Below are 69,900 nucleotides of genomic sequence, written 5' to 3' on the forward strand. Positions count from 1 at the left end.
AACAGAGGCGTATATCTGGTCTTGTTCCTGATGTTCAACACCTGCAGACCAGAAGGTAAGTAATTAACGTATGTACTATAAGTAAGAAAACAAAAACATTAAACATAAACGCATAGACAGAATAAATATCTCACCGTATACAACGTACTTCCTGATTACAAAATATCATTTTGGGTTTTCGGTCTACAGTCTTGGGGATGCTATAGTATAGAAGCATTTCATGGCACAGAGGCATATGTTTTTTCCTTGAATTTACCAGTGGTCGGTTTTAAAAACTTAACTAAACCGAAAAATGCATTAATGCGAAAACGTGAACCATGAGATCATTGTATTTCATTTTAATGTTAGCTGTGTCTTGGTTTACATTGTGATAATATTTTCAATTGGTCAATATATACATGACTTTATGTTTTCACAGTACGATATAACACAGCAGCTCGTGTATATCGTGGACAACCAAATTTTGAGAGGTTCAGCATCTAATCAAATCAGCGATTGAACCTCTTAAAGTTGTTTATTCTGTTGATATGGAATGTAATATGGCTGTATTTATCACGGGGATTTTAAAAATGTTTCCTTTACGAGCATATCAAGTCATCATTTATAGACAAGTGTCGAGTGATTTATTTCCATGCGTTCTCCAGAAAGCGTACACGTCAAGAAGTTTTTACATGTTGTTTAGTCGTTTGGATACTTGTATATTTGTTCAAGCTAAATGATACATTCTGTGAGCATTTGTGCACGGCATTCATTTTTCTGTAGTGCAAGTATTTTAAATCTTATTGAATTAGTAGGATTAACAATTGTTCTTCTGGTGTCATAATGATTATCTAGACTACACCAGGCATATATTTGTTATGTGACAAATTAAAGAAGACATACATTCAGGATATGCACCACGATAAACCATGCGTTTTCACATGCTATTAATTGACATCTGTTCATTTAAGCACATATACGGTTTTAACTGTTGTGTTCTAAGTCTGATAAAATCGCTCCTTAAATTGCAGAATCAGTTTACCATTGTCATGATGAATTACAAGCCCTACTTGATCACCTATATTTATTGTGTTGAATTACAGGTAATATAGCTGCTTTAAAGTCTGCCCAGCAAAGCAGCAACCAACATACGGGAAAATGGCTAGCAAGAGCGGCAGTGGATACTTGCACAAATACAGAAATATACTCTGATTGTTGTACACACACGTCTGTAGCTGGGAATCCTAAGACCGTTTGGTGGCGTGTAGATCTAGGACAGATGAGCACCATTGACACAATACAAATAATTTATAGAGGTAAGTTTACGTAACATTAAATATAATATTGATAAAATGTGACATCAACGATGTTCGGAAAAGGGTTGGGATGGAATGGGTCCCTGATCAGATAGGTATTTATCTATGTTCTGATTTGGAAATAGAAATGCATCACATAATAAGGACATCACGATGTCATTGCTTCAACAAACCAATCGACAAAATTTGTTATTAAAAAATCGCATTAGGAATTTCAAGATATAAGACTCTTTAAAAATTGTCTCTGTACCAAACTGCAAAGCAAAATAAAAAAAAATGTTTTTTTTTCTTTCTGAAAGGTGCGGAATGCTCTGCCAAATTGACAGCTTTTCCATTTCTCACGTGAATGAGCCAATTGTTTGAGTTGTCAATGAGGAAATTCGCTGTAATTACTTAAAATACTTTGACCTCCATTCAGGCTTGGTATTATGTTAAGTTTTTTAACAATGTACATAGTCTGCAAAAATACATTCTTTCGAATTGTTACTTTTTCCTGTCTGCTGTTCAGAATGAATATTTTTGCACACGTTATCAGCTTGACTTTTTGGATTAAAAACTATAGTTATGTTGTTATGACAAATTATAAAACCCCTACCGATGAAACTAGAATGTAAGAAGTACAGTATCACTGTTAAATTTTTAATATCAATACACCTGATTATTGAAATATGCTACAAATATTTCATTTATACTTTCTATGTAAAGGATTATCAAGACAACAAAGAAAGTAATGTCTTGCCAACAGACTTAATCTAAAATGAAATTCGATATAACGGAGGCAAATACGAATACATGAGAGGCTAACACGGAGACCCTCGCAAAAATACAAAGAGAATACGTTCAGATGTTCGGTGATGGTAAGCTACTTCTGTCTCGCCGTCGACATCTAACATGTATATCTTGGACAATTCGAGTCAGTTAATAGAACTCTGTAATCAACAACGAAAACTCACGAGACATACAAACGAGAATCAAAAACTCCAATTTAATACAAAAAATAGAATATTGTTCAATGGTATCAATATGCCGACCAATAAACTCAATCATCAACATACTTCTCCAAAAACATCTAAGAGAACATTTAAATTTGATGCTGTCACACTATACACCACCATGGTCCATTCTAAAGTAAAACAATTCCTTCGTTCTCTTGTTATGAGGGCTTTCTTTTCCAAAAAAGGGCGAGGGGCGGTATACGTGTATCGCTGTAGGCTATATTTAAATGTATTTCATGAATAATACCCCAAAATAAAATAAAAATAATAAAAAAAAACAACAACAACAGAAATGATCGAGTTTCCGGGTTAAACAATCGTCGGGAAGTTTAGAGGTGTTATCTTTAAACAGAGTATTACCATACCTATGTTGAGGAGTAACTGTGACTCTCTGTTGCCTGACTTGCTTTGGTTTTCATATGAGGCTAAATTTATCGAAAGGCTAATTAAAACAGGCAAAATAAGGTATTGCAAGGTCTTTAGGATTTACGTTCAGACATATTGATGAGGTCTTGTCTTTAAATAACAAGATATTTATTAACCACTTCGATCTGGTATACTCAACACAATTGAAGATGAAGAACCGATAGGCTTTCTTACATTAACCGCTTATCGAGTATCCTGTAAGATAATAGTAATGATTTCAATTTTGCCATTGTGATTTCTCTATATCTAGATAGCAAGATTCATATATCCCCAACCTATGGGATGTACATGGTAGTTTACTCGATACTCAAAGCTCTTTTCTCAGTTTCACGGTGTTTGTGCAGAACGATAAATGACAAACTTATAATAAAGGTTTTTAAAAGATGCAGGTTGATGGAAAATAGGGAAAGTCTTACGGTCACCATTGATCTCTTTTCGATACCAAGCTGGACATGTTTGACAGTCGCTAGCTTTCCAGTTGGTTCTGTTGTTGAACGTTTAGTTCCCATTTGAGTGCTTGATACGAGAGGAGTCATCGATTAAGCAGAAGACGCTTACTCTTTCTGAACACATGATATCATTCTCCACGTGCTTTTTTCAGGAGTCTCTCTAAATCTTCTATGAATTAACATTATGCCCTAGTTTTATTGAATTTGATTTTGGATTAGAATTATGTTCATATGTTTATATTTTCTTGTTTACCAGTACCCGACCTTCTTAAGATCAATGAATCGAAGAAAGGAATTTTCTTTCTGTCCCCTCTTCAATTGTAAAATTTATGGTGTATTAACCTGGTTTTGGTGAGATGTAAGGTTGTTCTCCTTTTCTTTCCTGACTACATCCAAAGTAGGCTCGCTGTTGTTTCCTTGTTTTGTCTTGTTGAAATCGCTCATGTATGATCTTTATCGTCTTATGAACCGGCGTGATTGTTAAAAGGACTATAATTTCACAGGAATTCTTTCTAGTGATGTCAGTCAAATCTGAAAACAAGTAATTTGAATTTTTTCTATTTTCCACAAGTGGCCCAGTGATGACTGCCACTCGTTACGGTGCCCATTCGTAGGAGTGGCTAGTCTGGCTTATGGGAGGGGAGGGATGTTTTGTCTTTTGGTGTACAAGTTGCCTGTTTATGTTGTTCATAGCCGAGGGTATATTGATCGATTGCCACTTATGTTTTGGTGTGAATCTTCATTCGGTATATCGATATTTCTTTTTGTCAATGACCAGACCATTAATGTCATTGGTTGTTGTTGGCAGTTTTAACACTATCAACTGTTTTTACAAGCTGAATAATATGATAAGACCTCATTTTAACACGCAATTAGGCTCAGAACGGATAAAACATCTCACGTCTCCCACACTGAATGCTGTAAGAGTAATCTTGTGACGAAAATACGTTATGGTAGTTCTATATTTGACGTTACACTTTTTGACGAAATTCCGAACATTTCAGTCATTCAAATTCTTGTTTTTTCGAAAGGTCACAAATATTTTTCAATTGCAGAACATGGAAAGACTGTTTAACATGCCATTGCAGACAGTTTAAAAAACACTTGATCTGACCGCACCATGATAACATTGTAGCTAAAAGTCAAAAATAATTTTCTGATGGAGATGAGATATGCTTGGAGGTCGAATTTTTGGAGATTTTAATTAAATGTTAAATATTAGATAATGTCTATGAGTTGCAGAAGGTACGCTCGTTTTCATGTGACAGTTCTACTACAGTTATTTGCGAAATATTATTTTAAAGTTGTTAGCTAAACGTACGGCTTTCGTCGAATCGCATCTCATGTCACTAGATAAAAATCACACAATAAACTTCAATTCACTTAAATTCCAAGAAATCCTTAAATAATATAATATGATTGAAAATTGATCTCGAGTTTACTTCCCTGCCTTATTGCCTTTAAATATTATATTTACTGTACAGCATGATATTATAGCAGGTCGTTTTGAAGATACATTGGAAAACTGGAAAACTGGAAAATTGTAAAGCAGGAAAACATTTTTAAAATACGCGGGGGTGGGTGTTGCGGAGTGGGTTGATGTAGAAAAGCCTATCCGTGCCCTTATCTCAAACCTGTTCATGTTGGAGTCGGCATCAAAGAAAATAATACTGATGTTTGTGATGATACTGCTGTCAACTAAAGATTTCAGTATTTTCTTCCGAGAAATCAACCTGCGGCAAAAACATAATAACGCAGTTGTATAGACTGAATAATTACTATTTTACTTTTGACATATTTTCAGCTGAATTTGGGGAAAGATTAGGAGGTTACCACCTTTATATATCTAATAACACGGATTCCCCAACAAACGGTGTCCGCTGTTATGAGGATACGAGTACTACTGAAGCAACGGTACAACTGAATATAATACATCAGTGCCCGTATGTTGGCCGGTATGTTACTGTATACAACTACAGAAACGATCCACCACGACACACCTGGTATGCTTCTCCAGCTGTGCTGGAGTTATGTGAGGTTATAGTTCTTGGTAAGTACATCTGTTAATCCTTCGAAATTATCTTTATTTTTAGTAAAGATTATTAAAATAATACAAAAAAATCTACATTAGATATACTGAAGAAAATTCATTATATACAAATGCCATGCCAGGACGTTTTCCTTTGTCCTATGAGAACTAAAATTAAATAGCATTTTATAATGCATTTTCTAGCAAAAAAATTTCTGTTTTGTCATTACCACTATTTCGTTTTCTCTCTCGCTGTCTGTCTTTGTTTATATGTGTCTTTTTGTGCAGCTTCTGAGTGCTTGAAAGCAGGAAAGAAAGAAAGCAATAGAGAAAAAAAGATAGCAGGGAAACAATAATGTTTACTAATCTTTTCTAGGCATATGGTGTAAAAATATGTTTGAAAATCAAACCTGTATTCGAAGCGTTTTATTATGTTCACCCTTAGGATGTGCAGCAGGCCATTACGGTGATGGCAACTGTGAAAAGGATTGCCCAGAAACTTGTTACGGAGGCAACTGTAACCCGAAATCTGGCTCCTGCTTTTGTAAGTTTATAAAATAACATACCAGTACAGTAATGAATTCTCAAAGATATGCTGATCTCATTTTGCGATTCCTTCTGAAAGTTCTATAGGTCATTCTGTTACAGACAGTTTTTATGAATCACATACTGCTGATAAATGTGCGAATGCGGATGACTTATATGATTGATGTATCCGACTGAATGTCGTAAGAGGAAACGAATTATGAGGCCCCCTGCACAATCAAGGGGTTTCATCTTTATTTTTCTTTTACAAAACATTGAAACCAGAATTGATCTGTTGCCCCAATAGCAGCACGTTCGATCCTTTCTTTCTTTGATTCTTAGTATTATATACTATCTAGACAATGAGATTTTGTCTCTGTTTTATGTTCTCTGTATTTGTTAAATTTTGGTAATAGTTTGTATTTTATAAAGGGGGCCGAAGTGGCGAGTGTTTAAGGCGTCTGACCGTCTTTATTATTATCCCCTCTGGGTTGCAGATTCCACTTAAACCTGACACGTCCTACACCGGGCGGTTCTTACTGTTAATACATGCAGGGCGTAATGAAAAAATAATCCAAACTTAATAAAGGGTGTGTACTGCCTCAAAAAATGACAATTAATTGATCCGTGTTGTCGTTATTACTTCATCGATAATATATATCTTTTACATTTAAGACTGTTTCCCGAAAAAGTATGGCAGTGCTTGTGACATGGATTGCTCTACGAACTGTAAAGACAGCCTCTGTAATAAAGACTCTGGACATTGTTTAGGTATGTGAAATAAGTAACTATCGGATTAGCGTGTATTATTTTATACACAGACCGAATATTGGTATGTACTGTACAGCTGATATAACACAACCAGTAGAAATTAAGTTTGAAGTTTCGATGGTCACATTGTCATCACCAATGGGCGATGAAAAGCGTCCATGCCTGGTGCGGTGTATGAAATAGTAGTGAATAGATCGACGTTCCTAATGTTATATAAGCTTAACTAGTGTGACAAAATGGTAAAAGGATTATAGATACACGTACACAAGATGTAATGTAGTTGTAGCAAAGTAATGTGTGCTTTGTTTAACATAGCTGATTCCGAACCATCTCGTACTCTACATACGCCATTTCTGGTACGCTTTAGAAAGGTAGTTTGACCGATCAAGGTGACAGTGCTGTTATCGATACATCACGCTCAAAACCTCTTATGGTTGTATTATTTATTATATTGACATTATCAACCCAGAGTTATGTATAAGACTGGTCATATGATATCTGTGTATTTTATCAAAGCATGTGATTTAACAAAGAATTAATGAATTGTAACATGCAATAAGTTTTTCCTAATGATAAATTATTACATAGTTCAAGGATTTATCATTATAGTTGAAGTTTTAACTGTCTTTTTGTCAACAATCGATTTGAAGAAGTATAATGTCAACAATTTCAATAATGTTATATGAATTTGTTGATCCCAGGGCACCTTTACAAATGTTGTACAGGAACACATGGCAAATGAAAACCAAGATGACAACCTGACATTTACCCAGAGTGAAATTCTTTTTATGTTTCTGTCTCTTTGTGATTGTCTAACTGTTGACGAATAAAAATGAGTGATTACAATAGAAATTGTGAACATCTAATTATTTTTTGGTCAGATAGATTATAATGCATTTGAAAACTGACATGACTTTTAAACGATTCGTGATATTTTGTTTGATAGTGACTAATTCGAGATTTTAGATAACAAATGCTGTAGGTGTTCTCTGCAGTGCAATATATATATACTATTCCACTCCTGTAAATTATTATTACCAGGTACTTTTGTGACAAACTTCTGTCTGAAATTTCGTTTTGAAGATAATCTAAGTATCGCATTATGTTTAGAAAAAGTGCCAACTGAATTCCCATAAAAGGTCATTATATATTGCAGTTGTTATTATGTATGTTTATATGAAAACAGGCGGCCATGAAAATTGGTATGATTTCTCGTTATTGATAAAGAAACAGTAATGCATAATTGTTTTACTCTTTTACCGTGAAATGTAGGACTTTATCAGTTTATGAAAGACGTATATCGTCACTGCAGTAATATATAACTTTAACAGTAGAGATATAACTTAAACAGTTTTGACCAGTCAGAGTCATTGAATTACGCAGACTTTCCTATTTGAACACACTGGCTTCTTTTATGTTTGGATCGGCCTTAGATATGTGGTTCATTCAACATTCGCTTCATTTGCATCCAAACATGAAAGTCGGTGATTTCTTAATGAAGTGACTTGAGAACACCGCTTTCGTTGGTCAAAAGTACGAAAATTTTATCATCAATAAAAAGTAATATCATCACTGGAAATGTAATATTATCACTAATATTGACATAATAAATATTATGTTATCTTTGCGGTGATGATATAATCTTTTCCCAAATTGATAAATTTCAATATTTCACTGGCCAAAATAAAACGAAAAGGAACTTTTTATGCTTCTCCGTTTAATATCATATATATTCAAAAAGTATAATAGTGTTGTAAGCTTTATTCATCACTATTATGACTTCCTTTAATTTTCTTCAGCACGATAGTATCAAAATTAAATGTTGTAAAAGACCTTCCGTCTCTATTTGCTTAATATTCATTAATAAACAGAACGTTAAGTTAATCACAAAATACTCGTCAAAGCATTAATATATAACAAAACATGTAACATGCATTTTACATTTAAACGATCAAGATTTTAGTGACATATGATTATTTTTATTGTATAAAACAATTTTTGTATTTTTGTTTACATAGACATGAACAGAACACAATATCACCAGGCGAAGTATCACTTCACTGCATGGTGTTATTCCGTCTGGATTAGCATACTTAGTTTTTAGACCTTCAACATAATTTTGGTTCCAACTACGAGAGCAGCTACTTTGATATCAATCATACAATGTTAATTCTCATTTAAGAACAAACAGAAAAAAATCTGAAACTAGCAATTGTGTGTTAATTCCCATTACTTTGGATATAACAAAATCTTATTAATCATTTCTGAAAAAGAAAGATTTATTTTCACAGCAACTACGAAATAATAGTGTTTCTATTGACATGATTCATATGAATAAATCAATTATTGCTGTAATAAATTAGATATAGAATATGAAAGATGTTTCCATGCTATCAGAATGTATTCCTGGAAAATATGGCGATACATGTGATCAAGACTGTTCTGCGGACTGTAATAATAGCATGTGCATGAAGTCCAACGGATACTGTATTGGTGAGTAATGTATTAGGAGATATAATTTTGACATTGAAATCGACTTACACAGATGTTCGTTTGGTGATTCATGACTAAAAGTAAATTATCAAAAAGAAGTTGCCACAGTTTATTAAAATGATAGCATTTGACCGCAATGCATAGAGTCATTAGTCATGTGGTTATCAACATCCGGATTAGAGAAATGTAGATGGTCATACTGATTAATTGGGGAATTGGGAAAGTCTCTATTTACACGGGAAATCGTACTGTTGTTTACAGATTGCAATAACAGGAGGTATGGCGATATATGTGACCAAGACTGTTTTGTAAACTGTAAGGACAGGTGGTGTGCCAAGGACACTGGGTACTGTACTGGTGAGTGTATTTTCCATATCATATTGTAAAGTTGTGCCGTTATATTACAAAATGTACATGTTTCTTCTGTCCCCAGTCCGTCACTTTAATATCGCAAAATTTTCAAATTGTTTTTTTTCTGTTGTATGCAACGTACTGTTGTTTAAAGATTGCATTAACGGGAAGTACGGCGATACATGTGACCAAAACTGTTCTGTAAACTGTAAGGACAGATTGTGTGCCAAGGACACTGGGTACTGTACTGGTGAGTGTCTTTTCCATATCATATTGTAAAGTTGTGCCGTTATATTACAAAATGTACATGTTTCTTCTGTCCCCAGTCCGTCACTTTAATATCGCAAAATTTTCAATTTTTTTTTCTGTTGTATGCAACGTACTGTTGTTTACAGATTGCATTAACGGGAAGTACGGCGATACATGTGACCAAGACTGTTCTGTAAACTGTAAGGACAGATTGTGTGCCAAGGACACTGGGTACTGTACTGGTGAGTGTCTTTTCCATATCATATTGTAAAGTTGTGCCGTTATATTACAAAATGTACATGTTTCTTCTGTCCCCAGTCCGTCACTTTAATATCGCAAAATTTTCAATTTTTTTTTTCTGTTGTATGCAACGTACTGTTGTTTACAGATTGCATTAACGGGAAGTACGGCGATACATGTGACCAAGACTGTTCTGTAAACTGTAAGGACAGATTGTGTGCCAAGGACACTGGGTACTGTACTGGTGAGTGTCTTTTCCATATCATATTGTAAAGTTGTGCCGTTATATTACAAAATGTACATGCTTATTCTGTCCCCTGTCCGTCACTTTAATATCGCAAGATTTTCAAATTGGTTTCTCTTCTGTTGTTTGCTACGTACTGTTGTTTACAGATTGCATTAACGGGAAGAACGGCGATACATGTCCTGAGGACTGTTCTGTAAACTGTAAGGACATGTTGTGTGCCAAGGACACTGGGTTCTGTACAAGTTTATTTACGTTTAGTACAGCCTCGTTCATTTTTACCGTATAATATATTGCTACAACATTTTCAACTTAAGAAAATGATGAACCTGTAAATATTTATATCTTCAGGTCGTTACTTTTCACAATTGACAGGTTCTTATCTAGCATTTGCTTAATCACTTATTCTCCACAATGTAAGGAAGTCATCCTAACGGAATTGCTTCATATTAAACACTCTATATTTTGTAATAGTTACATCGATTTTGCGTTCAGATTAAGACCTGTGTAATGTTTCCAAAGTTTTAATAGAAGTTACTTAACGTGGACAACAATGTATAAAGAAACACAACAAGCGAACACAAATGATAATGAATAGCACGTTTTATATCCTTAGAATGTGTCCCTAAAAAGTATGGCGATACAAGCGATTAATTTGTCAGCTTTTCGTTAATAATTTGGCTCTGGTTTAGAAACATGTAGTTACACTTGGTGTAGGATATTTAAGGTTACACAGATTACAACATATTCTTTCTGCTGGTGAATTTTACATTTGTCCCCCTGCGTTCACTACTTAAAAACCCATCTAGCGAAAAACAATGATAAGTACACATTTGTCACTGAGACTTACTCACGGTTATATCAAGTCAATAAAATGAAATGAAATTTATTCTCCATTCATTTCCTTAGAATGTGTCCCTGATTCGTATGGTAATACGTTAATCCGTTAATTGTAAGGACAACAACAAATCACAATTAATTTGACCTGAATGAAACAAAAATGACTTCCTCACAATCTAGGGTCCCTCCAACCCCCTCCACTGTTAATACTATTCTCCCATTCATGTCCAAACTTGTGCATGCAACCGTTTAGTAAAATTAGGAGTGACTGTGAGATGGATACACATGATTTTGACGAATTCTGCATTAACAATCGCCGTATAATCGATTTCTATCTTACATGGTTTTCTTTACTATATGTAACATTAAGGAAAGCAATGATATTGGCAATGTGAGATGCAGTAGATTTATCTTATATAATTGTGGACTCATTCTATATTCTTAGAATGCGTTCCTGGAAAATACGGCAATGGATGTGAACACAACTGCTCCGTAAACTGTAACGATATATTGTGCGAAAAAGAAACCGCATACTGCATTGGTAAGTGATTCCATTTTTTTTTTTCTTCTTTTTTAAAATTTGATTCTGAAATGTATTTTTACAATATTTCAGTCTTAATTGAGATAATCATGTAAACTTACCGAAAATCTTTTGTTAATAACAGATAGAGTAGATAAGTGTTTTGTCATTTCGGTCCTGTTCTATACTCGCAGATTGTATTCCTGGACGGTATGGCAGTATGTGTAATCAGAAATGTTCTGACAACTGTAAAGATAGGTTCTGTGACAAGGTCACTGGAAATTGTACAGGTAAGTGATAATATAATTGAATTGTCACGCTTTATTTCAATCGGCGCATCACCTAAACAAAAACGCAAATATTTATCAGAGCAACACAACTAATGCCTGTTTCTCTGTAAAACAACTACAAGTTTGCTACGAAAGACTATAATTGTAACTTCAAAGGCAACTGGAAATTAAAATGCAAATTCATACACAATGGGATCCTTCAAAATGTTCTTTGTGTTCACTCACAACACAGGGATTTAATTCCAAGCCATAGTTATATGAAAATGCTTTATATTCAATGTGTTCTATTTTCATATTCTATAAACTTTCAGTATCTTTAGAGAAGTGAAAATAGCAGTTAAATGTCTAAAATCGTGAAAAACAATATGATATATCTAGAATTTGACATTTTTATTTGAATGGGAGGGAAGCAAATTCGAACCTGTATGTTTATGACATGAAAATTACGTTTGAATAGTGCAGTAAACGTTATTTTATTAATTCTTTTGTGACGTCAAAATGCTCCGACGGGTTAGTGACGTCATTTTATTGTCATTATATGATATAATGATATATCATATTACAAGATTTTACAAGTGAAATTAGTATTATATGCGTATATACAATGCATTGCATATGTGATCAGTAAAATGTATTGTACGAGATACCTTTAATACGAATTCTATCCAAAGGCATACATTACACCAATTATCAGATGAGAGTTGTTTTTAAGAATGATAGGCAAGTTCACTTCTTGAAAGATTGAAAGATTCCTTGTACATTGTTGGAATGGAGATATGCTTATTTCAAAGTTTCCTTTTGAACTGAATCTTGACCATTTGACTGTCACATTGCCACTTATGACACAATTATGACCTTGATTATCTAAGGAATGGCTTGTTTTACAGAATGTACCAATGGAAAACACGGGGATGCGTGTGACATTGACTGCCCGAAGAATTGTAAAGACAATGTTTGTATCCGCAAGACGGGACATTGTTATGGCAAGTTGATATTGCTTCTTTGTTTTGTACTTGACCTTACGACACAGGGTTACCAATTGAGAACGACAAACGTATATTCATGATATTCTTTTCAAATGTCATACAATTCACTTGAATACGTATAAATTGTTTGCTTATATTTACACCACGAATAGGTTGCTAACATACGTCTGCATACTATATTGTCGAAGACAAGGACAGGTTTATGAAGTGTCTGAGGTGTTGGTGGATACTATCTTTATTGAATCCAATATCAATATTACCTAGGGATCTGTATCACACTGGATAACGTGCTATCTTTTAACTTAAAACGGCTGGAATTTGATTCTTTGATAGGGGATGGAAAACGTTTGCTATTTTGTTTGTAATTCTCTGCCATAGCTACAGTCAAAAAGGGACCGCTTCCATTGATGATGTGGTCACTGATGGGCACTTTTTAGTGCCATCACACTGTAACATCATAGCCTGGGCGCGGTGGCATAACACTTTCTCGTTCATATTATACTGATTAACAAATCTTTTTACATCCCATCAGTGACAATCGGATAACAGAAAATATCATTTAGTTTCTTTGGTATGTCTTTGGAAAAGAAGCGACTTACTTTTTTCCCACTTGAATGAACATTAAGCTCAAAGGCAAGAAGTGAGGAAACATCAAGCACCAAAAAAGAATACATAAAAGACAATGTTCGCGACCACGAACCATGTTAGAAATAAACGGCCATACCTATTTTGCCTTAAAAATATTTTTGAATTTAGATTATGTTAAAGTGTTTCTAGATGATGCCATGTCATTCTCTTTCGAATTGCTGGCCTGCTTTGATAAAACAAGATTGATCTTATCAAAGCATGTAACAGAAACTTAATTCTGTTCTTCAAAAGAGTTTACAAAAGATCAGCAAATTTTAAATATACAAAAGACCCACTTTTTGTTTGAATAAGGAATAAGACACATATTAACTTGACGCCATCAAAATGCTACGCTACAAAAAATGGAATACTTCTTAAATATTTGACTCAGGAATTCGATTTTGCAATATGAGTGAATATTAACAATCTTCAACGAGAGACAAGGTTTCTATGGATCATTATGGTATCTTTGGTACTCCTGTGTCTTCCCTGTTTCTTATCACCTCTTTTTAAAATTTCAAAAGTGAATTTTAAAAAAAAATCCTTCGAGATGATGCTATGATTTTCAAAATTCGAAGATTTTTTTTAAAGTCTTGCAATTCACAATATTACACATAAACATAAATAATGACACTAGCGACGGCTGATAAAAAATAAAACTGTTGATACATTTGTTCTAAAATTAGAATTCCTTTTCACTTGTAGATTGCATTATCGGAAAGTATGATGCGACATGTGCCTTAACGTGCCCCGTGACTTGTAAAAATTTCGTTTGTGATCAACAAACTGGACAATGTTTAGGTAAAGTAGCGAGACGTGTTTTATGCATATATTTGTAAGTCTTAGAAGATAAACAAAAAGAAGAAATTGATGGCAAATTCTTCAAGGATAAGATTATGAAGCGATTTAGTCATGGTATTTTTTGTGCAGAATGTTATGCGGGAAAGTATGGATTTGTGTGTGGTGCAGATTGTCTGGACACTTGCACTGACAGTACGTGTAACAAAGACGACGGTCATTGTAACAGCACTGGTAAGTATATACTTTTCGAAATATTCGAGATAATTTCCTTAACATCAGCATTTCATTTTCAAGCATGAATTGTAAGAGAGCAAGACTAATTGGAGCATGTTATAGGAAATAAATGTCTACTTCCTGAACAGAGAGGGGAAGATCAGTACTGATTTAATAGCAAACAGACTCTTTTGTTATATTTCAGCCGATCATAAGCTAATCATAATAGCTGTTCAAGCCGTCATTATTGGTTTACTGATTGCTGCGTTCATCACAACGGTAATATGTCTACTTCGGTGAGTAACATTAGTAAAGTGTGCTGTCATCCACAAAACTTCCAACATGAAAATTACAGTCGTTTATCAAAGTTATACAATTCTTGCTAAAAATTGTTAACAAACGACAGAAGAACAGTACTGTTGATTTGTCAAATTATTGTTTTTCGGTCTATATAATCACATTGACCATCATAGATTTGTTCTGAGAACGTTCTGTTAAGTAATGTCAGTTTCGGGTAATGCGCTACTTTTATTTAATGCTTAAATGTTTAAAAACAAACATGTTGTTATTCTGAGCAAAAGTCACATTTGCATATAGCAGGTGGAATAACTCTTTATAAAACCATGTGAATGTAAATTGATTTTAAACTATTCCGTACACTAGCTAAAGTGTCCATCATTAATAGATACTTAACGTTACGGAAATTAAAATTCGATACGAATTTGCCTTCAAGACAGAAAAAAAAACGGTTATAATCTATAGAGGATATTTAGGAATACGGCAAAGAAAGAGACATGGTAGGATTAAGCTTTCTGAAATGTCATTGCAACATTTCCGGGCAGGGAAAGTCATTTTGTTTAATAAGAAAATATGTCTTTGTCATGTTTTGTGTATACTTTTGCATTCTTAAAGCTTGAAACGCAATATATCATAACAATAACAAATAGAGAAAAACCCGATATCGTGATTCACCTCCGATGTTGCTTCCTCTGATTGACAGTTATCAACTTTCTATCTTTACAGAATAATCCAAAATAGAAAAAAGTCATCAGATAACGACAAAGGTAATGAGTAAAGACAAAAGTACTATTTCGATTTTTCGATATATAGACAGACATATTTGTAATATAAGGCATTTATTATTTGCTGTCACCTTCAAAAATATCTTTTTAATAACATTTTCTACGTCATTTGTTTAACTATATAAAAATCCTACTCTCGTCAATTTCGTTTTATTACCTTACAGAACCATCCGTTCCGGATCCAAATTATACGTCTCTTTCGAATGAACAGGAAGGAGCGCCACACGTCTATGAAATGATCGTCAAATAATCGGGCTGTCACATTCCCACAATTGACCGTCATATCAGATTTATGCTGCACGACTCATATCTGTTAAACAATGTTGTTACCGAAGGGATGTTATAGTACAAACTTCACAACATAATGCTTTGTATGAGTTGTCGGTATAGAAGTTCACATAAATATTTAACCGTAAATATATGGTTTGATAACACATATATAGCAATTATTTACTTGACAGTTTTTGATCTGAGTAACATTTTAAAAACATTTTTTATCTTTTGTAAAGAGATTAACACATTTGCTTAATATTCCATTCAGTATGTTTGAGATTGCTGTATAAAATATCTTGTAGGTTGTACTCGGAAGGACTATTTCAATCTATATTTTCCTATTTATCATATATTCACCGAAAATAGGTATAATCTGCCAACACCTTAGTGCCCTTAAATCATTTTGGAATTTTGAGTCGTACCATCGTATTTCTAATGTAATCTATACCTTGATAAAACACAGAATACATAGTGTTATGTATAGATGGTGTGTATTAATCCAAATTCAGATGTGCCGTGTTTACATGCATTGTATCTTATTGGTTGTTTACATAAAAAAACTCCTTATAATTATTTGTCACAATATGTGTAGATCGTGCTAGGCAGATTTTTCTAGAAAGCTCGGTTACTAGAATGACCTGCGTGTTTCCCGAAGTTTCTAAATCTAGAAGTTCGGTTATTAAAATTACCTGGGTGTTTCCGGAAGTTTCTAGAGACACATGTTAACAAGCTAGGTACCTGCTAGTCTAGAATCATCTAGAAAAGAACTTTAGAAACCTTTAATGTATATAGATATGATGGAACTGACCCTGATGAGCCTTTTTGAAGTTTTAACGCCTTGAGTGAGCTTATTTTGAGACTTCAGTCTCTGAAGTGTGGACTTCTATAGTGATTTAGTGATAGTGCCTTGTGGACTTGCACTTATATATACCCAGCGTGGGAATAAATCTTGGATTATTCTGCGGTTACCCGGTTTTCTGGACAATCTATTGTGGATTCATCTGGATTTGGAGGATTTCCACTGAGAGATAAGTTCTGACTTTTGATTAAGTAGTAGCTGGCTCTGTACACCATCGCAATATTTTGAATTGTACTGTATAGAATTTATTTGTTGTTATTAAATTGTCTGAATTTTAATCTAGCTGTTGGGTTTTATTTGTTGTACGTTAATTCCGTAACGTAACAATAGCCATTCATTTAAGGTTTGCCTAGTTTTTGTGTCAAATTTGTTTTGAGAATATTTTAGATTTTAATTAGTATTATAAAGCGGTGACCTAACAAGATATGCAGGCATTGCGATAAAATATGTCTGCGTGATTTGTCGCTTCTGTATAGTGGTTAATGTAAAGCCAGTATTACTGATATGAATTTATCAATGCGCTAATTTACAAAAACGTGAAGCGAATTATTTTGAGGTATTAAATTAGTTGTGTTTTCAATTTTGCAATTTTCAATATGTATATTGAAGAATCAGGATAAAAAATGTTGAAATAATTTGATGATTTAACATTCTGGCATCAGCTGACAGTTGATTGTAAATGACTACTTCAATTGTAACATCTTTTTGTCTACTCTTTATTAATACCGAACAGGATTAGAAGTTCATCAAAATAAAGCATAAAAACATCTTTCATACCTCCAAATCCCATCTCGGTCATGACATTATAATTCTTAAGAAAAACTCGGAAAATTCATCATTAATCACTTTATCTATCCCTCTCCCTTCAAAGATCATCCCAGATAATTGATTGTTATACAATATTCAATTTTGTCAGTTAACATTATATTGAATATCAACTGTGAAGAAAAATCATCGAATGGTTTCGAACGGAAATATTACATTATCGGAAACAATAACAGATGTTACTTCAAAAGGAGTCATGGTACATGTACCAAGGTTGTGTATTCATATCAATCAGAACATAGGTTTGTACTTGATAAAGGAAGGCTATCTTTGATTTGAAAGAAGACAGTGCGATACATAGTTGAAGTCGCTTGCCGAGTAATTCCTGTAGTTACAGTCGGTCGGTCTTTTTTCCTTTTGAATGCTAAAATGAAACAAAAAGAACGAAGTGAAGGTTGTGTGAAAATACACACAAACAGACACATACATAACGTACACTACACATGTAATGGACAAACAGGGTACATAAAGAAGTTAAAAGCACAGGGAAATACAATACAGTGGAGAAAAGTTCCACAACTGATAAAGCCACTCTTACCACCTACTGAGGCAGCACAATGATATAACATACGCTAATCACGGTTACGGCAAGCTGACATATCAGTCCGCCATATTAATTTTTATTTAGTCCTTATTACTAACTTATTGGATATTCAACATGAAGCAGAGAAGAATAATAATATGACTGTTACAAGAGCTGTGTTTACCAGGGATGTGTTTCTGATCCTAATCATCTTCCTCCAAACCAGCAGATCTGAAAGTAGGTGATTTAAAGTTTTTTGACAGACTGACTATAGCAATTTGACTGATTAAGTTTTAAGGTTTAATAGTTTAGCTAGATTACTACTGTATGGGTAATACCCTTGTTTGCCTTGATATTTGGGGGTACTGTGTAGAATTGAACATAACGTATTATATTGTAGAAAATCGAAAGTACAATCACCATATGATAAGTTTATTGTATGTCATTTTGACATTTGATGACTACAGAGAATAATGTTCTATTAAATTCAAACGATACGATTATAACACTGTCTTTATCGTACAGTTTCTTCAGAAACTTTCCTTGCCACTGTAGATATATCCATTTAGGTATAATATTTAACATTGATTTATCTAGTAAATCATGCCATCCTCTCCATCCATTGAAGAGTACATACATTTTTCTCCATTGTAGTAATAGCAAATATGAGTTTTCAAAACATCAAAAGCAAACATACATCTTATGAAGTATATTTTAATAAACATATTGCTTAAATAGCATATAAATAGTGTTCTGGCCAAATAATAAGAAGGTATTCTCCTGTAACCACTGTTTCAGTTCTCTAAGAACTGTATTTACCTGTGTGTAGTCGTAAACATAATACAAAAAGTTTCTTGTTCCTCTCTACAAAAAGTACATATGAGCCCAACACTTTAAACTCGCCAAAGAACAAAATTGTAGGCAATACATGATGCACCAGCGTATACTCTAACCATAGTATCTTTGTGTCTTTAGCTACCTTAATATTATATATATTCACTTTTCTCCACCATTTATCATCTTTCTCAAGATAAAGATCCCTCTTCCACTTTGAAACATTACTTTTAATCAATGATGATCCAATTGACTGTACAAGTCCATATCTTACAACCGTTTTAATAAATTTAAGGTACATGAGTAAATCCTCCGATAACTGGACTCCTCTTAAAATAGAAAGATCCTTGTTAATCGTCTTTTCAGAACTTTATATATAGTAAATGATATATAATATATAGTAAACGAAGAAAATCCAGATATTGTTGTAAAAATATTATTTGCCATCAGCATAAAAAATCGTACATTATATGCACTTTGCTCATAGCATTCTTTGTAAAATAATTACCGTTTTTTAATTGTAAAACTTGAGTTCTACCACTATGGTCCTGACAACACATACCTATATTTAGTTGGAGCAAATACTTTTACTTCATACAACATCCAAAAACACCTCCTTCCTTGATCTATTCCCAATAAATCTAGAATTTGCCTATAAAACGCATCACCGAAAATATAAATTTGTAAGCCTTCCTCAAAGATTGTTTTGGATACAACTAGTAAAATATGAACCCGACAGGAAAATGTGTTATTGACTATTATACTTATCCAGCTTATCTTGAGGTAATTTTATTGGAATGATTCCAAGTGTATAATATTTAACCCATTCTTCTTTGCCTTGGATTTTATTTGCTTTTTTGCTTTCGGTAGTGCCACGCCAAACGTTTGAGAAAATAATTGTGTTCAGTTTAACTAGATGTTTATTTGTAGGATGATTCAATCATATGTTAGTTAAGCATACAAAAACCATTTGTAGGTCGCATTAAAGAGAGAAATTGATCTCCAATTCTTCAAAAGGTCTCTTGGCTTATTGTATTTTGTAATCATTGTGATGTTACATTGTTTTTGTGTAATTGACAAAAAATTGCACCGTAGAAACATTTAACAGAACAAAATGCTCAAAATCCATTAAAGCCTGGGCTTTTTTCTTGTTATTTTGACATTTTAAAACTGAACGTCTTTCAGTGTGATTTTACATTCAAATTCCTTCTTTTTAGCTTAGATCATTTCAACAAACATCAACTGAAGAACTCAACAACTTAACAACAATTCATTTATTGTCGTATTTTCCGAACAATTATGGTCTTTAGATTATCAAAATAACTACAGCAATACAGTTCATTCGATCATTCTCTCTGGCACTTTTCCTTGTAATTAGGTCACATACTTCAATTCAGTTTAAACTATATTCCATGGACCTTTACTAAGATATTTTGGTCTCATTTCTAATCACACATCTATCACCGCAAGAGACCCTTGAATCTTAGTCTTTATAATTTTGACTCTTTGTCTCATGATGTATCCGATCCTTGCTTGTTAAGCATTTTTGTTTAAGTCTCGTATATCAGTCACGATCGTAATCCGGTCACCTCTCGGAAGGTGCATAACATCCATAGTATCGAATGTCACATTTATCGACGTTGGATGATAATTTGTAGTGTTTAAATTAGTGTTTCTCTGAGAGTGACGATGGATATTATAGATAATCATAAACGACTGTACGAAAATAATGACGCACAGCGTTCATGTTTTCCTTATGTGACTTCTATTCCGTATATGAGGACGTTGTTTTATCCAAGTCGAAACTCTGACAACTCACTTCTTTTCTCTAGATCCTTTCTTTCAGATTATCTATATATTTTACTTGTTCAATTCAATCATGTCGCCGTCAACTTTTTCAAGCTCAGCTTTAAATCTTTCCGTGAATGAAACCACAGGCTGTTTGAAATAATGTTGTACATTTTATGAAAGATTTAATTTCATAATTGTTTACTTCTGTCGATATACAAATGGCAGGACAGATTACATCAATGCTATAACGATGCCAGTAAGTACTTACGTGATATTACCAATATCTACAATACATATAATATCAACATCTTTATTTTTTGATGACAATAAATACGATGCATAAGGACATTGTTCATCAAAATAAAAGAAAAATATTGTTTCGATTTATCCAAATACGATAATCAATATGAAGAAACTATAATGATCCAACCTCCTTTTCTAGTATTTATATCCTATTTCAATTAAGCTTTCATATGAAAATATTTAAGTAATAAATGAACTGAACGAATTAGTTTGCATATCAGTTATTTTGTCATGCATGTGCTATATGAAAGTAAATAAAGTCTAACAAAGCTTATAATTAATTTCTGAAATGCGTTTCTAAACTAAAACATATACATCTATCAATTTTGTAATCTAGTTAAGGATATTGTTTGACAAATCACTAAGCATTGGAGCGTGAGTGATGTGACAGCTTATTCGCGCCATTTTCAGTCATTCAAAGTTGAGTGAGCTAAATAAAAATAAAGGGACAAACAGAAATGTATTTTGCAAATCAGTGGACGGAGAGGCTCCGAGACCACACGTGACAGAAGTAGTCATTGGTGATAGTGAGTGTGTGAAGAGCAGCTTGATAGTTATTCCTAGCTGTTCCAGATACGACAGATAATGTCTTGCTGATGTTTCCTGGATCACCATCTAATTCATGATTCAGCGGATCATATACATAATTTTCGTTATCAAAGCCAAAGACATTACCGAGATTGAAATACTTCCTGTTATCGCAAGTCGGATAAACAAACTGATAAGCAGACGCTGATTTAATCTGGTGGTCTGATATTGCTTTTTAGACCGAAGTTCAAAATGTGTGAAAATGTGGAATAATAAATATATTTTCCTGTCAATTTCATTATTATTTCATCTTTTTTTTTAATTGATGTGTACGTTGAAAGGTATTAAAATATTTAATGTCGTTGAAGTCTGTTCTAGTTTACTTGATTGAATGACAGCCACTCATCAGGTGGTCTGTTGCCATTGACTCCTACAGTCATTGCCAAGTGGGCGAGGTCAGATTTTATTTTTCATCGAGAAATGACAAGAAATATTGACAAGTCATAAAGCAGCAATCAAGAAAAACAAATTCATTTATCTAGTTCAATACACTGACTTCAAGTGAAGGCTCAATTTCTCGGTAATTAAAATGAATTCCTTATTACATTGTAGACACCTCAGGTGAGATTTATCAGCAAAAGTGACACTTTTAAACAATAATGTCATAAGAAAACTAAAGACCTTCGCTTCGCATAAGAAGGATTTTTTGTGTCTTTTCTTTTTTATTCGTTTAAGCATAAGTCTTTATATGTTAAATACTCTATATCATATATTTGTTTCCTTTACGTTTTTGAGATGGGTAGACACAGAGCGGTGTGTGTGTTCTGCTGTATCAATAGTGCTAGAGACAGTATAGAGATTGATGACAAAGTGGATGGATTTCAGATTTCTCGTCATCTTCTCGCGAAACGTCCGGAATTCATTATGTAGTTCGTAAATACAGGACAAACATGCATATGATTTTTTTCCTGAAATATATCTATCTCTAAATTCTTTTTATATTGGATGTTTATGATGACATTCATATTTATCATTAACTAGAATTCGAGTTTATACAAGAAAAACTGAAGACTAGCAGGCGTTTACTAATCCGGCATCGAATCATGATCAGGATAAAAAAAATGTTTCTCTTTGACCGTTGCTTTTAATTAAGACAATTCTTCATTCATGTACCTGTTACTTTTTTATTGGAACTTGATTTCAGTTATGGCTAATAGTAATGCTATTTTGTACAAATTCACATGAAGGTATATTTTGTTGCCTTTGTTTAAGCTAATGACCAGTGCCAGTAATGCTAAAGTATCTTTAGAAACTATATGAGCAACATAGTGATAAACTGAAACATCAAAGCTTCAGTAGCAGTTATCTATAAGACGAATATCATAATTAGACATTTCCTTGACATGTCAGAGGTTTTTTTGGACACCACAGACATGTGCATGAAATGACACTGCAGGAACTTATCAGATTTTGAAAAGGCAAAACAGCATTATGAATGTGACAAAGTCAAATCAAAGCCGTTGCAGACTGATTTGAATTACTTCACAAAAGCATAATCTGTGTTCTGGCAGCGTTCGACTATAATCAATACCCTCATGTATCAACTGAGGTCAGATTGGACGTATCCCATAAAACATACCACATACACTCCCATACAGATTGAACACACAATTACGGAATTTATCATTCTTAAATAAGTACATATACTCATAAGTTAGGTGTCATTCCAAACAAATTTCCATAATGTAAATGTAAACAAATCTATTGTTGGTATCAATACACAAGTTCCAAAAAAAATTTACATGTACTAAAAATATTGTGAGGATAATTCCTTTTAAGCAATTACAATACAAACTTTCATAACACATTTGCATGTAGGCAAAAGTATTGTATCAATTTTGTAAAAATCACCAAACAAACTTTACTGAAAGTGAAGAGAGCTGCATTCATCATGCCCGGAACTGTAGGCTCTTTCATTCTTGAAAATTTTAATTCAGAGATCGTACAAAGGCACATAAGTGAATAACACCTTTAAATACAACAAAGAATAAGATACAGTATAACAAAGCTGAATCATACAGCTGTTTCGTTCTCCTAGGACTCGTCGGTGATACTAAGGACATAAATTCTTGGAAGCGATTGAGAAAAATCAAAAGTGAATGAAACGAAAAAGTCAAAACCTAGACGGGAAGTTGGACCATAATATTGTAGCTTTGAACAAATAAACAAAGAAGCAAAGCATGCACATTATAAAAAAAAAAACATTCAATATAAAGAACTATCTTTTCTATTGAAAATAATGATATAACATTTTACTTGAATTTTTCTGTCTGAACATTTCGTTATCCAATAGACATATCATGTAGCGGCTACAAGTAACATTTCAGGCCATTATGCAATATTAGCAATATTTAAAACGTTTATTTTTTTCTTACCATCACGGTCTTACATTTCATGAAACAAAAGCATTACAATTTCGTTCTAATGTATAAACGTCATCCGGGTGTACACTGTTTGCACCAATGTTTAAGAATCCCCTTATTTAATCCTTACACTCGGTGGATACTTACGATATTTTCTTCATTGCTGGTTATGCATTAAAGACTTTGAAGCTGATTCATGATTATTTCGTAATTCAAAATTGTTGATGTTTGTATATGTGTATATGTGTTTGTTAATACCCGTGCACTCTTTGTAACACAAACAGACTGTTTAAAGGTTAACAAAGGTATTACCGTGTTAATGACCCTCGTACTACGGGAGTGATTGTACCTTGTGTTACCGTGTTAATGTCCCTCATACTACGGGGGTTAATGTTCCTCGTTGTACCGTGTTAATGACCCTCGTACTACGGGAGTGGATGCTTCTCATGTTACCGTGTTAATGTCAATCATACTAGGGGGTTAATGTTTCTCATGTTACCGTGTTAATGTCCCTCATACTAGGGGGTTAATGTTCCTCGTGTTACCGTGTTAATGACCCTCGTACTACGGGAGTTAATGTTTCTCGTGTTACCGTGTTAATGACCCTCGTACTACGGGAGTTAATGTTTCTCGTGTTACCGTGTTAATGACCCTCGTACTTCGAAAGTGAGTGTTTCTCATGTTGCCGTGATAATGTCCCTCATACTAGGGGGTTAATGTTCCTCGTGTTACCGTGATAACAACCCTCGTACTACGGGTGTGATTGTATCTCGGTTTACCGTGTTTATGTCCCTCGTACTACGGGGGTGATTGTATCACGTGTTACCGTGTTAATGTCCCTCGTACTACGGGGGTGATTGTACCTCGGTTTACCGTGTTTGTACCTCGTGTTACCGTGTTAATGTCCCTCGTAGTAGGGGGTGATTGTACCTCGTGTTATGGTGTTAATGTCCCTCTTACTACGGGAGGATTGGGTGGGGGTGGCGGTTTATTGTTTCTCGTACTACCGTTTGAATGTGTCTTTCAATATCGTGTTTATCATTAAAATTGACGAATTGACCTAAGCGAATATTAAGGGAGCTGATTAGTACTACATACAAAGTTATAATGATCTCATTATTACGACTTTTGTTATTTGGCTATTACGACCTATGTTATCTCGTTGTTATGAGGGCATCAAGAAAATACCAACGTGTTAACATAATCAGAATCTAAACTCAATTAACATAAACTAGGGCAAACTATGAATAATAGAAGTATTTACATGGAAAATCCTGAAAAAGTACAAGGAAAATAAGACTGTTTCATCGACGCACCCGCCCTCTGAGTCTTGATAAATCCATGTAAGTAATGCCGAGTTAAGTTTAGTGATCTCGTTAATACGACTAAATTGATCTCGTTATTACGATAACGCCTCAACTTATTGATAGTGTTCAAAGACTACACTTCCTTTTCATGTCTTGTTTGGAAAGGAACATGATGTATTTACTATCAGAGCTGGATGTGGTTTTATTTGAACAAATAAGACTGTGTGATTTAAAAAACCCAAATGTTTACATTTTTACTTTCATCATTTCTATGTAAGTCTTATATTTTCCACGGATTAAATTTATGAAATTAAAAAAAAAAAAGAAAAAATGGTCCATAAAAATAATGTAGTCATAAATTATACTGTAACATAGCATACAACGACGTAAACTGATGTGTGTATATGTATGATACCCGTGCACAGTTTGTAACGCACACCGACTGTTTAAAGGTGAACACGGGTATTTATAGGTATTATAGCCATTTAGTGAATCTCAGTCTACCAGAACAGGTCATGTACCAGACTTTAAACACACTTCACATATATATATATATAATAATCCACGACACTGTGCATTCTACTTCCTTGTTGCTGAACATTCGCCATTAGGCACAGAAATGGCGACAAGAGAAGTAATAAACAGAGGCGTATATCTGGTCTTGTTCCTGATGTTCAACACCTGCAGACCAGAAGGTAAGTAATTAACGTATGTACTATAAGTAAGAAAACAAAAACATTAAACATAAACGCATAGACAGAATAAATATCTCACCGTATACAACGTACTTCCTGATTACAAAATATCATTTTGGGTTTTCGGTCTACAGTCTTGGGGATGCTATAGTATAGAAGCATTTCATGGCACAGAGGCATTTGTTTTTTCCTTTAATTTACCAGTGGTCGGTTTTAAAAACTTAACTAAACCAAAAAATGCATTAATGCGAAAACGTGAACCATGAGATCATTGTATTTCATTTTAATGTTAGCTGTGTCTTGGTTTACATTGTGATAATATTTTCAACTGGTCAATATATACATGACTTTATGTTTTCACAGTACGATATAACACAGCAGCTCGTGTATATCGTGGACAACCAAATTTTGAGAGGTTCAGCATCTAATCAAATCAGCGATTGAACCTCTTAAAAATGTTTATTCTGTTGATATGGAATGTAATATGGCTGTATTTATCACGGGGATTTTAAAAATGTTTCCTTTACGAGCATATCAAGTCATCATTTATAGACAAGCGTCGAGTGATTTATTTCCATGCGTTCTCCAGAAAGCGTACACGTCAAGAAGTTTTTACATGTTGTTTAGTCGTTTGGATACTTGTATATTTGTTCAAGCTAAATGATACATTCTGTGAGCATTTGTGCACGGCATTCATTTTTCTGTAGTGCAAGTATTTTAAATCTTACTGAATTAGTAGGATTAACAATTGTTCTTCTGGTGTCATAATGATTATCTAGACTACACCAGGCATATATTTGTTATGTGACAAATTAAAGAAGACATACATTCAGGATATGCACCACGATAAACCATGCGTTTTCACATGCTATTAATTGACATCTGTTCATTTAAGCACATATACGGTTTTAACTGTTGTGTTCTAAGTCTGATAAAATCGCTCCTTAAATTGCAGTATCAGTTTACCATTGTCATGATGAATTACAAGCCCTACTTGATCACCTATATTTATTGTGTTGAATTACAGGTAATATAGCTGCTTTAAAGTCTGCCCAGCAAAGCAGCAACCTACATACGGGAAAATGGCTAGCAGAAGCGGCAGTGGATACTTGCACAAATACATATATAGCCTCTGGTTGTTGTACACACACGTCTGTAACTGGAAATCCTAAGAACGCTTGGTGGCGTGTAGATCTAGGACAGATGAGCACCATTGACACAATACAAATAATTTATAGAGGTAAGTTTACGTAACATTAAATATAATATTGATAAAATGTGACATCAACGATGTTCGGAAAAGGGTTGGGATGGAATGGGTCCCTGATCAGATAGGTATTTATCTATGTTCTGATTTGGAAATAGAAATGCATCACATAATAAGGACATCACGATGTCATTGCTTCAACAAACCAATCGACAAAATTTGCTATTAAAAACTCGCATTCGGAATTTCGAGATATAAGACTCTTTAAAAATTGTCTCTGTACCAAACTGCAAAGCAAAAATAAAAAAAAAAATGGTTTATTTTCTTTCTGAAAGGTGAGGAATGCTCTCCACATTGACAGCTATTCCATTTCTCAGGTGAATGAGCCAATTGATTGAGTTGTCGATGAGGAAATTCGCTGTAATTACTTTAAATACTTTGACCTCCATTTAGGCTTGGGATTATGTTAAGTTTTTTTTTAACAATGTACATCTACATGTGGTCTGCTGTTCAGAATGAATATTTTTGCACACGTTATCAGCTTGACATTTTGGATTAAAAACTATAGTTATTTTGTTATGACAAACCCCTACCGATGAAACTAGAATGTAAGAAATACAGTATCACTGTTAAATTTTTAATATCAATACACCTGATTATTGAAATATGCTACAAATATTTCATTTATACTTTCTATGTAAAGGATTATCAAGACAACAAAGAAAATAATGTCTTGCCAACAGACTTAATCTAAAATGAAATTCGATATAACGGAGGCAAATACGAATACAAGAGAGGCTAACACGGAGACCGTCGCAAAAATACAAAGAGAATACGTTCAGATGTTCCGTGATGGTAAGCTACTTCTGCTTCGCCGTCGACATCTAACATGTATATCTTGGACAATTCGAGTCAGTTAATAGCACTCTGTAATCAACAACGAGACATACAAACGAGAATCAAAAACTCCAATGTAATACAAAAAATAGAATATTGTTCAATGGTATCAATATGCCGACCAATAAACTCAATCATCAACATACTTCTCCAAAAACATCTAAGAGAACATTTAAATTTGAGGCTGTCACACTGTACACTACCATGGTCCATTCTAAAGTAAAACAATTCCTTCGTTCTCTTGTTATGAGGGCTTTCTTTTCCAAAAAAGGGCGAGGGGCGGTATACGTGTATCGCTGTAGGCTATATTTAAATGTATTTCATGAACAATACCCCAAAATAAAATAATAATGATAATAATAATAAAAAAACAACAACAACAGAAATGATCGAGTTTCCGGGTTAAACAATCGTCGTGAAGTTTAGAGTGATGATCTTTAAACAGAGTTTTACTATACCTATGTCGAGTAAATGTGACTCTCTGTTGCCTGACTTGCTCTGGTTTTCATATGAGGCTAAATTTATCGAAAGACTAATTAAAACAGGAAACATGAATTAGGGTTTTAGTCACAGATATATTGATGACGTCTTGTCTGTAAATAACAAGATATTTATTAACCATTTCTATCTGGTATACCCAACATAATTGAAGATGATGAATTGACAGCCTCTCTTACATTAGCAGCTTATCTATTGTGACTTCTCCATATCTAGACAGCAAGATTCCTATATCCCCAACCTATGGGTGTACATGGTAGTTTACTTGATACTCAAAGGTCTGATCTCAGTTTCACGGTGCTTGTGCAGAACGATTAATGACACACTTATAACATAGGTTTTCAAAAGATGCAGGTTGATGGAAATCAGTCTTACGGTCACCATTGATCTCTTTGCGATACCAAGCTGGACGTATTTGACAGTCGCTAGCTTTCCAGTTAGTTCTGTTGCTTTACGCTTAGTTCTCATTTGAGTGCTTGATACGAGAGGAGTCATCGATGAAGCAGAAGACGCTTACTCTTTCTGACCACATAGTATCATTCTCCACGTGCTTTTTCAGGAGACTCTCTAAATCTTCCATGAATCAACAGTTTGCACTAGTTTTATTGAATTTGATTTTGGATTAGAATTATGTTAACATGTTTATATTTTCTTGTTTACCAGTACCCGACCTTCTTAAGATCTATGTATCGACGAAAGGAATTTTCTTTCTCTCTCCTGTTCAGTTGTAAAGTTTATGGTGTTTTAACCTGGTTTTAGTGAGATGTAAGATTGTTCTCCTTGTCTTTCCTGACTGCATCCAAAGTAGGCTCACTGTTTTTTCCTTGTTTTATCTTGTTGAAATCGCTCATGTATGATCTTTATTGTCTTATGAACCGGTGTGATTGTTAAAAGGGCTATAATTTCACATGAATTGTAGTAATCTTTCTAGTGATGTCAGTCAAATCTGAAAGCAAGTAATTTGAATTCTTCACACACAATATTCTATTTTTCGACAAGTTGCCCAGTGATGACTGCCACTCGTTACGGTGCCCATTTGTAGGAGTGGATAGTGTGGCTTATGGGAAGGGAGGGATGTTTTCTGTCTTTTGGTGTACAAGTTGCCTGTTTATGTTGTTCATAGCTGAGGGTATATTGATCGATTGCCACTTACGTTTTGGCGTGAATCTTCATTCGGTATATCGGTATATGTTTTTGTCATTGAGAATAGTGGTTGCCTTTTTCATCGGCAAACTTGTCCATAATTGTTGCTCTGCTCTTTTCTGCTGGTTTAAATCATTATGGATGATTCTTTCTATTAAACATTCTTTGGACCTTTCCTTCCGTCCCTTATGATGAATGCCTTTATATTTAGTTATATATGTCAACTTAAAGCTACTTATATTTAAAAGGCATTTTAGTGAGGTGCCAGCACTCGGTCGATTTCCTTTCTTTTTGTGCTAGTTTTCTGCATTTCTCGCATTCAGCACGCATTGTAAAAAGGATTAGAATGCTCTTTAGGTTTAATTACTTTATATTCGTCCAGAATGTTCTCAATGTTGTTATGTTTGTCCCCAGACCATTAATGTCATTGGTTGTTGTTGGCAGTTTTAACACTATCAACTGTTTTTACAAGCTGAATAATCTGATTAGACCTCATTTTAACACGCAATTAGGTTCAGAACGGATAAAACATCTCACTTCTCCCAGACCGAGTGCTGTATCAGAGTAATGAGGTGACGAAAATACGTTATGGCAATTCCGAACACTGGACAGTTAAGATTCAGTCAAATTCTTGATTTTTCGAAAGGTGACAAATATTTTTCAATTGCAGAACATGGAAAGGCTGTTTAACATGCCATTGCAGACAGTTTAAAAAACACTTGATCTGACCGCACCAAGATAACATTGTAACTAAAAGTCAAAAATCATTTTCTAATGGAGATGAGATATGCTTGGAGGTCGAATTTTTGGAGATTGTAATTAAATGTTAAGTATTAAATAATGTCTATGAGTTGCAGAAGGTACTCTCGTTTTCATGTGACAGTTCAACTACAGTTATTTGCGAAATATTATTGGCTTAAGTTCCTAGCCTAATTTTAAAGTTGTTAGCTAAACGTATGGCTTCCGTCGAATCGCATCTCATGTCAGTAGATAAAAATCACATAATAAACTTCAATTCAATTAAATTCCAAGAAATCCTTAACTAATATGATATGATTGAAAATTGATCTCGAGTTGACTTCCCTGCCTTATTGCCTTTAAATATTTTATTTACTGTACAGCATGATATTATAGAAGCTCGTTATGAAGATACATTGGAAAACTGGAAAACTGGAAAATTGTACAGCAGGACAACATTTCTAAGATACGCGGGGATAGGGGTTGCGGGGTGGGTTGATGTAGAAAAGCCTATCCGTGCCTTTATTTCAAACCTGTTCATGATGGAGTCGGCATCAAAGAAAATACTACTGTTGTTAGTGATTTTTTTTAATGCAGTATTCTTGGCTTGGTGTCAACGAAAGATTTCAGTATTTTCTTCCGAGAAAACAACCTGCGGCAAAAACATAATAACGCAATTGTATAGACTGAATAATGACTATTTTACATTTGACATATTTTCAGCTAAATTTGAGAAAAGATTAGGAGGTTACCAGCTTTATATATCTAATAACACGGATTACCGAACAAACGGTGTCCTTTGTTATGAGGATACGAGTACTACTGAAGTAACGGTACAACTGAATATAATACATCAGTGCCCGTATGTAGGCCGGTATGTTACTGTCTACAACTACAGAAACGATCCACCACGACACACCTGGTATGCTTCTCCAGCTGTGCTGGAGTTATGTGAGGTTATAGTTCTTGGTAAGTACATCTGTTAATCCTTCGAAATTATCTTTAGTTTTAGTAAAGATTATTTAAATAATACAAAAAATCTACATTAGATGTACTAAAGAAAATTCATTATATACAAATGCCATGCAAGGACGTTATCCTTTGTCCTGTGAAAATTAAAATTAAATAGCGTTTTATAATGCATTTTCTGGCAAGAAAATTTCTCTTTTGTTATTACAACTATTTCGTTTTCTTCCTCACTGTCTGTCTTTGTTTATATGTGTCTTTTTGTGCATTTCTCTCTGTTCTCTGTGTAGCGTGTTTTGTGTGTATGTTTATCAGTCCACCTTTGTCTTGCAAATTGCCTATTTCTCTCGATTCGTCTTTCTCTGACTCTGTCGATCTGTGTTTTTCTTTAGGTGTCTCTATAGCTAAAAGTCTGTTTCTACCTTTCTGTATGTATCTTACCTCTCTTCCTTATCTGTTTCTTTTACTCCCATATATGTCCCTTGGACATTAATTTCGTGCTGTTTACTTGTACTTAACCAAAGTCACACTCTAGATGTGCCCTTCGAGGTTGGAGGTAGTCAACACAAGTCCATATTATTGTCTGACTCTCTACCATTCTATTGCGTGACTTTTTAAAAATTATTTTTGCCAGGCTTTTTTGCTGTTAACACCAATTACTTCTTCATCATTTTACACTCTTGTATGATGTGAGATATTAATAGATTCCAAAGCATCAAAGAATCTTAGCTTCTGAGTGCTTGAAAGCAGGAAAGAAAGAAAGCAATAGAGAAAGAAAGATAGCAGGGAAACAATAATATTTACTAATCTTTTCTAGGCATATGGTGTAAAAATATGTTTGAAAATCAAACCTGTATTCGAAACGTTTTATTATGTTCACCCTTAGGATGTGCAGCAGGCCATTACGGTGATGGCAACTGTGTAAAGGATTGCCCAGAAACTTGTTACGGAGGCAACTGTAACCCGAAATCTGGCTCCTGCTTTTGTAAGTTTATAAAATAACATACCAGTACAGTAATGAATTCTCAAAGATATGCTGATCTCATTTTGCGATTCCTTCTGAAAGTTCTATAGGTCATTCTGCTACAGACAGTTTATATGTATCACATACTGCTGATAAATGTGCGAATGCGGATGACTTATATGATTGATGTATCCGACTGAGTGTCTTAAGAGGAAACGAATTATGAGGCCTCCTGCACAAACCATGGTCTTTTTTATTTTCTTTTACAGGACATTGAAACCAGAATTGATTTGCTGCCCCAATAACAGCTCATTTGATCCTTTCTTTCTTTGTATTATATACTACCTGACGATGTAATTTTGTCTCTGTTTCATGTTCTCTGTATTTGATAAAATTTGATAATAGTTTGAATCTTTATAAAGGGGGCCGAAGTGGCGGGTGGTTAAGGCGTCTAATTCTAAGTCATTCTAATTAATGGAGGATTTGGGGCAGTCTCCATTTATCCGAGAAATCTTATTGTTTCTATCGGGTTTTTGACGTAATTTATGAATATAGATTTCATGATTAGAAACACAATGACTTACGAACAATGAAATAAAAAAAATAAAAACCCAAAATCCTAAGGTAATTGGAGATCATTTCTATGTCTCAGATTGTGTTTCTGGAAAATATGGCGATATATGTGATCAAGACTGTTCTGCGGACTGTAAGGATAGCTTGTGTGAGAAGGCCAACGGAAATTGTTATGGTGAGTGGATACATGTTGATTATATTAGAAAACATCATTCGGATAAAAGCCTTAAACATCACTACAATGAAGATATAAGACATGGTATATCATCTAAACACTAGCGACGATACCGTTTCCATTGATAATGAAACTGTTTGCATTTGGTTCAATAGGATGACGTCTTCGTATTCACAACATGAAAACACGCACTTTTCTTGTTAGCATGAAAATATGGCAAGTGATAAATTACTGTAGTTTTCATGACATATCTAATGTTTGACTCTAGTCTGAATTTCCCTCCGATTATAATTTCACTACGTGTTCTTACAGCTTCGGTAGATTATGCCCGCAAATTATATCACATATCTAGAATTGTTATGTGTACTTTCCACTGCTCAGTTTCCAGAATACGTTTCTATCTCATTTATATTGTATACATTATCATGCCTTCTTAGGTTTTTAAATCAATGAAACGTTGAACCATTTTCTAGGAAGAAATATTAAATGTGCATTCTGTTATTGTTTTTATGATATTTGCGACGACCATGCGAGGAAAAATAACGACGATTTAAAGGGAACCACTGTTATCTCTCCTACATCACTCCCAAACACCTACAATATCAATTCAAAATGAATAAGAAAGTTATCCTTTAGCAGCAAAAACGAAATAAATATGTTCCTATTGACATAAATCATGTGAAGAAACCAAATGTTGCTGTAACTAATTAGATATAGAAATATGAAAGATGTTTCCATGTTATCAGAATGTATTCCTGGAAAGTATGGCGATACATGTGATCAAGACTGTTCTGCGGACTGTAATAATAGCTTGTGCATGAAGTCCAACGGATACTGTATTGGTGAGTAATGTATTATGTGGTCTAATTTTGGCATTGAAATCGACTTACCCAGATGTTCGTTTGGTCATTTATTACTGAAAATGAATTATCAAAAAGAAGTTGCAATAGTTCAATAAAATGATATTGTTAGACCGCAATGCTTAGATTCCCTTTAGTTACGTGGTTATCAACTTCCAGATTCGAGAAATGTAGATGGTCATTCTAAGCAATGGAGGATTTGGGGCAGTCTCCATTTATCCGAGAAATCTTATTGTTTCTATCGGGTTTTTGACGTGATTTATGAATATAGATTTCATGATTAGAAACACAATGACTTTCGTATAATGAAATGAAAATAATAAAAACCCAAAATCCTAAGGTAATTGGAGATCATTTCTATTTCTCAGTTTGTGTTTCTGGAAAATATGGCGATATATGTGATCAAGACTGTTCTGCGGACTGTAAGGATAGCTTGTGTGAGAAGGCCAACGGAAATTGTTATGGTGAGTGGATAAATGTTGATTATATTAGAAAACATCATTCGGATAAAAGCCTTAAACATCACTACAATGAAGATATAAGACATGTTTTTCATCTAAACACTAGCGACGATGCCGTTTTCATTGATAATGAAACTGTTTGCATTTGGTTCAATAGGATGACGTCTTCGTATTCACAACATGAAAACACGCACTTTTCTTGTTAGCATGAAAATATGGCAAGTGATAAATTACTGTAGTTTTCATGACATATCTAATGTTTGACTCTAGTCTGAATTTCCCTCCGATTATAATTTCACTACGTGTTCTTACAGCTTCGGTAGATTATGCCCGCAAATTATATCACATATCTAGAATTGTTATGTGTACTTTCCACTGCTCAGTTTCCAGAATACGTTTCTATCTCATTTATATTGTATACATTATCATGCCTTATTAGGTTTTTAACTCAATGAAACGTTGAACCATTTTCTAGGAAGAAATATTAAATGTGCATTCTGTTATTGTTTTTATGATATTTGCGACGACCATGCGAGGAAAAATAACGACGATTTAAAGGGAACCACTGTTATCTCTCCTACATCACTCCCAAACACCTACAATATCAATTCAAAATGAATAAGAAAGTTATCCTTTAGCAGCAAAAACGAAATAAATATGTTCCTATTGACATAAATCATGTGAAGAAACCAAATGTTGCTGTAACTAATTAGATATAGAAATATGAAAGATGTTTCCATGTTATCAGAATGTATTCCTGGAAAGTATGGCGATACATGTGATCAAGACTGTTCTGCGGACTGTAATAATAGCTTGTGCATGAAGTCCAACGGATACTGTATTGGTGAGTAATGTATTATGTGGTCTAATTTTGGCATTGAAATCGACTTACCCAGATGTTCGTTTGGTCATTTATTACTGAAAATGAATTATCAAAAAGAAGTTGCAATAGTTCAATAAAATGATATTGTTAGACCGCAATGCTTAGATTCCCTTTAGTCACGTGGTTATCAACTTCCGGATTCGAGAAATGTAGATGGTCATTCTAATTAATGGAGGATTTGGGGCAGTCTCCATTTATCCGAGAAATCTTATTGTTTCTATCGGGTTTTTGACGTGATTTATGAATATAGATTTCATGATTAGAAACACAATGACTTACGTATAATGAAATAAAAATAATAAAAACCCAAAATCCTAAGGTAATTGGAGATCATTTCTATTTCTCAGTTTGTGTTTCTGGAAAATATGGCGATATATGTGATCAAGACTGTTCTGCGGACTGTCAGGATAGCTTGTGTGAGAAGGCCAACGGAAATTGTTATGGTGAGTGGATACATGTTGATTATATTAGAAAACATCATTCGGATAAAAGCCTTAAACATCACTACAATGAAGATATAAGACATGTTTTATCATCTAAACACTAGCGACGATACCGTTTCCATTGATAATGAAACTGTTTGCATTTGGTTCAATAGGATGACGTCTTCGTATTCACAACATGAAAACACGCACTTTTCTTGTTAGCATGAAAATATGGCAAGTGATAAATTACTGTAGTTTTCATGACATATCTAATGTTTGACTCTAGTCTGAATTTCCCTCCGATTATAATTTCACTACGTGTTCTTACAGCTTCGGTAGATTATGCCCGCAAATTATATCACATATCTAGAATTGTTATGTGTACTTTCCACTGCTCAGTTTCCAGAATACGTTTCTATCTCATTTATATTGTATACATTATCATGCCTTATTAGGTTTTTAAATCAATGAAACGTTGAACCATTTTCTAGGAAGAAATATTAAATGTGCATTCTGTTATTGTTTTTATGATATTTGCGACGACCATGCGAGGAAAAATAACGACGATTTAAAGGGAACCACTGTTATCTCTCCTACATCACTCCCAAACACCTACAATATCAATTCAAAATGAATAAGAAAGTTATCCTTTAGCAGCAAAAACGAAATAATAATGTTCCTATTGACATAAATCATGTGAAGAAACCAAATGTTGCTGTAACTAATTAGATATAGAAATATGAAAGATGTTTCCATGTTATCAGAATGTATTCCTGGAAAGTATGGCGATACATGTGATCAAGACTGTTCTGCGGACTGTAATAATAGCTTGTGCATGAAGTCCAACGGATACTGTATTGGTGAGTAATGTATTATGTGGTCTAATTTTGACATTGAAATCGACTTACACAGATGTTCGTTTGGTGATTAATGACTTAAAATGAATTATCAAAAAGAAGTTGCAATATCAATGAAATGATATCGTTAGACCGCAATGTTTAGATTCCCTTTAGTCACGTGGTTATTAACTTCCGGATTCGAGAAATGTAGATGGTCATTCTTATTAATGGTGGATTTGGCGAAGTCTCCATTTATCTGGGAAATCTGATTGTTTCTATCGGGTTTTTGACGTGGTTTATGAATATAACTCATGATCAGAAACACAATGTAATTGCCATACGTATAATGAAATAAAAATAATACAAAGAAACCCAAATTCTTTAGGTGATTGGAGATAATTTTTATGTCTCAGGTTGTGTTCCTGGAAAGTATGGCGATACATGTGATCAAGACTGTTCAGCAAACTGTAAGAATAGTTTTTGTGAGAAGGCCAACGGAACTTGTTTAGGTGAGTGAATGAATTTTGCTTATATTAGACAATATCATTAGGACAAAAGCCTACAACGTCACTGAGGATATAAGACATAGTATATCATATAAACTCTAGCAATGATAATGTTTCCGGTGATAATGAAACTGTTTGCATTTAATTAAAAAGAATGATATTTTGTGTTCACAGCATCAAAATACGTCGTTTTCTTGTAGGTTGAAAAATATGGCTAGTGTAAAATAAATAGTTTTCATGACATATATAATATGTACACAGCATGTGTTTTAAAATGGATATCTTAATACAATTTGTTGGCAATTCCCAAGAGAACAGTGCAAATAGATAGGATTTTGTGTAAAATGGCTGATACAAAGTGTCACAGTCTTGTTGTCAGACGTGACATTTTAGTTATCTAACGGCATTTGTATTTTTTTCATTTTTGATGGTATATTATGTTTCGGTGACCAATTGCATCCATAAATGATTTCATATACGTCATATGGCCACGTGATTCAATCGGAGAAATCGGCTGCCTTGTAATGTATAGAGGTTCGTAATTGCTGCCTGGACGTTATAACACTAGGGGAAATTTTGTGAAAAATCATAAAATGAAAAGTGAAAACGGAATCATCTAATGGGAATATAAATAAGGAAAAATGCAATTTTGAAATTTAAATGTGTATATGTTTCCCTTGAGTTTAAAGCGACAATTTCATTTGTTTGGATAGCTTGATACTGTATTTGTTGAAGCATGAAGTAAATTTAATGAATAAGAAAAAGTAAAGAGCTATTATTAAAAAATAATCCATTGTTATTCTTCCTCTACTTAAATTATATCGTAAAACTACATTCATGGGTGCATGTCCAAGAATGTGAATAGCATATGTGAAAACATATATTGAGAAAAACAATCCCCCCAAAAGAACACAATTGACATTTTATCATGACAGCATGAAAATCAAGGTTGACAGGTAAATTGAAGTCGCCTTGATATCTAAACTTTTTCCTCGGAATGATTTACGGGAAGTCAAATAAATCATTTTTGTGTCTTTATCTTTATTTATATCAGATGTAAGACAGAAGCGTTATTGTTTATCAAACTGTTAAAGCAGATTTCTTTATAACTTGTTATGGAACCACTGTTAATAGGTTAATGAAATTATTTCAATAACAGGATGCGTTGATGGACTTTATGGGACAAACTGTTCAATGCCCTGCAACAGCAATTGTTCCGAGTGTTATCAACAAAACGGTGAATGTACAAGTAAGTACTGCCAGTAAACCTTCTATGAAATGCAATTGAGTATTTGATTAACTTTGCATAAAGTTTAGTATTGGTTAGAGTTATTGATCTGCTTTCTATATTCTAGCAATATACACCTTTTCTTGTTTCGTTTCTCAAAAGAATGCAAGCCGGGTCTCTACGGAATGAGTTGCAACACGTCGTGTGGCCACTGTAGTAGTTGTAAAAAGACACTGGTCTGTGTGTGGATGAATGTGATCCTGGATACCAAGGACCTTACTGTGAAACAAGTAATTTTCGTACTTTTCGTACATGGTAGAAATGAAGAAGTTTGATCTGTATAATACACAGTTTTAATATTTAACTACGATTGCTTATCTAAGAATTTTTTTACTTTGAATATGTAAATTGAAATATATATCTTTTCCTACAATGAAATCAACATGGACAGCTTTCTACAAATTTGTATTTTAAGCAATATATTATTAATATTCCGGGTGTAAATTTTCTCCTCCGGGATAGCGACACCATGCACCCAGTGGGTCAAGAATTTCATGAAAGAACTAAGCAACTGACAAACAACATACAAATTCGCGACACAAGGTTTCAATAAATACAGTACCATGAAGAATATGAGAAAGTTTTACGGTCGTCATAATGATCGCATTTAGATATATTCCACCTCTTGGTACTATATGGAGCTTTACGTGCTGATGCTCGTTAGTATGCCTAGTGGTTCATTGTTCTGTAACTTGTTCTCATTCGAAAACGTAACAGTATTTGCTTGCATTCACCAAGACTTACATAATGCGGCAGAGGTCGCTTACTTTTTTTTTAACCCTTGTCTTATTTTTCTCGTACTTTTCTCCGTGTAGATCTTTCCTTTATCATATTTTGCCTTTATTCCATCAAATTTGAGTTTGATTTAAGATTAAGCTGAGATGTCGGTACCTTCCTGGTTGTTGTTGTTTAAAACTGCGTTCTTTGACATCATGACCAAATATTTAATATAAGTTGCCAGCAATATTTAGTCGTGATATCTACGTGCCAATTTTGCTTTATAAAATAGAAAGGTGGCAGTTCATTTTCTCGGAATATATGCTTTTTCTGTCTGCTGCTTTGGCTGATAAAGTCTTAACAATCATCTACATGTTTCAACATATACTGATAATAAATCTTAATTCCGTGCATAGGAAAACAAATATCACAAAACGAACATTCAAAACATTGAAGTATTTTGAAGCAATAAAATGATTCGTTGAGTTTAGTGTTGTCGTGTCGGTATATCTTCCATCATGCTAATCAGATAGAGAGAAAATATGCCAAGAAGTTATATATGTACCATTGATGCTTTTCCCTTTTCGCCAGGACAAGATCAGAGGTCAGATACTCCTGGAGCGGTAGACACAGGGTCAATAGTCGGAGCTTTAGTAGGCGTGGTTGTCGTCCTTGTCATCGCCGCGGTCATAGTTGTCATCATCAGGAGGTAATTCCACCGTGGTTATTCAACAAAAACATAATTATATGTTAAACGACCTCACTAAATCAAATGAAAGTCTTATTATTTTCTCTACTTTGAATTTCCAAGTGCAATTGTTAAAACAAGCAAAGATATCATCGAACTGTGCTCTTTTTTTACTTCCAAATTAATTTGTATCTTGTTCACGACTTATCTGAATTTGCAAACAAAAGAGATATATATTTTTCAGATAAAGAATCGTATTAGAAAATGCAGTTTAGTATTAACCTCATGAAACATGTCAAAAATGGAGATAAAAATATTCATTGTGTAATTCATTGTATTCATTTTAATACTTTCAAGCGTTTAACAAAATGTGAAGACAATCACTCTTTTTCGACTATTCCATCATTGTCGGTTTTTTCTATGAAACTGGTAAATTCAAGATATTTCTGATCTTGATATGATTCATGTTTTACAATTACTCACCTTCTATATATAGACGGCGACTGAGTGCCAGTAAACAAGACTCCTTCGATGATATAGGTCATCACAAAGACTACGATGGGAATGTGTACGACCAACCATTAGAGCGAGTAGACTCGCATGCTGACAGTGGTATCGCTGAAAGAAACGTCTATAGCAATGCTTTAGGTGATATGTTTTTCCCTTGGCAGAGTACTTTAAACTTATTTGTATAATGTATTTCAGCAGGTTACCCGCTGGGTATTGAAATAATCAATCATAGTCACGATTTACTAACTTTCAAAATGTTATCATTTATTGATTTACATGTATAGCATATGATGAACATTTTTTAGTTTCACCTAGGACAGCAAAATGGAGACAATTTCCTTTCTGCTAAATAGCAAAATCTTACTTGCCATATTTCCAAGCTATAAGATTTTGTCTGTATTTTGAGTAACGGTATCACACTCTATACATTAAGTTGAAACTATTGATAAATAATAAACTATTGTTTGCTCTGAATAAAACACAATGAACCCTCGCATACACACATATACATACCTTGTATGTTGAACCTAAATGCAGTGCCTGACGAAAAACCAGACGAACTACCAAACGACTCCGCCAACGTATACGTCAATGCTGAAAATGTGTCTAGGAAATCAGACATTGGAGATAACGTCTACTACAATTCCGGTCCTGTTGGATTTCCTGTTTCTGACCTCAAGTCTTTAGTAATTGCTAAGATGAAAAACAAGTCAAAAGCCTTCGAGATTGAATACAAGGTATGCTCTTTATTAAAAGTATTTATGTCTGATCACATTTATATGTAATCAATTGTCTATTTTTTATCACCATTACATAATTTATAATGCACCAAATAATTAAAGTACGTTTTACTTTTTTATTTATGTTCATGCTATTTTCTTTTCTAACTAACTTTAACTTAGGGAATATAAAATAAAGAACACGACACCTCGATCCAACTTTCCACCAAGCTGTATGATAAGCGTCATGAGTTCAATTCCTACAATGAATTGTCCATTTCGGGATAGCAACAGCTCTACGTTTTCAACTTACGGTGTCGTAATTTATTCGATATTGAATCCCCTGTTCCCAATATCACAATTTTCTTGGAAGGTGTTGGTGACTGATAAAATCGTAATTTTTTTTATGATTTCATTGATTGAGATTTTGAATTGTTGGGAAAATGACGACACTTACTTGGTTTGGATGTCGTCAGTGACGCGAAAACACCTTATTTGTCTTTTGATGATATTTTGCACTAGTTTCATCGAATCTGAATTAAGATTCTGTTTGCATGTCGTTTCTATTTTTATATATCAATTCACTATCCATATATGATATATATATCATGTTCATTGTAGTCTATACCATATGGAGCTTTACATGAGCATAAAATTGGAATGCTTCAACAAAACAAAGCCAAAAATCGATTTAAGACCACGTTTCCCTGTGAGTATCTCATGTTTGTTATCCAAAAGACAAAGAAAAGAAAGTGCACGAGTATATACTTGGATCTTAGATTAGTAGAACGATATGAATTATTGCTTTCAAATAAATATGAAAAATATCTAAGTTTTGTATTGTACATATTCATTCCTTCTAGTCATCTAGATAAATCTAACTAATATAATGATATTCATTTTATTCTTCTTCAACAGATGACCATTCTCGTGTAATCCTTGGCACAGTTGGGAACGACCCGCACTCAGACTATATCAATGCCAATTATATTGATGTAAGTATAATTTGTTTTCAAAGTCATCTAGACATTGATAATGGAAACAAAATCATTTTTCGGGTTTTCGCTTGTTTATGATCTCGAATATACAGTTGGTCATTAGGGACCACTCTTATCTAAAATTAGGGCCTAGGTTTGTTTTCAAGGAACATTTTCAATGACAACTTTACAGGATATATAGGATTTTTTTCAAATTATCAACGAAACTATACACAATCGACAGGAATAGACATTTATGGAACCGTAAGTCCTGTATCAACACACGTGTTTAAAAAGGCATTACCAAAATCTAGAAAAAATATTGACTTTAACTGTTTCATATTAGCAGAAAAGTCATCAAATTACCAAAAGTTAATTGATCAGAAAGATTGACTCATCAACTTTTTATGTGAATAGAATGCCAACATCAGGTAAAAACACCTCACTTCTATTACAAGCTATACACAAGTTGTGTCGTCTCTTACTATTGAGTGAGTGGATACTATTAACATTAGCAACATTTTACGCCATAAATTCGTTCAAGCTATCTTTCTTACACACTTTCAATTCAGAAATACACCTTTAATTTCGTAGTTATTCTAAAGCCATTGTATCATTACATTTCAACTGCAACTGATTAAGTTGATATAAGAACCACTTTCCGTCAGCTTATTTTTATTCTACATCTACTTATAACTAGTGCCCTATCAGACACACCGCACTTGACGACTTAGACTTATACAAAATGTTAAGCTACGAGAGTTTTAGAAGGGTTAAAGCATCTTGAAACCCCGTCCATTAATTGAAATATGAATTGCAACATGCTTACGGATTCCGTCGAAAACTATGCCAGGAAATGGATAAACCTTCAGAGCTGGTTAATCCATTCGGTCCCATATAGTTAAATTATTATTAAAATTAAAAAAAAAAAAAAAAAAAAAAAAAACCAACAACATATGCCAGTGTTTCTCGATCCTGATGCTAAATCCACCCTTCAAGATACATACAGCCATGCATCAACATGATATAACATAATGGCCTACCCAACATTAAAACATGCAACTTCTTGTCCGTATGTCTTACGGTCTTGAACCTGTCCATACGCTTGCCATTTTCAACATATGTCAATCTACGATGTGCCAGTTTTCAATACAGTACGATCACAGGTATGATTTACCAATAACAGTTATTTGCTGGAATTTAAATCCAGGTTATCGTTAGGTTTATCATGCGGCATCCAGTACAAAAGGTACTCAAGGTGTTCAACAAGACCTACTTCTGCAAAGATAAATAAGTTTTTATCAAAATTTTCATATTAGACTTGGTGGTTCCAAACGTATGGAGAAGTGTATATTTGAATTTGTCCGCAGCAATAATTCGTTGTCACCTATGCATGAAATTGTGTATTAGAATTTAAAATATTTTATGTTACAGAGCGCCACAAAAACTGCAGAATATGTCGCTACACAAGGTAGGAAAGTTGCAAAACGCCTTTTCACACTAATTATCTTATCAACACTTTCAACTCTGCTGCCTTTATATAAATTTGAAGAAAAACTTAGAAAAAAGGAAAGATTTTGTTTGGCTTTACTTTAATGTGACCCCAAAACTTTAGCACGTCAACGGTTCCATATCAATGCCACCAATGGCTTGACCGTGATGACACCGCTATTAGTGGCTGTCAACATTCAACCTGTAAGTCACATGTCTAGTTTTTGCTGTACTTTGATATGTCAAAAATACAGAATAATTATAAAATACAAGGCGAAAATATTATTTATCCTAACTGAACTATTCAAATGTTTACATATTCAATTCAATAATAATTATATTGAACAGGTCCAAGGCCTGGAACTGTTAACGACTTTTGGCGTATGATCTGGCAACTTAGGACTGGCAAAATTGCCATGTTGACCAATCTGGTAGAAGGAGCAAAGGTAAAACATTTCGTTTAAAATAACAAAATATACTACGGTACTGTTGAACTTCAAAGCAACATTTTAAAAGCATACAGAAACATAAGAATGAAATAAGTGAAAATTTGAGTAGCTTCGAATGTGTAATTCTGAAGAAATATAAAAACAATGTTATGTCAAACCTCCAATAAACATTACTGCAAAATTGTTTTCAAACAATGATGTTTTTTTCAATGGCTATCATGGTTTTTTTTTTTTTTTGTGTTTTATCGAAATTTCAGCCTAAATGTGATAAATACTGGCCAGATGAGGGAGAACCAATGTCAACTACACATTTCAACATCATCCTGGATAGGGAACGATCTTATGCCTTTTATGTCATCCGGGATCTTACAGTAACTGAAAAGAAGGTGTAGTGATTATGCTGTTTTAACTTAACTGACTATTCGACCGTATCCTTCTGCTTTGTTTATTTTTATCAGCGGGTGCTCGGGTAGTGTGGTAATAATGCATGTGCTTTTCACCTGTCCGGCCATATATTTTCTTTCGAGTAGTTCGATTTTCTATTACAGCTAGACCTTTGTTGCGCTTCCACTTGAACCAACGAGAGTAATGAATAAAAAAATAACATCATATATTATTTTAGGATTAGAAACTTTGTCATGTCGGTGTTATAAAAATTAAATAATTTATAACTTGATTGCCCTTATATAGGTATATACGGTGGTGATATTAAACACGAAATAAATATTCTTTGATGAAATCAATACCTTTGTCGTTTAGTATTATTTTATAATGAACTTCTACTTATCTAATCAGACGAAGACCGTACGACAAGTACATCAATTCCATTACACCACGTGGCCCGACCATGGGACACCGGACCCTAATGAACTTGTTGTATTCCATCGTCGCGTGAAGAATTATCAGAATGCCTTAACAGGAAAGATGGTGGTTCATTGCAGGTATATATACTCATTTTGATAAAGACCATGACCTTGTGAATAATTGTCAAATCATTTGGTATTGTGCTTTTGTTTATAATCGCCATCAATTTCTCTTTCTCCCTTGCCTTTATGTGGGCTTTCGATCATGTGTCCATATTAAGCAGCAATCGTTTATGTATTTATCTGTTTTTCTCTACCAACGCTTTTTTAGTTACAATTATAATTTCTTATTGTAAGTTGTGTATCTCATCCCTGTGTCGAGAATTAATTGTATGGGCTTCTATGTCTCTCATTGTTCATCGTCACTGTAGTTCTTTTTCCCGTTTCATGGTTCATAGATCTGTTTTGTTGCCGTTCTAATATAAATCAGTTTATCAAATAACTCATTAACCGTGGATCTGCTTATGCTTAGTGCTGGTATAGGCAGAACAGGAACATTCCTTGCTCTCGATGCTCTTCTGGATTACGGGAAAGAGTTCGGACGAGTCGACGTCATGCATTACATAAAAACGATGCGAAAAGACAGGGTCAACATGGTCCAAACAGCCGTAAGTGTTTTTATACTGACATTATCGATAGTGATGGTTATACGGTTTGTTAGCCTTTCTTTAATCACTTTCATCAGATTATGTATGCTGACAAATTGACATGTAAAATGGTATGATAAAAAGTAAAACATGTTGTTGGATTGAATAAATATCAATGTATATATAGTTCATTGTGAAAAAAAAATCCCCAACGACTTGTAATGCAGTGAGTATTATCACTAACACAAACTTCACAATAGTACATTTTTCATAATGTACCTGTAATATTATGGCCATGTTATATATAGGAGCAGTACATAGCTATACATCAACTCCTTCTTGAAGCCTTCGACATGCCGGACACACTTATTTCTAGAATGGTGTACAACACGAAACTGAACGCTCTCGCCAATGGCGGCCCAACCAACCAAACAAAGCTCAGAAGGGAGTATGAGGTGATGTATGATAAAAAGATTACATAGAGATGACAATGAAGACACTTACTATTTCAGAACACCTTGTCTTATTCTCCTTGCACTTCAAGAGTCTCATTGTAATTTTTTGTTCCTAGTTTGTCCTAGTTTTTGTTCTTTCAATTCGGATTATGAATATGTTCACATGTTGATATTTTTGTTGGTGTTTTTCACATGAATTCAATTGTTGAATTAGTTGACGCAAACAATGAAGCCAAAATACAGCGAAGATGACTGTAAAGCTGCCTTACTACCAATGAACAAGACGAAGAATAAGAGTTCATCTGTACTTGCAGGTTCGTTACTACATGTAACATACATTAATAGCACCGACATTTTATATATCCTTTCAGGTATGTAACATATATAATTACCACGAACACCAACATATATGTATATCGTAGAAGGAACAAATTCGTATAGCCGTTCAATGACACCAAGTCTTCTTTAATTGTTAGCCAAAAAGCAGAGTAAAACAGACATAGACCGTACAGAGATTTATGTAATATAGAAAAACTATTATTCAAGAACGTTTAACAATTTCAAGCTAAAAAGAAGCTTCCCGCTGAAGGAGTTTCCAAGTTTTTATTTTTTTTTTATCTTTTTTTTTTTTGTCAGACCGAGTAGATTAATCAGATTTGCACATCAGATATAAACAATTGTGATGATGTGTTTGCTTTCCTGAAACCCAAGTAAAGTTATACCAACATATGGATACATTTGTAAAAAATACAAAAATTATTTTAGTTTAAGACTTTTATCGTTAACGTTTTACCGTTATCAATTTGAAACAGAAGCTATATTGAAAGAGGATGTATCATATAGCACTTTACTTATGACTCGTGCTGCCTATTTCTGGCTTCTGTACAATTTATTCACGAGATTTGCGTGATGATCAGACTAAGAAGTACAGTTCAGATGGTTTGTAAAACAAAATTGTGTCCTGTTTAGAAAGTATACGTTTTCATAAACTTATCCATTGTTAAACCAAGTTTAAACATTTTTAACATTTATTTCCATTATAAGCAACTGTTCTTATTCATTTATCTAGTGGATAGGTTCCGTGTCTACCTACGAACATATGCAAATGGTAGGACAGATTACATCAATGCCATAACGGTGCCTGTAAGTACTTTAAATGTTTATGATTTGCACTGATACATGCACGTTTTGGTATGTTAAGTTAGCTACATGTTTAAAAAAAAAACGGTCAGTGATGCAATTAGGTAATGAATTCTATGTAAAATAAATTATTTACGAAAGAAGATATTGATAATTTGTCAATTATCATTTATATCTTGTGTTTTTTACATGCCTATCGGCACTAGATTCTAAATACACATTCGGTATTGTATAATTCTTTTAAGATGTGATTATTTATTTGATTTACTAGCCTTGAAACAGTGATAGCTGGAATCTTTCAAAAACTCACATTTTCCATATGAAAGTTATGCATCATTTTGTGATGCCTTTTGTCGGTCGTTTAAACCCACTTTCTCTATCATTGGCTAATATTTTAGAATTAAGAGTAGTATTCCAAGAGCACAACTGTTAGAAGTGATTCGTCAATGTCTTGTTATGTTGAGATGGGCATTCCGATAAAAATGAATTTTTATATCTTAAATTTGTAGAATGTGATTTTATATTTATATATTGAAACATATCAAAGTAAAGTGAAAGTCAAGCCAATCCGTATCATGGTACTGTAAAAACTATAATTAAATCAAGAATATACTGTATTTCAACGTTGGCAATCACGAGAGCGAAGTCTTCGAAAGAGTTTCATATGTTACTGAACAGTTGTCCTACATACAGTATATTTGTAAAGATTTTCCTTCTCAAAATAAGGTGCCAATCGTCGTTATGTTACTTTTAATTTAGTCCTACACATCCAAAACTGGGTATATCGTCACCCAGACTCCTATGGAAGACACCGTAGTAGATCTGTTGACAATGACAATGGATCACGACTGTACAGCTATTGTCATCATAGATACTGACACTATTGTAAGTATACAGAAACGTACTTGTTTATAAATGAGACAATATAAAGAATGGTAAATCTAACTACAGATGCTAATTAACCGAAACTTTCTGTTCAAAGAGTAAAAATAAAATACTAACAGCAAATCAAGTCAGATGGTATATTCAAAGAAAATCTAGAACCGAAGATATACTTCAAACAACCCAATCTTTTTTCTGGCATAAAATTATATACAAAGCCTTATGCATTTTTGCATTTAATAATGATATAATTGTAAGCAGATGTGATGCATTTGTATGCTTTAGGACTGGCTTCCGGAGATCGGTGAGAATAAAACCATTGGTGACTATACACTAGAGCACAAAAGGAAATTGTCCACAATAGCAAACGTCGATTTGCTTGAAATTGAAATTACCAACAAGGTAACAGATTCTGTGTAAACAGAAGTATTTAAGAAAGACCTCTCAAACAAGGTTACTCAGTCTATTGTAGAAACAGATAATTGCAATAACAACATTTAAGATATATGTATTTTACTCCTATTCACTCGTTTCTACCTGTGTAATATCCAGGACATTACACCTAGGTTCACTGTTCTTGCATTACACACCCACTCTTGCAATAGAAGCATGTCCCTTCCCAACTGATGACGTCACCTGATTACGTATACACATTTGTGTACAATTTTTTGTTTCAATTTTGTTTTAATTTTGTTTGGCTAATGCAGGTACGGAGAATTTATTTTCTGTGTCAATAAGTCAATTAATTGCATAATAACAAATATAAATTTGGTATGATATAGCGTCCTCTGTAGTTCATTGTTGACCTATGAAGCTTTGTTTCCCAATATTTTAGAATGGAAAATGGAAGAAAGGTGCTCTTATATATGACAGAGTGAATGATGGGCTATTTCACCCTTGAAGTAAAACAAGGTGGCAAAACCCCCCGGCAAGGCCTCGTGCTTTAACATATTTTATGACCCCTCGGGTGGAATATCACTATACCCCAACATATGCAAAAGTCTAATATTATACCAGAAAAGTGCTAGTGTTGTATATTGGAATATACATTGTAATTAACATTCTGTACGTGGACATTGTATCTTAAGCTTGAATTTATAACTCATACATTTCAGGATAATGATTCAAGCACCAGTATTCGAGTGTTTCACCTATCCGGTTGGAATCAAGAGTCATCAGTCCCTCAGGATTCGTCAACCTTACTTCAGTTACTAGAACTTGTCGACAGCAGGCGTAAATCGGACGACACTAAAACGACGGTTGTCATGTGCCGGTAGGTGATATTACCGACATCTCCAATACATTTGATGACAACATCTTCTTTGTTTTCTGATGACAATAAATACAATGCAAACGAACATTATGTCATCAAATTAAACAAAAATATTGTTTCGATTTATCCCAATCCGATAATCAGTATAAAAAAACTAAAATGATCCAACCTCCCTTTTCTAGTATTTATGTCGTCTTTCAATTACGCTGTGATATGAAAATATCTTAGTTTCATGCTGGTATGAAAGTAAGTGCGACTTGCAAAGTGAATGAATGCGCATGATATTGAAAATCGGTTATTCTGTCGTACATGTGCCAATATCAAACTAAAATATATTCCTCCTAAAGCTTGTGATTAATTTCTTAAATGTATTTCTAAACCAAAATAAACACATATATCGATAAATTTAGTGATCTAATTAAGGATTGTCATCAAACAACTACGCGTTAGAGCTAACATAATGTGACGTCATTGAGAGTTTATTCGCGCCACTTTCAGTCATTCAAAATTGAGAGGGCCGAACGGAAATGTATAGTGTGAAACAAGAAAAACAAATTTGTTAATCTAGTTAAACTGAAGGCTCATTTCCAGGTAAATAAAATGAACTCCTTATAACACAATAAAACTCCTCGGGTGATATTTATCAGCAAACGTGACGGTTTAAAGCGATAATGACTCAAGAACACTAAAGACCTTCGATTCGCTTAAGAAGGACATTTTTTGTGTTTTCTTTTTTTGCAAAGTTATTTTCGTTTTAAGCATGATAGGGTTAAAAGTCTTTATATGTTAAAATCTCTATATGATATACTTGTGTCCTTTACGTTTCAGAGATGGGTATACACAGAGCGGTCTGTTCTGTTGTATCAGTAGTGCTAGAGACCAAATGAAGATTGATGACGAAGTAGACATATTTCAGATTTCTCGCCAGCTCCTTGCGAGACGTCCGGAATTCATTACGTGTTTCGTAAGTACAGGAAAACTTGCACATGTTTCTTTTCTGAAACATATCTATCTCTATATTCGTTTCATATTGGGTGCTTTCAATGACATACATATCTATAATGAAGTGGAATTCATGGTTATAAAAAAACAACAACAAAAAACTGAATACTAGGAGGCGTTGTCTAATAGAACATCAAACCATGATTAGAAAGAAGATCGTCGCTTTTAAAATCAGTAACTTGTTCCGCCAATAGCCCAAAATAATTTACACATAATGTTTATACTAGTTTTTAAATATTATGTAGACAACGAGCGATAAATGATGTTATTATGACAATTCGCAAACTATGCACCCGTAACATTTTTTTCCATTTGCACTTGATAATAAATTAATAAATATCAGCTAGGACTGATTATACGTGTTATTTTGTACCAATTCACATGTTGGTAATTGTTTTTGCCCAGGACCAGTACCAGTACTGCTACAATATCATAAGGGACTATATGGACACCACGGATGTGTACATAAACTGAAACATCAACGCATTGCATTTCCTTGACATGACAGAGGGTTCCATGGACACCACAGACATGTAAATGAACCGACACTGCAGGAAATCATCAGATTTCAAAAAGGCCTTGTTACCTTGATTCATAGACATGAATATAGGACAAACTTGTAAATCAAAACAGCATATGAGTGCGACAAATTCAAATTAACGCCGTTGTAGACTGATTTGAATAATTTCCGCATGTTTACAAACACACAATCTGAGTTCTGGTATCGTCAGACTATGACCAGTGCTCTTACGTGTCAGGTGAGGCCAAATTAGATTTAGCTTAAAGTCGGAATATTCCATTACCACGCATATGATAACATATATATATTTTTTCAATAGTGTGTGTGTGTGTGTGTGTGTGTGTGTGTGTGTGTGTGTGTGTGTGTGTGTGTGTGTGTGTGTTTACTAACAATAAGATCATCATTTGGGTTACATTTTTATACCAAGTCATGTTCTCAGCTTTTTATCTGTTCTTGAAATCGTCCACAGCAGCGTCAGTTCAAATAGGAATAATTATCCTTATATAATTATCAATATATAAAATGATAACGCTGTGTGATGGTTTAATGTTAATTACATAACACAAACTTTGTTATTGAAGCAATCTGTTAAAACTTAATATTGTTTTCATTAACTTATTGTGGGAGGAAACCAGAGTATCCGGTGAAAACCCACGTGGATGGCCAGGTGAACCCTCACCTTTTCATGTCCGTTCCGGGAATCGAATCCCGGACGGTTAGGTGGAAGGCGAGTGCGTTACCACTGCGCTACACAACCATCCCAAAGATATTAGAACTAACAAAGCATTTTTTGGTTGATCAACTATAATATACGGAGAATTATATCATAATCATTAAATGATCAAAAGTTTGATATCATCATCGTTACTTGGACACTTGGATTTGATACTCAATAGTGTTTGATAAAGTAACCGTGTCTTACTAGGGGTCTCCTTCGTTATACGGCAACTCCAAGTTCTGGATCCATTTCAACATTTATTGTTGAAGGGTAAAAGTTACCCTAAATTAACAAATAAATATGCATAGTAAAATATACGACGAAACATACATATTTTAATTCATAACAACAAATGAATCATACATTATTATAACTACATGCATTTACGCAATTGGCTCAAGTTACAATCTTTACGCATGACTAGCAAATCCTTACTAATATATTATTCTGGATAACCCAGTCGTTATTACAATGTTTAAAAAAACACACGATTATATACACTCGTCAATATATCACTTATAGGTTAACTGAAATTGAAATTCATTATTATTAACACAAATAAAAAGGAAACTTGCCTCTTCACAAACGATGAAGGCGTAGGAGTGACTCTAGTAAATTAAGGACAAACATCTAGCAACCGGATATGAGAAATTGAAATATTCAAGGAAAACCACTGGAGCACGTCTTATACGAGAGTAAGGGTGGCGGGAATGCACTGACCCATGGTCAGTTTGACATATAAAAATAGATCTGACCTATGAGCCTAGACAAACAGGTTTCATGGGTGCTAAATAAAAACACATACACAGTTATGTAAGAGTTCACTCCCTTTGATTAAAAAAATACACTAATACATGTAAGTTAATATAATTATATAAACAATAATAATTATTGTCATTAAATAATGACACTCTCATTTTCAGAATAATACATACGTTTATATGACTTCTAGATAAAATTGGCTATCTTGTTTCTCCCCGTACATTTGTGTGTGAGTAAATAACTGGTTCTCAAATTTAAGATAGCAATATTAAGTTTCGCTGCCAATCTCTTAAAATCTTAACATTCTTTTCGATGTTGTTTTTATAAAATTCTTCAAACAGAAATAAAGTATCCAATATCGAGAGTGTAACCAGTCAATGTCCTAAATTCTGACGTCATAATGTAAGTACACGCACAAACATACACATCTATGTCAGCCTGACCCTGGTCAGCGATTTGTTTGCTGCTGTCCTGCAATAAATTTAATGACAATAAAAAAAATAACATAGTGTATTTTTTTTTTATAAAAATTGTAATTTATTAATGATTTGATAATTTAAATGCAGATACATATTTACATATGTTGACATGAACTGTATCAATTATTTGTTGTCAATATTCATTGATAATACTGAAGAGCAGCAAAGATGGGTACAATCATCGGAACTCCAAGGGTTTAAAACCAGAGATAAATCTCGGGAGATCTGGGAAAACTCTTGAAAACCTCCTGACATCCATTGCAACAGAATTGAAAAACAATGACAAGAGTTTTATACGAACATATAAAGACTCCCTCAAAAACCTTTTAACAAAACTGAATAGACACGCGTATCTAACACGAGTGCCCTACGTGGTCGGTTGTTGGGCTAACATCCGAAGTTACCTTTGAGGACATAACAGGGATTATGACCAATGTGTGCCCCAGTTGGAGCCACCCCCACTGATCAACCCTACTTTAGCCACAGACCACTGACCAATGAGTAAAGACAAAGGAGGTGATCACGTGCAAAACACATATCATGTATAAGTGATCTTATGTGTTAGAGATCAATGTCTAAGTTGATGTACATTGAAAAGTATCTAAAGAAATACCCCACCGCTATTGCTCCATCCAAAGTAATATTGGTTACATTATGATAATTAACAATATCCAGGGCATATCTTACATAGATATATTTATTATGAATAATAAATTCAATATACATTGTATGATAACGTATTTACTTTTGTTTTCTATTTTTGATATCATACATTGTAATTGTTTTTCAAAATGTGTTCAACCACAAGTTTCTGTTGACATATTATTTCATATTATTTTTGTGTCTTAAAATCAAACCTGGGTAAAAGTTGGCCGCTTATAAAAAAATTGTTAAATTGAACTAAACTGCGTGCAATATTAATAATAAGTACTAGATGGTTATTTGATATGAAGGTTTCTTTTGTCCCTCGTGACAAGAAAAACAAGCAGGCAGCCAATTTAGATCTTGATAACGTTTGTTAAATGATTCATTGAACGTTACTGAATGAATCACACTATAATTTTATTTGAAGACTCATCATGTTACCTAGTCGTGCTGATAGATTTCGGACTACTTGAAAAAGACCCATGTGCTGTCACTTCTAATTGAGACATGTTAAGAATTCTTTTTTGTAGAGTAGTTGGTGGTTTGATGTCCACATGTAAATTCAACTTCAATTAAGAGCAAATTAGAAAAAATGTAAATAAGAATAACAGGCTCAATCGATACAGAGTAACCAAAATGAAACTACGGTAGGCGTGGAAATCCCTCTGTGATCTCTTGTGAGTTATTATGGTTTATTAGATACATTGGATTATGTAGTTTCAGTAATGACTATACGCGCTTTTCAATCTTTGTTATCTGTATAATCACTCAACATTATTGCTAGTCCATATTTTATACAAGATATTAACAAACGTTGTATGTTAGCATCCGATATGTATTTGCGATATTGTTTGACTCCTTGAGAATTTATTTCAATTGATATTTTGAGTTGTTTGTTCCACTATATGTATACATACATGTATGTTTTATAAGATCAATAAGATAATTTGCACCAATCAGATGTAAATACCTTTGTATTACTCCTAATTTGGTAACAGCTCATGTGATTGAAAGATTTTTTTAACCCTAACATTTCTTTCATGTATTAATAAGTTAATACTATAATCAATTACTACTACGAAATAGTTCCTAACTTCTTATTACCATGTTTACTCATAACTTATATGTTATTGTTGAAGGAGAATGTAACTAAATATAAGAAACAATGTTCGAAGTTTCGATGTGATCATGTTTTTGTAAAGTATCAACAAGGAAGAATGAAAGAGGATGTATTCGCCAGATCTGTGAAATAATTTGATCTGTGTACAAGAAGACTGGAAATAAAGAACAAAATAACATTTGGTTTTTGCCTTTATTAATTATTTCTTAAGACATTTGAATTCCTTATTTACTTCTTACTTATTTTCACCAATATTTGCATGGTGGATGTCATAGGAGAAGTGGTAGACGCTTACTCTTCCCGAATATTTTATTTTTATTATCAATGTACTTGCTTATTTACCATTTGAAGTTTTTGATTTTATTAAAATTTTGTTAATTTTTATTTTTGAATTTGAGTTTGGATTATTATCTAAATTTATTTATTCCTTATATTAAAGCTACGACCTAGTAAATTCGTTTTGTGAACATTTTGTCACACAATCTTTTATAAATGATAAGATTAAATCGTGCGTTTTTACCTCTCAGAGCAAGATATAAAACAGAAAATTCCATAAAGTGACATCCCGGTAGAACATGTTGGCTGTTTAATTATTATTGTTAGTGACAGTGTTGAGATCGTTTCCATTGAAACATAAAGAATTTAAGTCATAGTTATATAAGAAGAATCTCTCTCCGTTGATCAAATATGAAAACGCATACACACAACACCACATCAGTGAACTGGAATGCCTTCCAAGATGATTCGGTTGAAGAGGTATGGCCAAATGCGTGTATTCTGCTGCATTGACTGACGGTCTGATCAAGTGGAATTAGGTTAAAGCTTTGCATGCTGTGTAAAATACGTGTGTGACCGGACATTTTCAGAAACGATGGCTATTAATGTCACTTGTTCCTTAATTCTGAATTAAACTTGAGCTATGAAACAACGTCTTCTTGTCCATAAAAAATTGATTGCCGAAAAAAATCCAAGTGTTTACGTACAGTGGCACTATATTTTTCAGATAAATTACCTCATTTTCAAATTTGATATTATCAGCCTTAAATTTGAGAGGGGTTTCCCGAACAGATTTAGTGGTCAAACATGAGATGAGAAACCGACTATGAATAGCGAGATAGCATAAAAACGTAAATGGAAGCTAATAAAACATGTACACTCAATAAAATGAACTACGTTTTTTACGCGAAGTCCTATTGATTATAAAAATCAAATGATGTATTAATCATGCTGTTCAATAATTATCAAGATGATGCGATGAAAGCAAACCATATCTTCTTTATATAAAACAAGTGATTTTTTTTCAAAGAGTTATGCTACTTTATATTGGTTATGGTTAAATTTTCTAGCTTCACGTTAAGTCCATATACGTAAATATATTTCTTTTGTGTCGTAATTCATCTTATGATCAGCTTATGATGCCAAACAAGTTCAATATTGCTGGTTTCCTCAGTCTCATAATCGTTTATATATATGTTTATAAACAATATCAAAAACAACAAACAATAAAACCACTCATATATTGAGACAGAAATACGCGTGTACTTATTATGAAATGCAATTTTTCTTCTTGTGAGACATTGCAATTTTCGGTACATTAAAAAGAAAAAAATCCCGATAGACATGAGAATCTGATTTCAAACCTCAAGTTCGTAGAAACAATGTCACCATATGAACAAAGATGTTCTGGAAGGATAATCGAGTTTTATCGACGACAATTACCATGTCAATGTTGTTAAATCCAATTAAATAATGTTTTGTATTCACTCGAGTATATTGTTATCACGAACACCAAACACATCCACCTGCATAACGCTATTACACATGTATGCCTTGAAAGTATGGTACTTACCATATTCTGACGAATAATACAGCACATTCATCAGTTCTAAACTTATGTTATTAGGCATCTTTTCACGAATATTCCTGCATGCTTTGTTTCTATAAATAAATCCCTTAAAAAAATGTTCCTCGTTGTAATATTAGGATATGAAATCACTATCAGTATTTCGCTGTTACTTACTTCAAGAAATATGGTGATAAATTAATTGCTTGTTCTTGAGATGAAAGGCTCAGAACTGGATCATCTATTATCAGATGCAAATGGCATGACTTGCTACATCAGTACTGTAGTGGTGCTTGTAAGTACGTTTAATGTTTAAGAATGAAATCAATCAATTATATTTAGACGTGTTATATGTATCATTTAAAAGTGGTTAGTTTGGAAACATAATCTGGGTGAATCTGTTATAGATATACTCCGTGGTGGATAATGACAATGGCACTGACTTACACAAAACTTTCAATCGAAAATGTACGGCAATTATCATCATTGATACTGAAGTCTTTGTTTGTGCAAGCACCTACATGCACATACGCACCAGATAATGAAACTAACGTTGATCGAAGAACTGAAACTTTAAAATCAATTTAACAAAATTCAATAACAAATTCAGGAATGACAATTTCATAGTTATTTTATGGGATATTATTGAAATACTTTGAAAATACAACTCCAAACAACACTTCAAAAACCCTCACAAAGAATAAAAACGTTATATTTGTTGAAAACAAATATCTGTCCATGATGATATTGTCACAAAAAAAATTATTTTCCTTAATATAGACTTGGCTTCCAGCGGAAGGTGAGAGAAAAACCATTGGTGACATAACGATAGACAGAAAGGGAGAGATCGTCCATAATGTAACTGTGATAGAAAATGTATATCAGATTACATGTTATTTCTTGTATTATGCCATACTATTGAATAACTACTAAACTTAAATAAGTTCAATAGAAAACAAAAGCAAAAAATACTTAAACATAAACAAAAAAGAAAAATGATGACTATCATATAACTTTCTCATATAAATCGATTCATATCTACATGTTGTTTCCAATTTTTTCGTACAAACGTAACTCAGTAAACCAGCACTTCACATTTCACAGTAATAATTTACGCACCAGTAAACATGACAATAATAAGAATTATTCCCCTTACATCGTAGAAATTTTAAGTGCAGTTTTGAGCTATTTTTGGATGGCGTTTCAAGCGTCTCGGCCACTTGGAATGTTTACAAAATGTTTATACCTTATTCAGTGGTTGTCCTCGCTAGATATCAAACTATGATCTGCACGTTCTATAAATAACACAAAAAGACACAGTCAGAACATGCCTTGTACTTCCTTGTTTCTGATATGTAATGGCGTTCAAACGAGTGCTGTTTAGCAAAAATGTGTTCGTTCTCCTGTTTGGCATTTTCACCAGGACCAGTGCTGATGGTGAGTAATAAATGGACGAAATCTGATAAGATTTGAGAGTTCGAACTTTAATCAATCATACAGCTTTCTTAGGTAATAGGACACAAGTTCGTTATATAGAATGTCAGTATTAGTATAACAGAAGAATAGAAGATATTATAACACAACCAGTAAAAGGTTTAAGAGTGACGTTTTGATGACTACACGGTCACCTTCATCAGAAATATGACCAGTGTGGAGCGTACTAGTATTCTCGTGATAAACATATTATAAACCAGACATTACACCAGATGGTAACAATGTACTGTAGTCAATCCGACTACGCTTTATTTAACACTAGGGAATAGATGTGCGAGAGTGTGTGGTCACCTCAAGCACTGGCCCGCTGCGGCGTAACCTGATGGCTTCCCTAATCAACCATCAAAAAAGGTGGTTTTTCCTGTCGACTGTTCAGGAATTTTCCCGGTCAATGATAATATTTTACTGTGTGGAAAGACATGTAAGTGCAGATTTATTGATCAGGGAATGTTTCGGTCTGTTGTAGTAATTTTTGCCTTCTTGGAATTCTGCGTCTTTCAAATGTTCATTTAGTCGGACCCCGAATCTCTTGCCTATTTCTCCGATATATGATGCTACACAGTTCTTGCATCTGATTTTGTATACGCATTCTGCGGCGTTTTCTTTGGGTGTTTTATAATTAGGGTGGACTTGGAAATTTCGGAGCGTTTTGTGAGGTTTCAAGGCCTCTGCGAAGCCATGACCATAGTAAATTATCTGAATGGTCTCTGAGAGGCTTTTGATAACAGAGATGACAACTTGTTCTTTCGTTTTGTTCTTTTTCTTGGTGTTTCATCTCTTATATCTTTTTCGCTTACATCAGATTCATCGTTTACTTTCTGGATTGCCTAATCAGGGTATCCACATGTTGATGGTGCTATGGATGTGGTTTTGTCTTGTTCTTCTGTGACAATCGTTTCACAACTGTTGAGCATGGTTCGTAAAACGCCTAATTTCTGGTGTAATGTTGGTGAGAACGGAAGTTGAGGTATTAGTCTGTGTGGGTCTTGTCCTTATAGACCAATACTTAGATAATACCGTCAGCTTTCTTTACTAGGAGGGTATCAAGGGATGGCATAGCGCCATTGATTTCTTTCTCACATGTGAAGTTCATGCTGTTGGTGGTATTTACTGTATTGATATGAGACGTCAAATCTTTTTGTGACTTTTTAAAAACTATTTCTAATGTGTCATCCATATACCGCTTACACAGACTGGGCCTGAATTATTTTACATGTAGGAATTCCATTTATGAAGATGATGTTTCAAAATTCAGAATAAATACATGTTGTGACTTTCTTCTGAAATTATCAGATATATGGAAAATTACAAAATTAAATTATAGGGTTAGTGCACCTCCCCATCTTATTTTGCGTTTCCACTTAAACACACAAGCTAGCATAACCTATTGAAAACAAACGCACGGAAGCGAACATGGTTTGTATTGTGTCAATTCTGACACCTGGCGCTATATCTTGTAGGAGGTATAGTGAGTGTGCATGAGTAATTCCTTTATAAAGTTACGTGCGTCGGAGAAAAAAGTAAATCTCGTCAATACACCGTGAGATATTAGGGACAGAAGTGTGGTAATAGAAAACCTTTCAAAAGAAGGCATATCAAACCTGTCCATTTCTACAAATATTCATCATAATCAATCAGGATTTGCCTCAGCTGTATTTAAGCCCTTGGCATCACTGGCGAGTCAACAGTTGTAGGATGTTGGTTAATCTATCATTTAGTATTGCTGTATAAAATTCTAAATTTGTAATGAGAAGTGATGTTGACCTGTGTGTTTTTTGTCTCATTGAGGTAATTCTTTCAATTTGTGCATGGACAGACGCTGAGTAAATACAAAAGATATAACCCCGTCGTACTGAGACAGTCGCTAAATATATGCAAAACACTACAATATATTCTATTCCTGGTCATGGGACTAGTGATTTGGTGAAGCTAACTAATAATTTCTTGGATGGGAAACTTCCTGACTGTCCTCTTAAGTAGACAAATATTCACATTAACCACTTTCGGTAGAGAGTGACAGAAAAGGACTTGCTTGCGATTATGATCACTGGAACAAACATGTGTAACTTTTTTATAATCCAAATTAGATTCCAGGCATCAATACGCTGAGTTGGAACAGGTCGAATCTTTAATCCATGTACAATGATAAAATATGGGTTGACTTTTTATTCTTTATCGGAGGAATCTAAACAAAATAGGATGATAATTCTCATTTTTGAATATATCAAAACACGGTTCAGTTTACATCCATTCCAATGTTTTCAGGCATAAAATGACGAAAACATGCATTTTGCCAGTTTTGCCTTTTATCATGGAAAGTGTATTGTTACCGTTCTATGTCAGAGAAATTCAAATACTAATCTCGATAACCTTTGTAAAAACTATATGAAATAGATAAATATATAAGGTTTTCTAACTGACCTTCCCAAATTATGATGTCTGCTGTCAGAAAAATAGGTTGCTTAAATTTGTTCCGGTAACTCTCCAACAACGTTTTTGGAAGGGTTGTTTGGTCATAATGAAATAAGCATGTCCGTCTTATATAAAAATATTCTTAAGCTATAGACATTTACGTCTATTTGTAAAATGATGAAAATTATCAATTGACCTAAGTCATGTTAGTTATTTTCTTTTCTTCTCTCTGAAATTTTATAGTCATGACCTACACATGTTATATGTCCAAATTTACATTTTGTGATTAGAGTTATCGTGTACAAAATGTCCAGTATACATATATCGCAAGTTCCTGCATTTTGTTTTCTTTTTCATACCATGTTATCGTTATCGGGGAGGAAATTGTAATATTAAATTTTACAACTAGTAATCTTACTGACACATCAATTGCCCTTTCTATGATTTGATAATCATTGAACATGAGTTAACAGTCGTGTTGCAAATACATTATAGGCTATGGGTGTTGAGTGCAAATACAGCTACAAGGTACTTGCCACTGTATCATTTCTTGATTGATTTTGTATGTTTATGTAAGAATGTCTCATTTATAACAGATTCATCACTCCAATTACCAAGTACGAGTATGCATAAGAGGTCTTGCATAATCAGGAATGACATCTATAATTGGTTTCGAAAAAAAACTCTAGATTAATTTTCATGGAAGTTCATTGATAATGCTCCAAATTATTTCAAATTAGCCGGTGATTTAAAAAAAAGGGTTAAATATTACATACTCACACAAATTATGCGATGATGACAGGAAGTTATTTATCATCTATTTATAAGAAATCTTCTCCATCTTTTGTTAAAGGCAATATCGCTGCTTTGAAGACTGCTGAGCAAAGTAGTGACTATTTTGACTATAAATGGCTGGCAGGAGCAGCTGTGGACGGATGTGAAACTACAAATATAGAGTCTAATTGTTGTACACACACGATGACAGATGGAAGTCCTAAGACTGCTTGGTGGCGTGTCGATCTTGGACAAATGAGCAGCATCAATACTATACAAATAATCTATAGAAGTACGTATATGCCAAATAGAAATACATTTTGTCATTTAAAACATATGAAATTGATGTGTCCGGAATATGCTGCTTTCATTTTTAGCGACGTTGTCTTATTTCTATAGTCCTTGCCACAGAATCATTCGTTCATTTCATAAGGCAATATATTACCATATACCAATCAATTAATCATGCTTAATGTTAAATAAAGTTAATAACTACTGCGGTATTGATTCTTGTGTATGGTATGACGTGTCATTTTTCAACGATTTCTGCAAACTCATAAAGTAAGCAAAGATAAAAAAAGAAAAACCAACCTGTTATATCCTTATTGCATTAAACTTAACGAATATAGATGAATCATTGTCTTTGCATGCAATCACTAATACATACATTATATACAAAAGAAGGCACGTCTGCTTTTGTCTAAGCAATGATTCTAAATTCTCAGACCGTCAGAAAGGAAATTGTATTTTCATTACTTTTGTATTACTCAATTTTCTATAATTTTTTCAATTAGATATATCGGCATGGGTGAATTTCGTTACACATGAGACCTAGCCGATACAGATCCTAACCTGTCACGTGCATACCCTTTAATAAGTATTTTTGGTACTCGAGGCACATAATTCGCCACTCTCTGAGATGTGAAATTATGCGCTTGAAACGCGGGGTCATTTGCTATTTCGAAAACTGTCGAATTAAAAATGGACTTTGTATTGACCTATCAATATCTTTATACTGCTATGATCGCTAAAGTGTCATAACTAACGAGTTTTCTGTTTTATTTTTTAAATTGTGATGTTAGTCAAACATTTTTACCGAACCGCACAACACATGTCTTCCATTCGCACATTCTTGCACAAGATACTGCATAGTGCGTGTGACCGAACGATGTATGCCCAATATTTGTACGGAATTTTCCGTGTTTACAATGGAATCTTTCGGAGCTGTTGGTTTTATCATTTAGATTAGGAACAATTGTTTTGCGATATAGTTAAGGAGACAATATTCAATGATAATAATATACAATATTCAAACAATTATAATCATTCGATTGCTAGCCGTACATAAGTATATGCCAATAACAACGAATGTAAACTAAATATTAAGCATAATGTAAAATGCTACATTCAAAATAACAGGATGCGAGCCTAATATTCTTAAAGCACTTACGAGTAAATCATGTTATTTCCTTTTTTTAAATTGTATTTAGATGAGATTACAAAGGATAAGGAGAGAACAGCAGGTTACCAGTTATATATATCCAATTTTACGGATTCCCCTACACACGGTGTCCTCTGTTACGAGGAGAGGAGTATTACTAAAGACACCGTGCAACTGAAAATAACACACCGGTGCCCGTATGTAGGTCGGTATATTACTGTTTACAACTACAGAAACAATCCGAAACGGTACGAATGGTATGCTGATGACGCAATACTATCATTGTGTGAGGTAAAAGCGTCTGGTGAGTTTACTATCAAACTATTTTATATCATTGTTTTAAACAGCCTGCTTTTTATGTAAATGTAGGGAAATGGAAACGTCTTATGTTTATTCGATTTGTAAACATGACCTTTCAGATAATTCAGTTCCATTATAATACCAATTTATCAAATGCTTATTAGAAACTGCGTTGGCATGGATATTATTATTTCATTCTGAACAGCAATATATTTGACAAAATACAATGTATACAACAAAATTATATTTCCATAACGCGCATATCTGTGTCCAGGATGTCCAGTTGGCTTTCACGGTGACGGTGACTGTAGTCAAGCGTGCCCAGATAGCTGTTACGGGGGGAACTGTCACTCAAACACGGGCTTTTGCTTCCGTAAGTCACTAAAACTAAGAGCCAACAATTTCCAAAATTTGACAAAGACTGAATTTAACAGAAAATAGTGTATTTGTGCAGCACCATTGACTGGTCATATTATGTTAGATATGGATACAGGAAGTAAATGATTCCTTACTTTTTTGCGTCAGCTTTTGCAGTAACCAGTCATTTGTATGGCACAACACTGTCCATTGTAACTCGCCTTTTCTAATACAAAACACGTGTCAATTTCAGTATAACTTTGATATTTGGAAATGACTGCAAAGATTTAATACAAAACTTCAATAATATTGTCTAATATAGATATAATAAAAGGTTTCAGGGATGGATAAAAATATGTATTGGAACATAATTAATCTATTAATGGCTTAAATTCCTGATATGTCTAGAGTGTATTCTTGGGAAGTATGGCGATACATGTGGTCAAGACTGTTCTGTAAACTGTAAGGACAGGTTGTGTGCTAAGGACACCGGGTACTGTACAGGTGAGTGTCTTTTCCATATCATGTTGTAAAGTTGTACCGGTATATTACAAAATTACATGTTTCTTCTGTCCCAAATCCGTCACTTTGATATCGCAAGATTTTCAAATTGGTTTCTCTTCTGTTGTTTGCTACGTATTGATGTTTACAGATTGCATTAACGGAAAGTACGGTGATACATGTGGCCAAGACTGTTCTGTAAACTGTAAGGACAGGTTGTGTGCTAAGGACACCGGGTACTGTACAGGTGAGTGTCTTTTTCATACCTTATTGTGAAGTTGTACCGGGATATTGCAAAATTTACGTGTTTCCTCTGTCCCCTGTCCGTCACTTTGATATCGCAAGATTTTCAAATTGGTTTCTCTTCTGTTGTTTGCTACGTATTGATGTTTACAGATTGCATTAACGGAAAGTACGGTGATACATGTGGCCAAGACTGTTCTGTAAACTGTAAGGACAGGTTGTGTGCTAAGGACACCGGGTACTGTACAGGTGAGTGTCTTTTTCATACCTTATTGTGAAGTTGTACCGGGATATTGCAAAATTTACGTGTTTCCTCTGTCCCCTGTCCGTCACTTTGATATCGCAAGATTTTCAAATTGGTTTCTCTTCTGTTGTTTGCTACGTATTGATGTTTACAGATTGCATTAACGGAAAGTACGGTGATACATGTGGCCAAGACTGTTCTGTAAACTGTAAGGACAGGTTGTGTGCTAAGGACACCGGGTACTGTACAGGTGAGTGTCTTTTTCATACCTTATTGTGAAGTTGTACCGGGATATTGCAAAATTTACGTGTTTCCTCTGTCCCCTGTCCGTCACTTTGATATCGCAAGATTTTCAAATTGGTTTCTCTTCTGTTGTTTGCTACGTACTGTTGTTTACAGATTGCATTAACGGGAAGTACGGCGATACATGTCCTGAGGACTGTTCTGTAAACTGTAAGGACAGGTTGTGTGCCAAGGACACTGGGTTCTGTACAGGTTTATTTACGTTTAGTACAGCCTCGTTCATTTTTACCGTATAATATATTGCTACAACATTTTCAACTTAAGAAAATAATGAACCTGTAAATATTTATATCTTCAGGTCGTTACTATTCACAATTGACAGGTTCTTATCTAGCATTTGCTTAATCACTTATTCTCCACAATGTAAGGAAGTCATCCTAACGGAATTGCTTCATATTAAACACTCTATATTTTGTAATAGTTACATCGATTTTGCGTTTAGATTAAGACCTGTGTAATGTTTCCAAAGTTTTAATAGAAGTTACTTAACGTGGACAACAATGTATAAAGAAACACAACAAGCGAACACAAATGATAATGAATAGCACGTTTTATATCCTTAGAATGTGTCCCTAAAAAGTATGCCGATACAAGCGATTAATTTGTCAGCTTTTCGTTAATAATTTGGCTCTGGTTTAGAAACATGTAGTTACACTTGGTGTAGGATATTTAAGGTTACACAGATTACAACATATTCTTTCTGCTGGTGAATTTTACATTTGTCCCCTGCGTTCACTTCTTAAAAACCCATCTCGCGAAAAACAATGATAAGTACACATTTGTCACTGAGACTTACTCACGGTTATATCAAGTCAATAAAATGAAATGAAATTTATTCTCCATTCATTTCCTTAGAATGTGTCCCTGATTCGTATGGTAATACATTAATCCGTTAATTGTAAGGACAGCAACAAATCACAATTAATTTGACCTGAATGAAACAAAAATGACTTCCTCACAATCTAGGGTCCCTCCAACCCCCTCCACTGTTAACACTATTCTCCTATTCATGTCCAAACTTGTGCATGCAACCGTTTAGTAAAATTAGGAGTGACTGTGAGATGGATACACATGATTTTGACGAATTCTGCATTAACAATCGCCGTATAATCGATTTCTATCTTACATGGTTTTCTTTACTATATGTAACATTAAGGAAAGCAATGATATTGGCAATGTGAGATGCAGTAGATTTATCTTATATAATTGTGGACTCATTCTATATTCTTAGAATGCGTTCCTGGAAAATACGGCAATGGATGTGAACACAACTGCTCCGTAAACTGTAACGATATATTGTGCGAAAAAGAAACCGCATACTGCATTGGTAAGTGATTCCATTTTTTTTTCTTCTTTTTTTAAATTTGATTCTGAAATGTATTTTTGCAATATTTCAGTCCTAATTGAGATAATCATGTAAACTTACCGAAAATCTTTTGTTAATAACAGATAGAGTAGATAAGTGTTTTGTCATTTCGGTCCTGTTCTATACTCGCAGATTGTGTTCCTGGACGGTATGGCAGTATATGTAATCAGAAATGTTCTGACAACTGTAAAGATAGGTTCTGTGACAAGGTCACTGGAAATTGTACAGGTAAGTGATAATATAATTGAATTGTCACGCTTTATTTCAATCGGCGCATCACCTAAACAAAAACGCAAATATTTATCAGAGCAACACAACTAATGCCTGTTTCTCTGTAAAACAACTACAAGTTTGCTACGAAAGACTACAATTGTAACTTCAATGGCAACTGGAAATTAAAATGCAAATTCATACACAATGGGATCCTTCAAAATGTTCTTTGTGTTCACTCACAACACAGGGATTTAATTCCAAACCATCGTTATATGAAAATGCTTTATATTCAATGTGTTCTATTTTCATATTCTATAAACTTTCAGTATCTTTAGAGAAGTGAAAATAGCACTTAAATGTCTAAAATCGTGAAAAACAATATGATATATCTAGAATTTGACATTTTTATTTGAATGGGAGGGAAGCAAATTCGAACCTGTATGTTTATGACATGAAAATTACGTTTGAATAGTGCAGTAAACGTTATTTTTATTAATTCTTTTGTGACGTCATAATGCTCCGACGGGTTAGTGACGTCATTTCATTGTCATTATATGATATAATGATATATCATATTACAAGATTTTACAAGTGAAATTAGTATTATATGCGTATATACAATGCATTGCATATGTGATCAGTAAAATGTATTGTACGAGATACTTTTAATACGAATTCTATCCAAAGGCATACATTACACCAATTATCAGATGAGAGTTGTTTTTAAGAATGATAGGCAAGTTCACTTCTTGAAAGATTGAAAGATTCCTTGTACATTGTTGGAATGGAGATATGCTTATTTCAAAGTTTACTTTTGAACTGAATCTTGACCATTTGACTGTCACATTGCCAATTATGACACGATTATGACCTTGATTATCTAAGGAATGGCTTGTTTTACAGAATGTACCAATGGAAAACACGGGGATGCGTGTGACATTGACTGCCCGAAGAATTGTAAAGACAATGTTTGTATCCGCAAGACGGGACATTGTTATGGCAAGTTGATATTGCTTCTTTGTTTTGTACTTGACCTTACGACACAGGGTTACCAATTGAGAACGACAAACGTATATTCATGATATTCTTTTCAAATGTCATACAATTCACTTGAATACGTATAAATTGTTTGCTTATATTTACACCACGAATAGGTTGCTAACATACGTCTGCATACTATATTGTCGAAGACAAGGACAGGTTTATGAAGTGTCTGAGGTGTTGGTGGATACTATCTTTATTGAATCCAATATCAATATTACCTAGGGATCTGTATCACACTGGATAACGTGCTATCTTTTAACTTAAAACGGCTGGAATTTGATTCTTTGATAGGGGATGGAAAACGTTTGCTATTTTGTTTGTAATTCTCTGCCATAGCTACAGTCAAAAAGGGACGGCTTCCATTGATGATGTGGTCACTGATGGGCACTTTTTAGTGCCATCACACTGTAACATCATAGCTTGGGCGCGGTGGCATAACACTTTCTCGTTCATATTATACTGATTAACAAATCTTTTTACATCCCATCAGCGACAATCGGATAACAGAAAATATCATTTAGTTTCTTTGGTATGTCTTTGGAAAAGAAGCGACTTACTTTTTTTCCACTTGAATGAACATTAAGCTCAAAGGCAAGAAGTGAGGAAACATCAAGCACCAAAAAAGAATACATTAAAGACAATGTTCGCGACCACGAACCATGTTAGAAATAAACGGCCATACCTATTTTGCCTTAAAAATATATTTGAATTTAGATTATGTTAAAGTGTTTCTAGATGATGTCATGTCATTCTCTTTCGAATTGCTGGCCTGCTTTGATAAAACAAGATTGATCTTATCAAAGCATGTAACAGAAACTTAATTCTGTTCTTCAAAAGAGTTTACAAAAGATCAGCAAATTTTAAATATACAAAAGACCCACTTTTTGTTTGAATAAGAAATTAGACACATATTAACTTGACGACATCAAAATGCTACGCTACAAAAAATGGAATACTTCTTAAATATTTGACTCAGGAATTCGATTTTGCAATATGAGTGAATATTAACAATCTTCAACGAGAGACAAGGTTTCTATGGATCATTATGGTATCTTTGGTACTCCTGTGTCTTCCCTGTTTCTTATCACCTCTTTTTAAAATTTCAAAAGTGAATTTAAAAAAAAATCCTTCGAGATGATGCTATGATTTTCAAAATTCGAAGATTTTTTTTAAAGTCTGGCAATTCACAATATTACACATAAACATAAATAATGACACTAGCGACGGCTGATAAAAAATAAAACTGTTGATACATTTGTTCTAAAATTAGAATTCCTTTTCACTTGTAGATTGCATTATCGGAAAGTATGATGCGACATGTGCCTTAACGTGCCCCGTGACTTGTAAAAATTTCGTTTGTGATCAACAAACTGGACAATGTTTAGGTAAAGTAGCGAGACGTGTTTTATGCACATATTTGTAAGTCTTAGAAGATAAACAAAAAGAAGAAATTGATGGCAAATTCTACTGTTTGACGTTAATACAATATCTTTCACGGCGAGAGTCCATTGCAAATTTTACACAACAAATTAGAACAGAACTGCATAATAAAATAAACAATACTCAGCATAACTATCTATGTTATATCTATCAGTGTGACATTCTGCAAGGATAAGATTATGAAGTGATTAAGTCATGGTATTTTTTGTGCAGAATGTTATGCGGGAAAGTATGGATTTGTGTGTGGTGCAGATTGTCTGGACACTTGCACTGACAGTACGTGTAACAAAGACGACGGTCATTGTATCAGCACTGGTAAGTATATACTTTTCGAAATATTTGAGATAATTTCCTTAACATCAGCATTTCATTTTCAAGCATGAATTGTAAGAGAGCAAGACTAATTGAAGCATGTTATAGGAAATAAATGTCTACTTCCTGAACAGAGAGGGGAAGATCAGTACTGATTTAATAGCAAACAGACTCTTTTGTTATATTTCAGCCGATCATAAGCTAATCATAATAGCTGTTCAAGCCGTCATTATTGGTTTACTGATTGCTGCGTTCATCACAACGGTAATATGTCTACTTCGGTAAGTAACATTAGTAAAGTGTGCTGTCATCCACAAAACTTCCAACATGAAAATTACAGTCGTTTATCAAAGTTATACAATTCTTGCTAAAAATTGTTAACAAACGACAGAAGAACAGTACTGTTGATTTGTCAAATTATTGTTTTTCGGTGTATATAATCACATTGACCATCATAGATTTGTTCTGAGAACGTTCCGTTAAGTAATGTCAGTTTCGGGTAATGCGCTACTTTTATTTAATGCTTAAATGTTTAAAAACAAACATGTTGTTATTCTGAGCAAAAGTCACATTTGCATATAGCAGGTGGAATAACTCTTTATAAAACACCATGTGAATGTAAATTGATTTAAAACTATTCCGTACACTAGCTAAAGTGTCCATCATTAATAGATATTTAACGTTACGGAAATTAAAATTCGATACGAATTTGCCTTCAAGACAGAAAAAAACGGTTATAATTTATAGAGGATATTTAGGAATACGGCAAAGAAAGAGACATGGTAGGATTAAGCTTTTTGAAATGTCATTGCAACATTTCCGGGCAGGGAAAGTCATTTTGTTTAATAAGAAAATATGTCTTTGTCATGTTTTGTGTATACTTTTGCATTCTTAAAGCTTGAAACGCAATATATCATAACAATAACAAATAGAGAAAAACCCGATATCGTGATTCACCTCCGATGTTGCTTCCTCTGATTGACAGTTATCAACTTTCTATCTTTACAGAATAATCCAAAATAGAAAAAAGTCATCAGGTAACGACAAAGGTAATTAGTAAAGACAAAAGTACTATTTCGATTTTTCGATATATAGACAGACATATTTATAATATAAGGCATTTATTATTTGCTGTCACCTTCAAAAATATCTTTTTAATAACATTTTCTACGTCATTTGTTTAACTATATAAAAATCCTACTCTCGTCAATTTCGTTTTATTGCCTTACAGAATCATCCGTTCCGGATCCAAATTATACGTCTCTTTCGAATGAACAGGAAGGAGCGCCACACGTCTATGAAATGATCGTCAAATAATCGGGCTGTCACATTCCCACAACTGACCGTCATATCAGATTTATGCTGCACGACTCATATCTGTTAAACAATGTTGTTACCGAAGGGAT

At 33.8% G+C, this 69,900-nt stretch overlaps 2 protein-coding genes across 2 annotated transcripts; both read left to right on the forward strand.

Moving 5' to 3' along the window:
* Positions 1-1,082: 1,082 nt before the first annotated feature.
* LOC132564217 (receptor-type tyrosine-protein phosphatase kappa-like) lies at positions 1,083-50,448 on the forward strand (the record flags this gene model as incomplete). The annotated part of the gene is given in 30 exon segments (XM_060228890.1): positions 1,083-1,295; positions 4,970-5,215; positions 5,640-5,738; positions 6,395-6,490; positions 9,730-9,825; positions 9,972-10,067; positions 10,217-10,312; positions 33,695-33,790; positions 36,830-36,925; positions 38,082-38,171; positions 38,313-38,375; positions 38,378-38,440; positions 39,519-39,636; positions 40,112-40,263; positions 40,663-40,862; positions 41,466-41,553; positions 41,763-41,839; positions 43,256-43,292; positions 43,661-43,758; positions 44,019-44,147; positions 44,557-44,702; positions 45,097-45,232; positions 45,520-45,666; positions 45,881-45,980; positions 46,736-46,809; positions 47,566-47,691; positions 47,974-48,090; positions 48,804-48,961; positions 49,790-49,925; positions 50,369-50,448. Coding segments are annotated over 30 exon segments (3,458 nt in total), but the record flags the coding sequence as incomplete, so codon positions are not given.
* A 6,960-nt stretch (positions 50,449-57,408) lies between these two features.
* LOC132564218 (cell death abnormality protein 1-like) lies at positions 57,409-69,834 on the forward strand. The gene is made up of 17 exons (XM_060228891.1): positions 57,409-57,487; positions 60,810-61,022; positions 62,221-62,475; positions 62,746-62,844; positions 63,237-63,332; positions 63,481-63,576; positions 63,726-63,821; positions 63,971-64,066; positions 64,216-64,311; positions 65,351-65,446; positions 65,618-65,713; positions 66,602-66,697; positions 68,032-68,127; positions 68,396-68,497; positions 68,685-68,775; positions 69,503-69,543; positions 69,726-69,834. Exons 1-17 carry the CDS (start codon positions 57,409-57,411, stop codon positions 69,809-69,811), a joined length of 1,830 nt encoding a protein of 609 aa, XP_060084874.1. The 3' UTR covers positions 69,812-69,834.
* The last annotated feature ends 66 nt before the right edge of the window (positions 69,835-69,900 follow it).

Source organism: Ylistrum balloti, unplaced genomic scaffold (genome assembly GCF_031769215.1).
Source record: "Ylistrum balloti isolate Yb309-2 unplaced genomic scaffold, AGI_CSIRO_Ybal_v1 Utg372074, whole genome shotgun sequence".
Classification (NCBI taxonomy): Eukaryota; Metazoa; Mollusca; class Bivalvia; order Pectinida; family Pectinidae; genus Ylistrum; species Ylistrum balloti.

What these genes read in the sequence shown, in the direction of transcription:
- LOC132564218 (XM_060228891.1), top strand. Translation starts at nt 57,409, where the DNA reads ATGGCGTTCAAACGAGTGCTGTTTAGCAAAAATGTGTTCGTTCTCCTG. An exon ending in GTGTGAGGTAAAAGCGTCTG is followed by an intron (nt 62,476 to 62,745) that starts GTGAGTTTACTA and finishes ATCTGTGTCCAG; the next exon opens with GATGTCCAGTTGGCTTTCAC. An exon ending in GGACACCGGGTACTGTACAG is followed by an intron (nt 64,067 to 64,215) that starts GTGAGTGTCTTT and finishes TGTTGTTTACAG; the next exon opens with ATTGCATTAACGGGAAGTAC.